Raw genomic sequence first — 71,919 nt, 5'->3', positions numbered from 1 at the left:
GGCGGCGGGCTGAGCGGCGAGCGGCGGGACAGGCGGCGGGCGGCGAGACGGGCAGCGGGCGGCGGGGTGGGCGGCGACGGGCGACGCGGACGGCGGGCGGCGGGCGGCGACGGGCGGTGGGCGGCGGGCGGCAACGGGCGCGACACGGGGTGGTGATGGCCGACGGGCGGCGGGCGGCGATGGGCGCGGCGCTGGGCGGCGACGGCGACAGGCGCTGGGTGGGCGACTGGCCTTGATGATGGGGAACAATAGAATATAATGAAACGTTTTTTTTCCATAACCAGTGGTATTGGTGGGTAATTATCCACCAACTCCACGAGGAGGTTCAAAAGAGAGGTTTCTGGAGCAGCAAAAGAGGTGCTCCAAAACTCCACCTCCATTTGCACTACAGCTCCATGGAGTTGGCAACTCCATGGAGTTTTGGAGTTGGGGTGTTTGGCTGAATTTTTTGATGGAGTTGCTGGAGTTTAGGAGTGGAGCCGTGCCAAACAGGGCCTAAGTCTCTTTAGCTCAAGATTCATTGAATATGGATATTTGTTGGGCTCGATTCCTTTGGGCTTGGGCTTCTAGGTGAACCTCGAAGTTCGATCATTTGAACTTTTGAACATTTAAACCTCGATTGAAAGTTCCATCATTTTCAGCAGACTAAAGTTACTTTTTAATGTGCATCTAGCTGATAATATGCTCAACTGAACTTTTAAACATTTGTATTGTGTCAGCAGACTAAAATACAGGAACACTGATACTTCAAGTTTATTTATTTTTGTATATCATTGAGGCAGTGAAGTAAAACCTAACGTTTATGCTCTTAGTTTTTTTTGTGCATCGATCGTAATGCCAATTCACGACGAAAGAAGCTGCCACGATAGCTACAAGTCTCTCCGTCCACAATGCAAGGAGTTTTGGTGTTTGAATAATTTTGCCCATAAATATAACATTTTTAAAGTTTTCAATCTCTAGCTAATCAGGCACCGGTATGGCCAGTAATTGGCCAATCAATAACTTCATAAAAGCATGAAAGATTATCCTAAAAATTCAGAATTTCTTGTATTCGAAGGGTCAGAGTCAGACTATCGTTGGACGCTTGACTTTTTCAGCTTCCCAGTTCAAGAATCTTTGATACTATTATATCATGGCAATTTACATGGACAGCATCAGATATTTAAAAGTATTTTTAAATCTACTAATCATAATCATCAGCCTCTTCCTCCTCATCATCATCGTCATCACTACTCTGATCCTCACTGGCATCCTCCTCCTCCACCCTGGTTATTTCCATCCCTCTTTGACTTTAGAAGCTAAATAAAATCACGGAGTGCGATATCTGGGTCTTCGCTCCTCATCAAGGTCTCGGCGACCTGTGCAGGTGTCACTGGCACTTCCGCCATCAGCTCGTCGATCTCCGGATACGTGACATGGTCGTCAATGGAGTGATAGTTGTTGACAGGAATCCTGAAAGCCTCTCTGGTGCAGTAGCCCATGTGGATGTGCATGTCCATCCTGCCAGGCTGCAGAAGCGCCGGGTCGAGACACTCTTTGTGGTTGATTGTGAAGACGATGATCCTCTCCTCCCCACCCGAGGACCATAGTCCATCCACAAAATTGAGAAGGCCGGACAATGTTACCTTGTCTCCTTTCTTAGAATTGGAGGACTTGCGAGTTTTCTTGTTGCCTGATTCCTTCCTTTTTTTGAGTTCGATCGTACAGTCAATGTCCTGAATGATGAGGATGGATCGGTTGGACATCTCAATAAGAATCTTCTTGAGCTGTGAGTTGTTCTCGACCCCAGTGAGCTCAAGATCATATATGTCAAACCTAAGGTGGTTGGCCATGGCGGCGATCAGGCTGGACTTGCCGGTCCCGGGTGGACCATAGAGCAGGTAGCCCCTCTTCCATGCCTTGCCGATCTTTTTGTAGTAATCCTTCCTCTTGATGAACTTGTCGAGGTCATCCATGACCGATTGCTTGAGCGCATGGTCCATGGCGAGCGTGCCGAACGTGGAAGGGTGGTAGAGGTCCATGGGAGACCACTCGGAGCCGTCGTTCATCCATATGGTGAGAGGTCTCTCCTGATCTCTTATGGCCTTTGCGGTGGCAATGATGTAGGGGACGTAAGTTTGAGCGCCTTCTCCTTGTGCTTCTTGTGGAAGCTGAGCTCAAAGTAGAGCTTGCGAACGCAGCCGACGACGATGTGCTTGGTGGTGTCGCTGTCGCTGGCGGGAACTTCGTGGGAGTAGAGGCACCATGTGAACTCCGCCCCTTGGAACACCTCCACCAGATCCTCGCCCTCCTCCATGCCGAGGAGGAGCTTGTCGTCATTGAAGTCAACGTCCACTCCGCCACTAAGGCGGACGCACTGCACGCTGGCGGTGTCCAAGCGCGTGGCGACACTACGGGAAACAGTAAAGTTGCCGAGTGTAAACTGTTCGCCGAGTGCATTCTCTCGGGCACTCGGCAAAAGCGGTGTTTGCCGAGTGTCTCCGTGAAAACACTCGGCAAACATTCTACACTTGGCGAAAATCCTATTTGCCGAGTGTCAAACAAAAAACACTCGGCAAACTCGCACCCGACACTCGGCAAACAACAGACACTCGGCAACCAACAGACACTCGGCAACCCTTAACCACGTGACTGGCACGTGCGGCGTCCGTTAAGGGGTGTGCCGGACGTTAGTTGTTTGCCGAGTGTCCGTTGGCGACACTCGGCAAAGATGAAGATTTACCGAGTGTTTAATGGGACACACGGAAAATACTAAATATTTGTCGAGTGCTTTATGGGACACTCGGCAAAACATGAAGGTTTGCCGAGTGTTTTTTGCGACACTCGGCAAAACATGAAGGTTTGTCGAGTGTTTTTTGCGACACTCGGCAAAACCAAAACAATTTTTCCCTCCTCCACCCTCCAAACTTTTTGTACTCCCCATGTATGACATTTGGCACTGTATGTTAGAAGGTGGACTATTTATTGACCTGTTTAGTATATTTAATGAATTAATTTCATTTAGAGTAATTTGTTGATTTAAGTCAAATTTGAACTGCAAGTGATTGGATTAATGGAATAATATGAGTGGAAAAATCGTATTCATGTTAATGAGTCCGAATTGAGGTCTCATCCAGGAAATGAAAAGAACTTTCGAACATTTTGTTAAGAAAATACGATTATGAACGTGTGGCCGAATGATTTATTAATTCTTAAAAATACAAACAAAGTTTGAAAATCACAATATTTGCCAAGATGCTATGATTTCATATGTGGAGGCTATGGTAAAAAATTGAGAAGGTTTCGCACAAATTTTGACAAATGATTCTTAGAAATCGAAGCATCTCCGGAGAGGATTCGTAGAAGTTGGAACGATCCAGTAAGATTTTGAGTCGAATCGATACTTGAATTTGTCATTGAGTTCAAATTTTTCTTATAGGCTATAGACAACATAGATTGGTTCATGTCAAATTTTTGGAATTTTTCAGATCCGTTTGATAATTTTTATTTATTAATTGCAATTATATAAATTTAATAGATACAAACTCAATATGAGCTATAAATCCATGAAATAATGGAATACTATTAGTAAAAAAATGAAATACGCATTGTTTAGTGAATTTGACTAGGTTTTTGCAAAGTTTACAGACTTTAAATTACTAAAACAGTGGTTTGAACATGAAATATAAGCGTACTTTGCCGAGTGTCGCATCAAACCTAGGACACTCGGCAAACATTTCGACGGGTCCACTTCCCAGTGATGGTACCGTTTGAAAATCCAAAAAAAAATAAAAAAGGCCTTTGCCGAGTGCTCACGATCTAGCACTCAGCAAAGCTTGGAAAATCCGAAAAAAATAAAAAAGGCCTTTGTCGAGTGCCCGCGATCTAGCACTCGGCAAAGCCTGGAAATTAATCCGGCCCACCCCCACCCTAACTCACGCACACGCACACACCCACACCCACACACCCACACGCGCCGCCCGCCCCGTGCCGCCCGCCGAACCCACGCCGCCCGCCGAACCCACGCCGCCCACCAGACTCACGTCGCCCGGCCACCGGCCCCGTGCCGCCCACGTGCCCGGCCCCCGCGCCGCCCCCGGCCGACCCCCGCGCCGGCCCCTACACCGCCCCCAGCCGCCCCTCTTCAGCCGGGCCTGCCCCCGCGCCGCCCCCGGTCGCCGTCCCCCGACCCCCGGCCACCGGCGCGCTCCGCCCGCCCCACCGGCAACGCCCCGGCCCCCACGGAACTAGATTTATGGATTGTTTCATGCTTATGTTGGATTATGCCTGTGATGTTTATGAATAATGCTTGTAATGGTGGTTGTCAATTATGCCTGTGATTGTTTATTACAAATGCCTGTGATGATGTGTATTGTGAATTCAGAGGGGTCCGTTATACGTGACAAAACGGGTAAAAAAGGGGGTACTGTCCACTTTGCTGAGTGCCGAGTGTTTTGGCTTTAACACTCGGCAAAATGGGCAATTGCACCACCTCCTGTTGCTTGTGTGCCGAGTGTTTGGGCTAACACTCGGCAAAGATCTATGTATTTGCCGAGTCCCACGACCATGACACTTGGCAAAGATCTACGTATTTGTCGAGTGCCAAGGCACCAACACTCGGCAAACAGCCTCGACTTTGCCGTGTGCCTCAAGGCCGACACTCGGCAAAGGTCCAGGTGTTTGCCGAGTGTCTGCCGTCTGGCACTCGGCAAACTCGCCGTTAGCCTGGACGCCGTCACCGCCGTTGTCGTCGAGTGTGTTTTTTCACCGAGTGTGTTTTTGGCCGTCGGCAAAATGTTTGCCGAGTGCACGAGTTTTGACACTCGGCAAACATCTATTTGCCGACACAAAATTTGTCGTGTGCCATATGCTGAGTGTTACACTCGACAAACTCTTTGCTGAGTGTTTTTGGGTCTTCATCGAGTGCCTATGGCACTCGGCAAATTTGCTGTTTCCCGTAGTGCGAGGTAGGTCTTGACGGCAGAGAAGACGCGGTTGGTGTACCAGCCGTCATTCTGCTCGATGGTGTACCACCCGTCGTTCTGCTCGATGGTGTCCAAGCGTGTGGCGAGGTAGGTCTTGATGGCGGAGAAGACGCGGTTGGTGTACGTAGTGCCATGTCAGGCGCGAGCGTAGGCTGGCGAGGCAGGAGGAGAGCAGGTTGCGTGCCTCATGGGTGAGCAGGTCATTGGTGAGCCTCCGCACCAGCATCATGGATGCCACCACGGATGTCGCAGCCACCATGGCCTCCTTGGTCTTCTCGTAGGATGAAGACAACAACGGCGCCATGTCGCGCTAGCTTGTTTTCCTGTTGGTTTCGAAGATTTGATTCTGATCCCAACGCTTTCCCATCAAGTGGACCCAATCCCACGTAAAAATCCCATCTGAGTCAACAGAAATCATCAAAACAAGCGGACGTTCAAAATCTGTCAGGGTGTTGCGCCACCTTCTTTCGGGCCGTGTATCGTATTGGAGCCCATTAGGGGCGCATCCAGGGATGTTGCTAGTCCCTAGACACATTACATTCAGTAGAGTCACCAAAGTTAGGGTTTGGATTTTGCTTAGATTCAATCTGTCATTGACAGTCGCCATTCATCGGTTTGTGAGACCCCAACTTCGTGTGCTTAATCCAAGATTTTCTGCAATTGAGTTACATTCTTCCTTGCTCTTGCTTGTGTCCTTAATTCGCTTGCAGGAGATAGCTTTCATGGCGAGGTCAACCGTGCTATGCACGGTTGATAGCTAGAGGAGAAATGGTACTTTGATTGTGGGGTTCGGATCTTGCTGATCAGAAGCCAGATCGAGTGTATTGCTACTCCACCAAATCGAGAGTTATCCTTACCTGACGGAAAATCAAGCACCCTAGTTCCCATCAGCTTATGTGGATCTTGTTAGGTAAAAACAATCCTTGCAAAATATTATATTTGAAATATTATCAAATGAAGAGAGAGATTTATGGAATTGCTGAGACTTGTCAAAAAAGCTATGGAAAATATATAGAGTACAAGGCTGGGGGGGCAAAGCTCCCCGATACATATGACAGTCTATGAGACGTACTACCAAATATACTCTAACACATATGAGGGTAAACACAAGTATGAGATGAATATTAGGAATAGATCACAATTTCATGACACGAGGTAACGTGATCAAAGGTAGCATGAGCCTAGCGTCTTCTAGTTGCAGCTCTAGCTAAAGCGATTACCAACCCATCTTGTACCTTGATAAAGAGTCATCCATTACACAATCTTTCGACCTTTTCCTTCTCGCATGTCATCACCACACAAGAGTCAAAACAGTGACTTCCTGAACACTACTATGATCTATCAGCAAGACATAGACTAATCACCATGATTACATCTATTCCTACTAAAGGCATCTAGTTGCTACGCATATGAATAAGCAAGAATTATAGTAGATCAAAGTAGAGACAAGAACATATTGATATCATCATCGAATGTACACATGCATTGATGAATTCAAGGTTTGGCTCTGAAACTCCACCAAGGCTTCACCACACAAGGACGATCATGGTGGCTAGGGTCTAGCCTAAGCAATCTCCTAGGAAATCTTGAGGACTTGTAGCGGCCCTCAGCTCCTATAGTGTGTGTCCCTCTATTTTGTTGACTTCTAATGAATGAATTATGCTTTGAGGATGCCTAGGGCATCTTATTTATACCCTTGAGGATCCTTGGGGTGTGCTCAACTTTCCTTAGCATGAGCCCTTTGCTTAGGATTTAGCAGAACTTGATTTCCATGGAATCTAATTCTTCAGACTTTTCTTTTTCACAGCCCTTCCTTCCAGATGTCATATTTCCCAAATCCAAACTTCAAATAAGAAAGGTCCTACAACTTTGTATTCAGTTGCCTTGAAAACAAAGTTAAGATCCTCGTAATAAGTAGCAAGAAGTCTGATTTTGGACTTCTCTATGCTGCATGCATTTTGGGGGCTTCGGAATCCAAATTATGCTTTCCATATGTCCAAATCAAAACACTCGACGATGGCTACAACTTTGTAGTCAACTTTTCTTCATTAGATGTCATTTACATTTCCAAATCTGCACCGAAAATTCATGTTGTCCTGAGCCGTGCGAATATCCCTTGAGTTGAATTGATCTTGTGGATAACTTTTTAAAACTCCAATTTCTTCATGCTTAAGTTTCCTTAGCCCAAGATTCATTGCACGTGGATATTTGTTGGGCTTGTGCTTCTAAGTAGGTCTTGTGGAAATCATCTCGTTTAGCCCCTATTTCTTATCATTTTGCAATATGATCCAAAACACGAGACATATTCCAATATGGGGTAATTTCAGATGTCAAGTAGTAGGTTAGTATAAGAATTAATACACCACTTAAATAGCACTAAAAGTGTGGCAATAACGAGCGCTAACAATTTTTGCTCCCACATTCTTGGTCTCCTACAACGATTGCTTGACCTTCATCACCACATTGGTGGCCTGCTCTAGGTATAGCTTCGTCCTCTATAACTCATCGGCAGTCTCTTTAAACTCTATGTTGACCTTTGTGCATTCTTCCTACAACATCCTTGCATCGTTTTCACCTTTCTGGTTCGTCCCAATCATCTCCAAGGTAACCTTCCTTAAGATCCACGAACCAATCATCTCCAAGGTGACCTTCCTTAAGATCCGCCTCTGTATCGTCTGCCCATCGTGTCTCTCCCAATTTTTGCTCCCACATCCTTGCATATGATCTTTTAGCTTTCAACTTCATATTCAGCAGCTGCAAGGTGGTCTCCCCATGGTATCGCATCATCTTCTTCAGTTCACTAGCAGTTTCATTGAGCTCCCTTGTAGCATTTCCCCATTCTTCTTGCCAGATACTTGCATCCTCTTCAGCTTTCACCAACCTCTTTATCAACTTCACCAAAATACCTTCTGCAGATACCGATTACACCGGTTTCGCAACTAGTACCGCCAAGTCGGTACTAAAGGGTACTAACTGTTACCAACCGGTACTAACTTAGCTGCAGATAAATGCTTTAATACCAGAAATATTGCAGAGTGCTCAGAATCAGCATGAAAAATTTTCACTTTGTGTTTGTGCAAGGGGATCGGAAGCATGAAAGAGCCACCACAGAAGTCTTGGTTTATGTATTATTTTATTTATACTTTAAAACTTCACGAGCTTTTGTGGTGCCAACATGTTTGGTACGGAAAATAGAGAAACCGCTTCACAAATATCATAGATGATGCACGAGGAAGGACAACTCATGAGACTTCTTTTCTAAAACTCAGTATGGAAGCTACGTGCAGGACAACATAACTGACCAAATAAGGAAAAGAACTAGACGGATAATAGAAAAGTCCCTATTTGTAATAGCGCACGTACTCTGATCATTTGCTTTTATAGTAGTACATGCTTATCTATGGGAGTAGCAATGGTTCTATAGCAGCTTGTGCAGCTAGTTTTGCTCTATTTATTTTTCTAGTTGGTTAACTAGAGCTCTTGTTTTAGCCGGTAATCAGTGAGCAGCTCTTTGATTTCCGCGTTGCTTTGAGTTTTCCTAATCATTCTTAGAGTTAACACATCACTGATTGAGATCTTAGTGATTAGAAGAGATGCAGGTTGGGTTGTATTCGGGGTATATATCTTGTTCTCGCAGAGAATTTTTTAAAGGCTTCCATTCACCCCATTTGATCGCTCAGTCCTTAAAAAAAATATTCTAGCTTTGTCCTCAAACTATATCTTAAGAACGACCGAATAGACATCCTTGCACTGGTAGAGAATTGGCCTTTAGTCCCGGTTGGTAGGGTGCATATCTCTCGGATATCCATTTCGCGAGGATGTCCTCAGCTGGGCGGCACCGTACTTCGTCATGAAAGAGGTTAGATGCTACGGAAAAGGGGACACGGTCACGATGTCCGTATCCACTCTTTCTCGTAGAATCGAACCTCCTTCTTGACATACGTTGCTGCTCGGCGGAGAACATTCTCGCCGAAATGAACACGGTATGCAAGTTCAACAAGTATGGATTTAAAAAACCATATTGAATTTGATAAGATAAACCGTCTAGACAAGGTAGCATCATTTTTAAACCACTGAAATAATGCATACTATATATGACACATCAATCTCCCTCACATTCTAGCTCAAAATACCTCTCCATTTTTCTACTTCATCATCACATTGTAGCAAATAATCTTTCCATCTCCAAAGCATAAATCAAAGCATAACACGAGGATGAAGTAGCAAACCTTCGCAACACTTGTGTTGGCTGAGTCAAATTCCCACGAAAATGAGGGAAAAAACTTCGGGCAGCACCTCCCTTGCTTTGGCACCACCGGAGAGTAGGTGAAGCTCAGCTCTCTATCAATGTGCTGGACTGGCTCGGGCTGGAGGAAGAAGAAAGTCTCTGTCTCGGGATATAGTGGGGGATGAGTTTTTATCCCGGTTAAAAACTCCAACCGAGACAAAAGGAAACACCTTTTGTCCCGGTTGGAAGTTTAGTCCCGGTTGGAGGCACCAACCGGCCGACGCCCCCCAGCTAGCCGTTGCAACCGGGACTAAAGGGGGGCCTTTAGTCCCGGTTGCAATTGCAACCGGGAGTAATGCTCCCCTCCAATTTTCCCCACCCCGGCGCACCCCCTTTTGTCCTGAACCAACTTTAAACCGGGACAAAAGGGGTCGGATCGAAAGCCAATTCTCTACTAGTGTTGAGATTAATCTGTTGAATGACATTCCCATGTATATCGAAACCCGTTATGCATTCCCATCGATCTTACTTTTCTTCTGCTCTTTGCTACAATCTACACCATCAACAGAATTAGCTAGTTAGGATTACAACCGAGAGGATCTACAAGATCATTTCTGCTCTTTGCTACAGATTGTACGACGTTAGGGTTAGGTATCCGCAGAAGATTGTACGACGTTTGCTGCGTTTAGATTCTTTTCTATCTCAACACTTCCGTTCCTATAAATCGATCATCACCTTCCACGTTGGTTCTTTTCACACCGCACCCATTCTCTAGGGCATTAGCCAAACAGTCGAAAGAGAGCCTCCATTCACGAGAGCATCCCTCAGCTCTCTGTGATCGATGGCATCATCCGACGACAGGCGCATCCTGATCTCCTTGCTCGTCGCCTTCGCCGTGGCCGTGCCCAGCCTCCGTCCATCCGCGGCGACCGGAGTCGAAGGATCAGCCAAGGCCGCCGCAGCTGCCGCTCCGTCGCCCCATGGAGAAGTTCTGCAACCGGCCGGGTTCAACATCCCTGACCTGCCATTGCCACGGATACTTCCATGCCCTCCGTGGTTCCCGAAGATCCCGCTGATCCCCTGCTTCAACGTAACGCTGCCGCCGCCGCCGCCGACGGACCCGAGGGAGTGCCGATCATCTTTGAGGAGCCTGATGCCGTGCGCGGGGTTCCTCACTAACGCCAGCGTCCCGGCGCCTCCGAGCACCTGCTGCGACGGCTTCGATCCCTTCTTCGCCAACGAAAGCAGCCCAGCGCTCCTCTGCCTCTGCCACATCGCCAGCGCCGACATCGCCCAGCTTCTACCGGCGCCGATGAACCACACGCGCGCGGCGTCCATCATGGAAGTGTGTGGTCTCGGCCTACCGATAGACGCACTGTCAAGGTTCTGCAAAAATAATAGTAAGTATATATTTTAACTATTTTTTCATTCCCATGATTGTCAGAAGATCCTTGAACTCGAAACTAATCCATAGTGATATCGATTGCATTGAACAGGAGACCAAGTGCCGCCGATTGACCCTCCGAGTTCATCATCGGCAGCAGCAGGGACCAAGGCTTAAGGTACGTGTTTTTTCTTATCGGTTACTAGTTTATTTCTCCAACAGAAAATTAATTGTTTTCGTGTAAAATCTATATATGTTTTCTTTGTTTGGATTTTCTTTTGCAGCTGGAGCACATAAGTAGCATTCTGTCGTCAAGACGAGCAATATTAGTGGTGGTGTTGAGAAGACCTCTTGCTTAGTATTCCCTCCATCCCAAATTACTGTTCGTTTTGGTTTGGTTAGATTCATAGCTTCTGCTATGCACCTAGACATATGACATATCTAGATATGTAGCAAAAGTCATGTACCTAAAAAAGCTAAAATCAATAGTAATTTGGGATGGAGAAAGTAGCTAGGAGGAGGTAATATATCTTGAATGTATCTGCCAAGTAACACATGCGTCATATAGCAGCAGTCGTTGTTCCTCTATGCAACCAAGGACGGTAACTAATGCAGACATTATTCGATTATGAGTGCAGCAGATGGGATTTGATTTGATATTTATTCAACTTAAGATTATCGTAGCGCTGTTTATTATGTAGTAGATTGGATAGCTGCATATGTGCATATATATACCTCTGAAATCCATGCATGAGTCCATGCATGTAACCTGTGTTCTCATGAATGCCAGATAATATATGTTCTCAGTCCACCAGGGAAGCGACTTCAGTTTAGTAACATCGTCAATTTGCAAAGTTTATGATTCAAAAAATAATCATAATATTATCTCAGGCATATTCTCCAATCCCAATTTGTTTAGTAATATTTGTTCCATAAAAAACATTCTCAATTTGTTTAATTTACAACATATAAATAATCTTCCATTTGCGTGAGGCTTTAATATGATATTATTTGTTCGCCCATATACTTAGTTGGGATATCATGTACACTTGAGTTCGAGCCCCAAACTTAGCAAAGTGCTTATCTTTCTCCAAAACTAAATTCCGGATTGGAAAATGAACAGTACACCTACGCATGAGATGGACGAGTTACTCAGAAAAGAAATGGAGATATCAAACTCCGATGCCAGCATATTTTTTGGATCCATCAAGAGATGACATTATTCCATCAAATCGCTTTGGAAAACTAAGATCCACGTATGCATATCTTTCTACCAACTCCGCGTTCCTATCGTGCGTGTCTTCATTTCTGCATAGATCTATAAGCCTAAATGTACACACACAGAGCTAATCAGCCAAACAGAACTGATGAATTCCAGCTGCGATTCAATCAGATCAGTAGGATCGAGAAGATCAATTCCACTTCTTGTTACAGCTAACAAACTCAACAGACTAGACGGCCAGTAACTCGATATAAACAGCCGGCGAGAGACTGTACGGCGCAGTTCGGTTTAGATTCTCTACGTCAAAGTCAACACCAGTCCATGCATCCCTATAAATTCATCATCGTCGACGTTGCCTTGCCCCTAGGCTGATCCCAACGCGATGGCTCCTTCCAATAAGTGCTCCCTGATCCTCTTGCTCGTCGGCTTCTCCGTGGTCACGCCCAACCTGGCGGCGATCAGAGCCGAAGGCACGGCTACCGCTCCATCACCGGCCAACAGCGAGGTTCTGCACCCGGAGGCCGAGTTCAGTATCCCTGACCTACCAATTCCGGCGCTGCTTCCTTGCCCTCCGCTGTTCCCGAAGATCCCGCTGATCCCCTGCTACAAAACACCCTCCCCGCCACCACCGCCGGAGGTAACGGAGTGCCGGTCGTCGCTGAAGAACATGACGCCCTGCGCGGGCTTCCTCACCGACAGCGGCGTCTTCGCGCCCTCGAGCGAGTGCTGCGCCGCCTTCGACCCATTCTACAAGGACGCGGCCATGCTCACCTGCCTCTGCCACCTCACCAACGGCGACATCGCCCAGCTACTGCCGGCGCCATTGAAACACAGGCGCATCGTTCCCCTCCTGATCGCGTGTGACTTCCAGATTACACCAAATGCGTTGTCCGACCTCTGCAGCACGTTGAGTTAAGTCGTGTAACTAAGTTTTTTCCGCATCATGGTTTTTTTATCTACAATATATACACTTGTTGGAAGACTCATGTAACGGGTTCCAATACATCAAAACAGAGGACCACATCCCGCCTATGGATCTTCCTAGCCCTCCACCGTCGGCGTAGGCATCAACGAAGAAGGCATAATTAGGGTATAGTGTTTTCCTTTCTTTGCAGTTTACAGTACTATTTTCTCATCTAGCGAGCTATTTCTGATCAGTTTGGCACATCTGCTTTTGTTTTACAGAAGGTCCCGTTCTTCCGTTTGTGGTCCTGTTTCATAGCTTGTGGTCAGTCAGTATAAACTTGCATGGCCTTGGCCTGTTGGTCTCTTACGAAGAGACTACCAAAGGTCTGCATGATTTTCGTAAGAACAAATTATTCTTCTGTTTGACAATCATCTAGAAAGAGTTGGACAGAATGAACAAATTAATCAAACACGGGAACATGTTAAGGTCATTTTTCATAGTTTGCGGTCCATATTTGGCTTCACAACTAACCTATGTCCGGGCAGCGTACATAGACTTTCTTCCACTCGTTTGTCCAGGTGACTATAATTTGCAGGACATGCAACAGTTTCAAAAACTTAATCCACTTATTTAGAGAGGAGGAAAAAAACACTGCGTTTGTTTACAAACGACAGAGATTTACTTTCAACTAAACATGTCACAAGAAAATGAAAACTGTGTTGACGCAACCCTTAATCTACTGGTGGCAGTAGATCACAGATTTTAGGTTGTTGAGAGAATACATCTGAACTTCATTTCATAAGAAAGATAGTTGAATGTAAGACTTCAATTATCAGTGATAGAGGAAATCAAATATGCAATGTAAGATGAGAAGTTGTTTATCCTTTGTTTTGCTTTTCAACTTCATTACATGTGGTTCCTGATTCATGTACAGTTCCTCCTTTTTTGTCCCTAGAAAGAAACTATAGAATCTAATGATGTAAAAGGAAAATAGAGTAATATAGAATGCACCTGTTACTCGTTTGTTGAAGTATTATTACTCAAAAGCAAGCCTTTGTGTCCCGACAAGTGATGCGTAACTGCCTCCCTTAGCAACCAGTTCGGCGTGTGTCCCCAGTTCAGTTATCTTGCCCGCTGAGCAAACAGCAATTCGATGTGCATTCTGCACAGTGCTTAGCCTGTGGGCAATCACCAGAGAAGTCCTTCCCTTCATCAAAAGATTGAGAGCTTCCTGCACAAGCCGCTCACTTGTCGCGTCCAGTGCACTAGTAGCCTGCAAACAGCATAAGTTCTTGAGTCAGCCCGAGGTATTGGCAGTGAATGAGAAACAAGGCCTGCTGCCACCAATATTCTTCACTTATACTCCTACTTTATAAATTCATCATCTTGAAACTTTTTAAAAGATTAAGGGTGAGCGACCCCACATCTATCACATCTTTAGTATAGAATATTAGCAGATATCCATCTATATATAGTACTGTAAAAAGGCTAAATTCGAAGCTTGAGACTCTAAATACTTTTAGCTTGTCCAAAAAATTATTCTGAGGGTTGACACTTGATCACCAGCGACCTTGACCTGCTTCATGTGTATGTATTCATGTTTTTTGTTTTATTTTGCCAGATCAATGTATTCATGGCCTTGAGTTCCCTCAGTCCTTGTCTCAAAAAAGAAAAGAAAAAAAGGAGTTCCCTCAGTCCATACACCAAATGACCAAACCAATTTAAACCTAGCCATGTGCCAACACCTTTAATGTTGTCAACATATCTACATTACACCCAAGCATGGGCAATGGCAGACCATAGTTATAATTCATCTTTTTTTATCTCCTGTGCCACATGAATTGATCAATTGTGCATTCCCTTCCTAGGTCATTTTTCTCCACATCAAAATTATGTTAGCGCACAATCTAGAATTCTAGATACAATGTTTGAAAATATAAAGAATAGAATAAAGCCAGTTCAATAGTAAGAAAGAGATACCTCATCAAGTATTAGAATAGGAGCATTTTTCAGAAGGGCTCGTGCAATTGCAATTCTCTACAAAGCAACAAAGAGTGTACAGTACTTGGCTATGGAATAATTATGAACTTCCTTTAAATAATAATATAGCAGATCACCTGTCTCTGTCCCCCACTTAGGAGACTGCCTCGTTCACCAACAAGAGTGTCATACCCCTAAAATGCAATGAAACAAAGATTTTAGCATACAACTGGAGATAACTAGTACTCCCTCCCATCCCAAATTACAATTCATTGTGGCTTTTCTAGATACATAACTTTTGCTATGTATCTAGACATAGTATATATCTAGGTGCATATGTAAAGCTATGTACCTAGAAAAGCCAAAACGAATAATAATTTGGGACGTAGGGAGTACCAATCAATGATAGGCTACCTGTGGAAGAGAAATGATAAATTCATGAGCATTGGCAGCTTTAGCAGCTTTTATTATATCATCCTTGGAGACAACGTCATCTGGGAGACCATAAGCAATATTTTCTCCGACAGACACCGAGAATAGGACTGGGTCCTTCATAAAACAAAAAAAAAATCTTACAATAACATCTATATAAAATAAATAACTACTCCCTCCATATATAATAAGGTGTTTCAAACATGGCATGGTCAATGAGAGGCAACAACTTTGACTACTAATTTCTATGATAAATGTAGGTCCAAACAGTGAAAATATAGTATGATGATTAAAAATGTAATTTGTAACAAACCAATAACTATGTGTTATTTTTTGTTATGATGGGCCCTCACTAAAACAGTAGGGCCAGAGGGTGGACATGAACACCCAACCACCTGGAGCCCCAACACAGCTAGCAAGAGAACAGCTTTCCCTGCAAATTGAGTTAGGAAACACTACGCTTGTTAAATTTTAACTGTAGTTATTTCGTTACATTGTCTTGCTCTCCCTCCTGTCCACAAAGCTCCAGTTTGACATATAAGGTGAAGAGCTAACCTCCAACTCCTATCCCCTTCACTCTCTAACCTTACAATAACAGTTTCACATGGTCAACCATGATATATTTGTGCACATCATCAGTAAATGTTTGATAATTTTGACTTCACCTGCTCAAAACGATATACCTTTATAAACAGCGATAGTACAACGAAACATATCCGTATGCCCTTATTCTAAGGAATTGAGGAATGCTTGCCAAAAAAGTACAATTGCCCAAATCGTTATAGCCAATGCCAGACAGCTCAATGGGGGAAAAAAGAAAACGAAACGAGTCCTTTGTCTGGTGCGGGATGCTCCATGCCATAATAGCCTTGAATAAAACTAAGAATTGCTCGACTGCCAATAATTTCTGGAAACAACCAAAACCCAAGCAAGGGTGAACTGCAGTTCAAGTATTAGCGTTGCACATTAGATAGCAGTTGAACTTGAATTTTTCCCAGAAACCACCTCAAACCCAGGGCACTCTTCAAGAGGCAATGTGTACAATAAATGTGAGAAATTTGTGGATGGTGGCACTCAAATACAAGACTTATGCTTAAGGGTAGGTAGCTGTGCACACCACTGACTAATGACTCAAGGATAGCATCCACCGATGAGCATTAAGTTTGAACCAGCTCAACCAGTGAACCAACGGCTGAACCTATGAACCAAGCATCAAGGTGATAACTTATCGAGATGTAATAATTATGGTTTGAATGCTACATGTGCACTGATAAGAAACACAAAATATCACCACACTCACTAAAGCTTTGTCTCTTGATGCTACATTAAATTTGTTTCTCTAAAAACACTTTTTGCGGCCATTGAACATCGAAATTGAGCATTGTAAATTGTAACCACATCAAACTAATTGCAAGAGACTTAAGGAGATACAGGAAATCTCATAACACCATATGAAAAAAGGACATGTTTCTATTCTCAAAGCAAACTGAGCGATAGCTCAGTGGTGTGGCGGTCGTTGGTTGTGCCCACCGGCCAGGGTTCGAACCCTGGTATTTGCACCTCGTTGGCTTGGGCTGCTGATGCGTCGCCGGCCCAGGTTACGGTGCGCTGCGCCAGCCTGTGTGTAACGGTGGTCGCCGACCCAAGTTCAGTTTGGACCTAAACAGGCATGGGCCAGGGTTCGGGGGATTTTCTCAACCGGGATCATACGGTCCCTTCTTAATGCAATGCCGTGGGGGCGGTTCTTCCCCCACCGGTCGAGTTTTTTTTTCTATTCTCAAAATATATACTCCCTCCGACCACAAATATAAGCAGTTTTAGGTTTGGCCTAAGTCAAAGTTTTTAAATTTTGATCATTAAGAGCTAACAATCCAAATAGTGTAGCAACATAAGGTTGATGCAATCAGATTAATCATGAAAAGTTATTTCAAAATATAAAGTCATTTCATAATATAAAGCCATTTCTATTTAAAATAATATATTGTTGTAGAAATTGGCAGTCCAAGTCCACCTTGTAAGACCTTGTCTCTGTCCAAAACTGCTTATATTTTTTATCGGAAGGAGTAATAAGTTCGTAGATATAGCAGCAAAATACATGGTGTGGAAATTTGTGTTTTTGTGATGGCATACCTGATTTACTAGAGATACCACTCGAGACCATTCTCTTTTGTCAAAAATGCGGATGTCTTCTCCTGCCACAGTGATGCAGCCTTGAGTTGGCTGCAAAAATGAAGAACACTCAGATGTTGCTACAATAATGAAAACTATCAGTATCACTACATATAAGTAGCAGCACCTCATAATACCGTGCAAGAAGTTGCACCACAGTGCTTTTCCCAGCACCACTAGGCCCTACAAGTGCTGTGACCTTCCCACACTCAATCATAAGATCAAGGCCATTCAAAATCTCCACATCAGATCTCAGTGGATAAGAGAAATGGACATCTGCCAGGAACACATGATGATGAGTAGACATGCCAAACATCCAAGAATGTATACAGGGGCGAAGCCATGTTGCCTCTCCCCGGTGCACATGCACCAGGTAAAATTTTTATTTTACCACTAATTAGGCTCAAAATATCATATAATTCTAGGAAAATTTTCAAGTCTCTTAAGCAGTGCACCACGGTCAATTCAGCGCTAGCTTCGCCCCTGAATGTATATATTACTGCAATAGGTGTTGTATGCTGTAAGTACTTTTCACATTTAGAGAAACACAATCAAAAGAATAAAAAATTATCAAATCACAATTATTAGGGAATTGTATAGCTGATTTATGCTTACCATGTATACTTGATTGTATTCCTTGTATACCAAGCCATATTGGCTATATATCAAAGGTCAACCCCCCATTAGGGTGTGTGGTGTTTCCCCAAATCCTATCTCTCTACATGGTATCACGAGTCCGGGATTAATCTGGCCTTTCCTTCCACTCGTCTCCACCCTAACCGCGCCGCGAGTTCATCGTGACGCGTCCACCTCCTCGGCGTGCCGTACCCTAGGCGGTGCCCCTCCCTTCCTCTCCCTGCGCGGCACCCATGGCCCAGGACTCCACCGCTCAGTCTTCCATGTCCGGCACGCTGCTGTCGACAGGCGTCGCCACCATGCCGGCGATCGGTGCCAGCTCTATGCCCGCCATGGGCGCTAGCACCATGCCGGCAATCGGCGCCAACACCACGCCCGCCACGGGCGCCGGCACCGAGCTTGTGTTCGGCTCTGGATCCCCTCCCGGCGCAAGTGATGGCACGGCGCAGGGCGGTGGTGGTGGCTTCATCCTCTACCCGGCGGCGCCGGCTGTCGTCCACCCCTATGCCACCATCTCCATCAAGTCTCATGTCCCCATGACCCTGACGGTGAAGACCTCCAGCTACTCCAAGTGGGCTTCCTTCTTCAAGTCGATGTGCGGCAAATTCAGCCTCAAGTCGCACATCGACGGCACTACGGCACCACGCCCCGACGATCCTGATTGGGATCAAGCAGATTGTTGTGTCCGCTCCTGGATCTTCAGCTCCGTTGATGACTCCGTCCTCAACCTCACCACGGATGACGACGAGCAGACCACCCAGGCTCTCTGGCTCGCCATTGAAAGCCTCTTCCACGCCAACAAGCAATCCCGGGCTATCTTCCTCAGCCACGACTTCCAATCCATGATGCAAGGGGACTCCTCCATCTCGGAGTACTGCCAACGCATGAAGAATCTCGCCGATGCTCTCCGCGACATTGGTCATCCTGTCCAGGACTCCCAGCTGGTGCTAAATCTCCTCCGCGGCCTCAACCCGCGCTACTCCAACACCGCCGACGACATCACCAACTCCACCGCCAGCTTCCTGACCTTCGCTCAAGCCCGCGACATGCTCGCCTTGAAAGAACTTTGCCTCGCCAACGAGAAGGTCTCCAACACTATAGAATTTGACGCTCTTGGTTTTTCTGTCAAGGATATTCCGACCAGACGCGTGATTCTTCGCTGCAATAGTGTCGGTGATCTTTACACCATCCCTCCAGCCGCCAGCACCGCGGCTCCTCACGCCAGCCTCGCCATCTCCTCCAACTTGTGGCACCTTCGTCTCGGTCATCCTGGTCCCGCCGCCATCGACACACTTAGAAATAATTCCTCCATTATTTGTAATAAAGGGACTCCTACCTTATGCCATTCGTGTCAGCTAGGCAAACATGTGCAGTTACCTTTTTTTTCTTCTAGTTCACGCAGTACTACCCCCTTTGAACTAGTGCATTGTGATGTTTGGACTTCCACCGTCGCTAGCATATCTGGTTACCGCTACTACCTTGTCATTCTGGACGACTACTCACACTTTTGTTGGACCTTCCCCCTGGTTCACAAATCCGATATTGCCACACACATTGTTACCTTCTGTGCCTGTACCCAAACACAATTTAGCCTACCCGTTCGGAGCATCCAAGCAGATAACGGGGCTGAGTTTGTCAGCAAGACTCATGTCTTTCTTGACCTCTCGGGGTGTTCACTTGCGCCTCTCGTGTCCATACACCTCTCCACAAAATGGGAAACATAAACGTGTCCTCCGCACCTTAAACAGTGTGACCCGCACCCTACTGATTCACTCCTACATGGCCGCCACCTATTGGGCTGAGGCCCTAGCGACCGCTACATACTTGCTCAATAGGCGCCCATGCTCCGCCATTCAGAATGACATCCCCTTCCACCTACTCCATGCACAGCCCCCCGACTACTCCCACCTGCGCGTACTTGGGTGCTTATGCTATCCTAACCTCTCTGCCACGGCACGCCACAAACTTGCCCCTCGCTCTACCTCTTGTGTCTTCCTTGGTTATCCATCCTCTCACAAGGGGTATTGCTGCCTCGACTTGTCCACTCGCTGACGTTTGTTTGTTACAGAAGTCCTTGTATGGCCTCAAGCAGGCCCACGAGCGTGGTACCAGCAGTTCGCCTCCTTTATCCGACAGCTCGGGTTTGTCACCTCCACCTCCAACACCTCCCTCTTTGTAACTTGTTACAAATTACAAAGAGGGCACGAGTATCGCCTACCTCCTGCTCTACGTCGACGACATCGTCCTCACAGCCTTGTCCTCGACACTCCTCCAGCACATCATGGCTCGTCTTCACTCCGAGTTCACCATGACGGACCTCGGCGATCTCCACCACTTCCTCGGCATCTCCGTCACACGCTCCACCCATGGCCTGTTCCTGTCCCAACGACAGTATGCCTTGGATCTTCTCCAGCACGCCGGCATGGCTGAGTGTCACTCTACGGCGACCCCTGTTGACACTCATGCCGAGCTCTCAGCTACAGACAACGCCAAGCTCAAGGATGGCTCTGAGTACAGGAGTCTTGCAGGGGGCCCTCTAGTACCTCACCCTGACTCAACCCGACCTGGCGTATGCGGTCCAGCAGGTGTGTCTCTTCATGCATGGTCCACGCGAGCCCCATCTCACGCTACGTGAAGGGCACTCTCTCCTCCGGGCTCCACATCGGCACCGGCCCTGTCCAGTCTCTGACCACCTACTCTGATGCGGACTGGGCTGGCTGCCCGGACTCTCGACGCTCTACCTCCGGCTTCTACGTCTACCTCGGGGACAATCTGGTGTCTTGGTGTCTTGGTCCTCCAAGCGCCAGAGCACAGTGTCCTGGTCCAGTGCTGAGGCTGAGTACCAAGCCGTGGCTCATGCTGTTGGCTTCGCCAGCTTCTTCAGGATCTCCACGTCCCTCTTGCTTTGGCCATAGTTGTCTACTGTGACAACGTGAGCGCTGTCTACATGACAGCCAACCCGGGTCATCATCGGCGCACGAAGCATATTAAGATTGACATCCACTTCGTCCGCGAGAAGGTCGCCTTGGGGCAAGTCTGGGTCCTCCATGTCCCGTCTTCCCATCAATTCGCGGAGATCATGACGAAAGGCCTACCAGTTCAGCTGTTCACTGACTTCAGGTCCAGTCTTTGCGTCCGAGATCCTCCCGCTGCGACTGCAGGCGGGTATTAGGGAATTGTATAGCTGATTTATGCTTACCATGTATACTTGATTGTATTCCTTGTATACCAAGCCATATTGGCTATATATTAAAGGTCAACCCCCCCCCCATTAGGGTGCGTGGTGTTTCCCCAAATCCTATCTCTCTACAACTATCGTTAAATATTATATTATAAATGTCCATGATTATTCAAAAAATTGATGCCTGAACATATTTCATCTTAATTCTGTTCTTTATACAAAAAGAAAAGTGAAGTAAGATGAAAATATTATGAGCTTATAGTACAATTTTGAGTTACCAAGAAATTCAAAATGAAACTTTAAGCTAAGGAATAATATGTTGTAATATATAATGCAGACCAAGGTGAAATATAGCAGAAGTTTAGATATAAGGTAGCCCTAGATACAAATGCAAAACAGACCTTTCAGATGAATGTCACCAGACCAGGCTAGATTACTACAGCTACTCGATGATTTCAGTTCTGACATGAAATGTTTGTTAACAGATCCATTTTCATACAGTCCACCATTGGAATCTCCAATCTCTTTGCTATCGAGTTCTTTGGCTAAACCATATGCAAGTGAATCATCAATGTCCTTTGCTGACAGAATAGAATTTATTCTCTCTATAGAAGCCAGTGTGCTGCGTAGATCACCAAGGGTATTAACAGCTCCTTGAACCTAAAATATATGTTCAAAATAGTTAAATATGGAACAAAACAGCATGAAACTACAAAAACATCTTGAATATTACTACTTACAGCAAAGGTTAACGTGAAGGTGTAACCAATAAAAGATGCCATGGTTCCAACTGACAATTTTCCCTGAAATATGAATCATTTTTTTTATTCTTGATCAGCCAGTCCAAGCTTGCAGCATTAGATGAAATTCAAAACACAAATGGGATCCTAGTGACTATTAATTATTAAAACTGAGTTTCTCCATGTATGCAGTCCTAAGGCAGGTGTAATTTGTGCTCTAGAGAGCAAGACAAGTGAATTGTTTTTAAACATATTCCTTTTTTATACTAAAGGTACACATATTCAATTCCACTACAATCTGCAAGCGCGTTCATGCAAATAAATTTGCTACAGTGGTTCAGAAGCATTTTGATGTGAACTGGTGTGATCATAGACACCAAGGATAAAATTAAGGGTAATCTAGATACACTAGATTCAAATATTTTCAGAATCTAGCACAACAATATACTTATTTATCACCATATGTGCCAAAAGTTCTAAAACACTAGCAATTCACTAAACAGATAGCACGAACATCCAAACAGCAGAGCTCTATTGTGGAATTCAGGGCTGTAGCTAATATAGCAATGAGCATTGGGAGAAATCAGGGGTAACAAAACAATCGTGAAAGTGGCAAACTAACTACATAGTCACACATTCAGGGACTGGAACTACGCGCATCACGCAACTGCCCATGCATAGATTATCTTACCAACTCTGTAACTGATCTGCTAAAGCTTACACCTTATATGTTACACATTCAAAACCTAGATGATTCTTTGAACGACACGGAACTTTCCATAACAGAACCAACGAGTGCAGCATAGTTTCCAAATATAAATCAAAGTAAGAATAGAATAATGCATATATTATAATTGTAAGTGTTTCTGTGGCTTACCGCATTGACCTTGCTTCCACCAAGAACATAAAGCGCCATTAGGGATACATAAACCACTACACGAGTTAATGATTCATTAGCAGATTTCAGCACTCCTAATTTTGTGCCACTATTTTGGTAAGCACGTGCCTGTTAAACCAAAAAAGAAAATGAAATGAACTGGTGAGCTCATGAAGTGTATCACCGCCTATTAGGAACTGAACTGGTGCATTAAACATATTGAGTACATTTTGTTTTTCTCCTTCATTAATTTTTTTAACAAAACACTCAAACCTATATACTGTTTAACTTAGTCTGTTCAACTTTAGCTCGCAACAGTAGATAGACAGCATGCGTTGAAAGATATTAAGGCTTCTAGATGAGAGGGATAGACATACACTGGGTTGAGAAAGCATAACATAGGAGAGGTTTCAACTTTCTCGCTTTATTAATAACGGAAGCAGTGGTATGCCATTTCTAGCGATGATTTGACTTGAGCCCTAAGGAACAATCCTATAGATATGGGAACTTGTCTCTAAATACATCAAACAAATCTCAAACTCAACCAGCTATTACTATCTGTGTTTCCAACTAAATAATGGACCAGCAGGTCCCAACTCAACTACGTAAGCATACTGCTACAGTACTTCTGTACAAAAATATCACCCTGACACATGCCCATGTCGGTTATTAGGGACCAAACAGATAGCATCATCGTTCTCTTGACTTTCAGGATCTATAGAACAAGATCCCAAAATACGAACAAGTGTGTTAATTGAAAGATTAGATAGGAAATTACTAACTGTATCCTGCTTTTATGTTCAAAAACTGAATTAAACGTAGAAGATGAGAAACATTTAGCAATCCAACTCTGCGTGCATTACCTAATTCATTTCTGTGCCAACTCTGCCACTTCAAACTTATTCATGGCTATTTACTACTGTACGTACTAAGGTCCTTAGAAGATATCTTCGTCCACTCCCTTTCAGGATTCAAGGGTCATGACTCAAGGCTATGAAATTAAAAACTAGAGCTTAGAGCTATTAATTGGTATGTTCTTTTCATGTGGGAATAAAAGTCTTTGTTTTTAGTTTATAATACCAGTCTATCCACAGCTCTAGCTCCATGAATTTTTTTTTATCTAGGGATACCCAGCTCTAAGAATTCTTTTAAGTTAGAGCTCAGCCTCTAACATGCTCAGTTATGCACAGGGGTCTCCGAAATGTCTGGGAAAAACCCTAATTGTTCTGGTGCCCTAATTGGTCTCAGGTCGATCTTTTCTGTAACAGGCAATTAAGTCTCTCTAACTAGTGGGTGGGTGGGTGGGTGTGGGTCCTTCTGTATGACTCATTTCTTCTTCTATTAATACAATGATACGCAGTTCTCCTGCGTGTTCAAGAAAAAATGTGGATGTTTGAGAAAGTTCAGAAGCAAAATGGTTTAGTCTTTTTCATAAACAATAAATGGCAGTATGTACTTTAATATATGCCCAGTAGCGGAGACAAGACATGGCCTGAGCATGCTCCGGCCCTGCTTCTAAACCAAAAAATTCCATGGAAGCCCACTTAAGAAAATATAGAATACTCAAGCCACAAGGTTTTTCAGCCTTTTTAACAAGCTGAGCCCAGGACCCAACAGAACTCTGGCTCAACCCCCGTATACACCCTTAGTCATGATAATTACTAATACAAAAGCACGATGATTGCTAAATATTAGAGAACAACACTAAGAGATTCATGGCTTACCAAATTGTCAAAGAAAGAAATTTGACGTTTTTCACCGCCAAAAGACCTAACCTGAAAATGAACTTTTGAATAAAGGATAACTAAAGAAGTTAACAGGTATAGAAGATGATAGGAGACAAACCATTTCAGTATAACATGACAATAGAATAGTGAAAGTAAAGCAACGTCTAAATGTGAATGTCTGCAAAACAGTAGCACTCACTGTACGAATAGCTGAGAATGTCTCTGATGCACAATCTGATATTTGTGCTTGCACGATTCCATAAGATTTAAAAGTGGGAACAGTTGACCTCTTGAAAAGAGCTGATCAAACAACAATAACAGAAACAACCATGTTAAAGGATATGTAAATGTGTAATGTTTTTAAAATATGCAACAAAAACCATAGCAAATTATCTTTTAGAAGAATTTAGTACTCCATGCCAAGGAATCATATTTGATGACCAAATACTACTGTGCAGAATTGACTGTGTTATGAACATTTATACAAGTGGAACTCACAAATAAACATGATCTCTGGATCTACATACAGACCACATAAACAGGACAGCCATCAGAGGCATGATGGCTTTTCAGCATATACAATACCTTCTCAAGTGAAATCAGACATGCACACAGCAAAGATTGAATTTTAGGTTCATCCAAGTATAAAAAACAAACTGCGACAGTATAGGATACAAGGGATCTGATTCCATCATTTTATCCTAATTTTTTAGCTAAGTGCTTTGTGTTTATCATATATGACATTATGTTCTAACAGTAAGTGACAAATGCTGGTGATACTAAATTTCTAGAAAATTACCAACTAGCCCGGAGACGGAGACCATTAGGAGCCCGAGAACAGGAGCTAGCTCAGTAGATAGTGTGAAAAGTATACAAAGTGTACCGGTGATCTGAAAAAGTAAAAGCAAGTTATATTTAAATACCCTCACCTGAAATAAGGTGTAACTAACATGGACCACAAAATTAATTGAATATATGATATCAAGAGAACATAAGGTCAAATATGGTAGAAGTTAATATTTTAAGATAACTACTAGTACACCTCAGAGATTTTGCAATTGTACTAATCAAATTCTCAGCACTTAGCAGTATCAACCTTACATTCTCATAGTGTAAAGTTTCTTGCCTCAGAGAGTGCCCTTAGTCCCCGGTCTCTGGATATGTTGTCACTTACAAGATTCTTCAAGGAACCCAAATCAGATGTCAACAAGCCGGTCAATTCACCAACCTGCCGTCAAACGATAGCAAGATATTTACCCCCAAGACATGCAGCAGATAAATCACTTCCAATTTATTGAGACTAGTTTCCTATGTTTTCATGAAAGATATATACAACTAAAACACATGCTTGAGACGCAACCAAAGACAAAATCATACTCTAACTCAACAGAGTGAAATAGCTCATCATTATATGCTACCTAATGTGACAGACCAGCAGTTCTTAAACTTGTTCTGCGGTGCCATGCAGGTCCCTAAACTCTTAAAATGCAGATATGGGTCCCTAAACCTGTTTAGTGTGCCACTCGAGGTCCAAATCACCCTAATCAGCACAAACTTAATCTGTGTGGCACGCAAACATGGCACTTGATATGCACTATACACGACAGTGGCTACGGCCATGAGCATGTAGTACTGGGGACGGCCATGAACATTTCGTAGAACATGGGGACATCTCGAACTCCATGGAAGTGTGCCATATATGTAATTACTTGCTGATTAGGGTGATGTGGACCTCTTATGACACACTTAACAAGTTTATGCACCTAGATGTGCAATGAGTTTAGGGACCTTGATGACACTATTGGACAAGTTTAAGGACCGCCAGTGCATTTTACTCTTTTTTAGAACTCAGAACACATGGAACTTGGGTTGACCAATAGATTTATTACTTCAAATCTTTTTAAAAAAATATGTTCGTAATAGATGGTGTCTTATACATTGCATTATAGACTAAATAAGCTAAATCATTGATACTGTACTACAACTAGTTGACGCAGAAGCAAGACAGTTCTCTTATCTTTACTACTTCGTAAACTGCAGAATAATTAACACCATCAACCATTTTCTTACTGAAAGCTGGATTTTCATCTAATCTTTGAGTAAATCTTATATAATTCTTCAATAATCAGGCAGCTCAGATCAACATTAGTTCCATTTATGCCATTATGGAAGAAGCGGCGCATGTTACATGTAACAGTATAAATAAAACCATATATTTTCTTTCCAATCTACAGTACTATTGATGATATTTTAAAATGCCATGTGCATTTTGTTATTGAGGTTTTTCCCCTCTTTGTAACTGTCATGATTGAGTATGAAGATGGCGTGGGAATCACTAGGAAATGTATTACCTTGTGGCGATCAAAAAACACCATCTGCAAAAAGCAGAAACAAGAATATTTAGAGAAAGCGCCTTAAAAACAAGGAGCAGTGAACAGCAAGAAGTAAATAAAAACTCTTTTGGTCGGTACCAAATTGAAAACGTAATGAGAAAATGTGACATCAAATAATTTCTAGAGAGAAAACAATGTATGCATTACCCAAAATAATATTATGAGAGAAATTGCCATAGTACATGGAACTTAACAGTCTATGCACTAACTGTCATAAACAGGCACATAGCATGTTTCCAGTCCTTTAAGAATTCATAATCAACAAGTGCAATAACTAAGGCACTGGAGTCTGGTTTTACTCCACTCCACAAATATTTAAATAACTTGTAAACATCTGTCAGGTACATAGAAGTTTGTTTACCTAGTAGAACTGTATTAAGTAAGTGCCTCTGCAACCTAGGAAGCAAATGACATGAATCATTCCATCATGGCATGAAAACTGGTGCCAACTTTGGAAGTGTACCAAAAAGTCAAAAAAATTCTAGCTTCGTTTGAGTTGTACTTGGCAGAATGGCGGATAAACTAGATCAGCTCCGTGGACAAGATAGAAAGTCACCTAAACATCAGCTAATATAAATTCAGTTATCATAGATATCTAACAAGTAAAGCAAACATTGTATGCTATATTTAGCAACAAGATTACCGCAATGCAGCACAACGGTAGGGTCTAAATCTCTATGTCCAGGACTTCCAGTTTTGATCTCGGAGGAAAAGTACCTTTTGGATGAGAATCCTCCGAAATATCTGGCTCCGCAACCTGGCCATAACCTGCTCCCAGATGACGGTCATGTTGATCACAAATATGATTGTGAAGATGGGCTCCAGCGTGTACAGCACGGCTATCTTGGACAGGAGCCTCCACAGTGGCTCTTTCCCCCGCCCAATCAGCGTCTCGAAGAACCTGCCTGCATTCATCACCACATTTCAGAAACTAATGGTACCCAGGGGCAGGCGTGCTGTGCGGTGCCGTGAGCGCAAGTGCTAGTTGCCCCCCGACTGCCCAGCGCCTCACCTGAGAAAAGCGGCATGGAGAGGGTGCAGGTGGTGCAGGCGACGAGCGCCGCGAGGCAGACCGCGATGCGGGCCCTGTGGCGCGAGAGGAGCGCCCAGACGCCCGCCCAGGTGACGGCGTCGGAGGACGAGATCGCGGCGGCGACGTCGGCCGCCGCCGCCGCCGCGTCGAGGGAGGGCGGCGCGTAGGCGGCCTCAGGGCCCGGCGCCGGCGCGGAGATGTAGGCCCGCGGCGGGCGGGGGCGCGCGAGGTGGAGGCGGCGGCGGGAGACTGAAATGGAGGGGGCGCGGGTCGGGTTCTCGGCAGGGCGAGGGGGAGCCGGGAGTGGGACGGCGCGGGAGGGAGCAGGGGTGAGGAGGAGGCGCGCGCTCCAGGTGGAGATCGCCATGGCGCTGACGGCTTCTCCTTTCCCCCCGTGGTTTTGGCTCGGTTTGTGCGGGTATCTGATGCGGAGAGGAGGGGAGGCGCCGAGGCGGAGAGCCGGAGACGACGGGAGGGGATGGGGGAGACGCCGAGAAGGGCCAGCTGGAGCATGCGCTGCGCCTACGGGAAGATAGCAAACACGCGCAGGTTATCCGTTGAGAACACTTTTTTAAAAAAAAAATTCGTTGAGAATACAAATGGAAATGGGTGAATCCTACACGCTCTCGTTGCTTTCCCGTTTGAAACTCCCTTCAGCCCCAGACTACCAACAGCAGGTGGCGGTCGAGCTGCCAGGTGTCGTGTCAGTTTCGTGAGACCTCTTCCTGAAAAAGACTGTAGCAGCCTGTCTATCTATCTATCTGTAATTTCAGCCGACGAAAAGCAGCCATATGAGAGAGGAAATCTCATCAGTTAAGATTCCTTGTGGTGTAATCTACTCATTAAAGATTGAGTCATCGACTTGACACTCGTGTTCGCATTTTTTGAATTTATTTCACGATTTAACCAAAGTTATTCTTTCATTGGTAGATAATGTGCCCAACGACAACGAGAAACTAGTGATAATTTTGTCAATCTCGCGAATTTGCCGACTTAGTCTCTTGAAAGTGCTCATAGGGGTGAGTGTGGTTGCGTGTATGTGAGTCTCTGGATCTGGCTCTGTACGCAAAAGAAAATGAAAGACAACAAAAAAAACTTTTTGGTTATTCAAGAGGTTTATTATCAATGTAGGTTCAAAAAAGGAAGATTGGTGATCTTGCCCCTACCGTGAAGTCTAATGGTGATTTTGCCCTCAATTTTTGAACTTTGTGATTTTGCCCCTCCTTTTCGTAGACGAAGCCTCCGTCTACCTGTGGTTCTAACTCTATTAAGTGATGAACCCTTTAAAAAAATAAAAGAAATAGGAAAAATACTAAACACAATGGGAAAAGACATAACTACCCCTAACCTTATCCATCTACTATTCTCCTCCCTCGCTCGTTTTTGCTCCAAGCCAAACACCATAGTGCCGGCCGGCTCCTCTCCCACGAAACCCTAGGGACGGCCGGCAGCCGGCGACTGGCGTCGGCAGACTGGGGAGGTCGGGCGGAGGCCATCCAGGCGGCGGACTGGCAGGAGACGACCCCACGCATCGGCAGGAGGCGCACCTGCGCCCGTCCGACCCCGATGGCAGCGGAAGGAGGCAGCCTGGCCTGGGTGCGGCCCCGGGCACGCGGGTTGAAGTCCCGATGCCGGGCGCGGGCCCAGCGCAGGGGGCACGGGTTCCAGCCCCAACGTCGGATACGGGTTCCAACCCCGACGCCTTCTCTGCTCTAGCATGAGTACAAGAAGGATAGCGAGGGAGAGCGCAACACCATGGAAAAGGCTAGGTAATTCCTGATCTTAAATATCCATGTATGCCATAGATTTTAATTGAAATGGGTCTGTAGGAATGTGCTATAGCTATGGTCTTTAGAGCGATTTAGCTAACTTCATATTCGGTGCTATGATTTGCAACTTGTTGTTAGAGTTCGTTCATTTTTCAGCTTGCCTAATGGGGGCCTAAAGTCATGGCTGCAGGGTAAAACATTAACACCACAAGTTGTTGACACACATAACTATGGGTTGATGCAGTTAGTTAACTTCATAGCTGAATACTACTTGTGGGGTTCAAAGCAATATATATATTTGTGTCGTGAGTTGGACAATAACTCTTTTGAGATAAAATCTGATGAACATCTGTCTGAATGGTTTGAACTCAATCTAGAGAATGGAGTAGTCTGTATTGTTGCCCAGATAAATGATTTTGAGGGCCCATTGTACTTTTCTCCAACAAAATGTAGGTGACACCCTTCTCTAAGGAATAGAGTACCCACAAATGAGACAGCCAGTGAGATAGCCACAAATGTGAGAGACACAAGTGAGACAGCCAAAAAATTGAGAGCCAAATCCACATCTAAAAAGAAGAGAGCCATGTATGAGAGGGTAGGAGTTGATGAGGAGGGAATGTACTCCGACATAGATTCACTTCTAGCACCAAGTGATAGCAGCTATGACACTGTTTTGGCTGCATCTTCATGCTCTGACGAGTCTGACCCTGAATTTGATCCTGATGGTGAAATAGTTGATGAGTTTGATCCTCCTCCATTTTCATATGATGTTGATGATCCATGTATTGATGTTAATGTGGTGTTCCCAGATGTGGACTAATGCAAATCAGCGGTTACCCATCATGCTATCTTGAATGATAATGCTTTTGAGCAGATTTAGAGCAATCTGCGAGAGAGCCGAAGAGGGATGCAATTGGAAATTTTATGCATCAACAAGCAAGAAGTACATTGGATGCAAGGTAAATTCAGTACTTTTGTTGCTGTTTCTAATTTTCATACTTACTTTTTGTTGCTGTTTTGACTCAGAAAAGTTACTTTTTGTTGCTGTTTTTTTTGTTGCAGGTTAAGATAAGTGGACCAAAGCATACTTGTGGTTCAGTCAACAACTGTGGTGATACAATGGCCTCAAATAAATGAGTAGCTGATAGAGTGGTCAACTTGTTACGGGAAGAACGGACGAAGGGAGTTGTAGGACAGGTTAAAGAAGAAGTACTCCATTGAAGTTCCATATGATAGAGTTGTTAGAGGAAAGCTGAGAGCGCTGGACATGATATATGGAAAGTGGGAGGACAGCTATTTGCTACCCACATATCAAGCTGAGTTGCTGAGATCTGTTCCTGGTAGTATTGTTGAGCTAGACACTGAAGAGCACAATGGTGATGTGTGTTTCACGAGATTCTTTGTTGCTCTTAAGCCATGCTGTTGGCGCTAGAAATCGGCTGATCGAATTCCCATCGTCGGACACACGACCCGGGAGAATCTGCTTAGCTCCTGTTCGGGTGATCGCCCTGGTGCGGTTCGCGCGGCGTGCCAGCCAATCTGACCTGTTGATTAGCAAGGAAAGAAACGTGTCAGATCCCAGAGGTTGCGATCGGCTAAGGTTCCGATCTTGAGATAGCTTATCAGCGAATCGGCCGATTTGCCGTAATAAGGAAATCGGCTATAATGCAGCCGATTACCGAGCAGTGTTAATAAAGAAGATTGCTGGAGTAATCTAAACAATGCTTATAGTAACAACACTAGGAATAGATCTAAATCGGCGATGCGTAAAATAATAGATTGAATAATAAGGCACAGGAAAGCCGAAAGTTCCAATTCCTAGTTGGATAGCTGGTGATAAAACTAGAACAACAGGTAAAACCTAGAATTCTAGTGGATATCGATAACTGGTGAATAAATCTAAACGAAACGACAGCGATGCGCCCAAAGTTAAAGCTTAGATATTATTCGGTAAACGGAACTTACAGAATCAGCCGGAGGTCAAGTTGATGCAGCCTAGCCAACTCGTATGAACTCGTGAAAAAGAAGAAAAGTATTGGCAAAATCGCCTGCTTGAAAGTAAGTGCGAGGAAATAGTAGTTTGTTGTATTGATTTGATGATGATTACAGATCTACAAGGGTGGCTATTTATAGCCTGTTATAAATGACTTCTTAACTGACTAGAACTCTATCTCTAATTTTAAACAAAAAACGAATATTTACAAGTACGACTCGTACTGGGTCAATCATCATGCTCTCATGGGCTGACTCCCTTTTTATCTTCATAATCCACTTCAAGCCCACACCGGCCCAATTGCTCCAGCCTCCTAATTGGCCGATTTCTACCAACTCCATCGGCAAGGGACAGCTGATTACGGCCCACATGTCGGGGGTTCTGACTACTCCGACCCTGGGACCTAAGGTCGGGCGAGGCGGAGTCCCTCCTTCAGAGGGTCGGGCGCATCCGACCCCAGGACTCAGGGGTCGGGCGAAGCGGAGTTGCACCCTTAAAGGGCAATCGGCCGACCCTTGACTGTAGCACCAATCGGTCAATTTCCAACCGTGACCTTTGTGTCTTGCCGCATCTCCTGATTTCTTCCTTTCCTAACGCTGATTTCATACGTGTCAAAATCTGGCGTCAACACATGCCCCCCAGTTTTGGAGTAAAACATAGTCTTTACTTCGAAATTCTTTTCAACTTCCCTTCCGAAACAAACGCATTGAAAATATCCTTCCGTTTCGCGGTCTCCAGCCTGATGATTGCAATCTTTTCAAAACGGACGCCCATGACAACCACTCCTCCCGAAAAAATTGAAACGCCGGCGCGGTAAAAATTCCGCTTTTACCCCTTCTCAGACCACCTTTAAATATCAGCACGTCCCGTACTCCCTTTAAGAGCTCACGTCTTCCTTCTTTAGCGCACAGGCCTTCTTCTTCCTCCGACGCCTTCCTTAGCTTCCAGCTTTTCCCCGACATCTCCTTCCATCTACATTCCCCCTTACTTCTCCAATGGCGGCACCTTCAGGCACTTCACCACCGCCCGAAGCCCCGGAGATGGCCCCATCGGCGGAAGTTCCAGCGGCAACAGCGGCGGCTCCATCGACGGGAGAAGGAGCTCCATCGGCGGGAATTGGGGCTTCAACCAAAATCCCATCGGCGGCTTCAGCATCTGCAGCTCCATCGGCGATCCCGCCAACTACGATGAGCTTCATCCCGGAGGTCATTACCGAAACTTTCCTTAATAATGCATTTACTTTTAGATCCGTTCTTACTCTCGCACCCTCTTTTTCCTTTTTTAGGCGGTTAGGCATCAGATTACCATTCGTTTCATAGAAACTCCCGGCCTTATCTGTCTTGATCCCATGGGAAACCCGGATCCAACTGACCTAATCAATCTGGAAACCCATAGGATCCCTTTTAAGCAATCAACCATGGACTTAGATCACTGGTTAGGTACCTTCAGGTCATGGCCGAATGAAACCCCCGGCTGGAGAGAATGGTACCAACGGATAGCCGCCTCCAAGAGAGTCCAATGGGATGAGCGCAAAATCGGCCAGTGCATCGATCTATCTTTATCCCAAATGGAAAGAAACGAGCCATTAGTGATAGCAGCCTCTTATTTTTGGTTTGACGCTCTTAATGCATTCCTCTTCGGCCACGGACCTATGACTCCCACCTTGGCCGATGTGGTTATGTTGACCGGCCTTGACATCTCCTCCCCAGATACCCCTTTTCGCCTTTTGGCCACGACATCTCATCGGCTGGACACAAAGGGAATCGACGGATGGAAGTGATTCATTAGATGCAATAGAAGGGCCGGATCAGTCGAGAACAGAGAGCACACGGCATTCCTGATGATGTGGCTAGAGAAACATTTTTTCTGTGGGAGAGCAGCCGGTCCATCCACCAACACACAGGCTCTGGCCGAGGCATTATCGACAGGGGCTTCTGTTCCCCTTGGAAAGCACCTACTGGGGGCAGCCTATCATATGCTCCACCAAATTGGCGTTAAATTATCCCCAAGGGGAGCCGATTGGAAACTCCGGTGGGCCCTGGTGGTTTATCAACTTGTGGCTTAACCTGTACATGAGCAAGATCTCTCAGAAGCGAGTGGAGCACATGACATTCCCCAACATTGAATCGGCAGAGAACCCCACTGTTCGACGCCGATGTACATCTTTCGGCAAAGCGGCATCGGCCTTTTCTAGTTGTTCGTACTCTGCTACCAAAGTGGCCGAATACTTCAGGTGTTTTTATAATGGCTTCAGCGAAGACGCAACCAGCTGGTTCCCTTATCAGAGGGATGACCCAATCTTTGAGCTCCCTTCTTGTTTTGACTCAACTACTGGCTGATTCGATGAAAACCTCACAGATGAATTAATCAAACCGGGAATCTTATCGGCAAACTTCTTCTCGGGGAAAGACGCTCCTACTTATGAGTTTTACAACCCCTCCATCGCAGCACGGCAATTCGGCCTAGGTCAATTGCCGATTTACGCATACTTCGCGGGCCGAGCAAAGTTCAGAGATGAACTCACCAAGGGTCTTGACTATAACCGGCTGCGAGATCGGATTCCAGACTCCAGTACCATAGATCTGAATGGTTGGATAGTAGCCCCTTTCGCCGTTCAGCAATTCAAGCTATGGTGGGCCGAATGGAAAAGTACCTGTTCTGTGCTTCTGCATCGATATACTGCAACCTCTTGGATCCAGCCAACATCGATCCGAACACCGAGGTACTCTTCTTTTCCCTAGCCGATTTTCATTTCCCCTTATTTTTTTACACATATATACTAACTCTTGCTGTTGACTCAGTCTGAAAGCCGCGCTCCCCCAAAATGCAGCCGGAGTGGTCGGCCGATAGAGGACCGTTATCCATACACAACATTACCCCTCATCGGCTATCATGCCCCTTTTGTAGACGACATCGCCGGCCGAGCGAAGCAGGCATAGAAGAAGGTTGTCAAGAAAACCAGTCGCCGAGTGCGTGCCCATACAGAATCGGCCGATCCACCCATGATTACATCGGCAGAAACTTCGGTTGTGCCGATCCTTCCGACTGCTGAAGAGGTATACATTCAAGTCGCCACAGAAGCCGGAGCAGCCGCCGCGTCATTATTGGTGGAGGCTATGCAGGTAAACTCACTGTCCAATCTCCCCGATTGCTATTTCCATACTGACTCCTCTTATATTAGGCTGCACAGACTACCCTTGCGAACCCTCAGCAATCAGTAGTAACCCAAGCAGCTAATGAAATGCCAGCGCTCCGTCCTGCTGAGGTATACGATCCTTCAACCCGATCTTCTAGTATTTGGATGATGCTCTTACTAACTTTGACACAGGTTACCGGTGCATTAAGCGCGTTGCCTGATCAACCATTGGCCACCCTTCAAGAAGTTGGCCCGAGCAGAGCGCCGATTGTCGTTGAGTCCTCTTCTTCTGACGAGCCAATGGTGCCAGTCCCAGAGTCGAGGGTGACGGTCTCGCAAACGCAGATGGAAGAAATCCATTTTAAAGAGGTAAGAGATCTCCCACCCTTGATTGGCCGATTTGCTACTACCATCGGCTAACTTGTTCTCTTTTCATTTACTATTTTACAGGAACAGGATACCCCTAATAACAACCTCTTCTCGTTTGCGGTCGCACTTTCTGATGACGAGGAAGTTGCTTCCCGTCAGGTCACTTTGAGCTCCGTCCTTGATGACGTCCATGCCAAGCTTGAAAGCATACGATCCCTTCTTCAAGAGGACATCGGCCGATTGGTAGAAGATGCCTCGCCGATTCGGCAGCTCTTTGGTGACGTCAGCGGGCGAGTACCAGAGGAGGCCGAAGAAGCCTTGGCGCCGGCCGCGTATATTGAGTCAATGCGGATTCCGGTCTTCAGGGCTCTACGTCACATGGCCGATCGCGCCAAACTGACCAAGACTCGTGAAGAAGAAGATTCATACAAGCGTCAGGCTCAAGAGGTACATCAACGGATTCATTTTCTGGAGGACTCCCGCCCCGGACTCGTTGGCACGATAGACCGCCTCAAGCGCCGAAGAGCAGAACTTGCCAAGGAGATGGAGCAAGTGACCAAGGAAATAGCCGCCGAAGAGAAGAGGCTCCAGGAGCTCCCCTCCGTTATCGCCGATTTGAAGCGGGAAAGGCAGCATCTGGCTCACGAAGCCCTTAGACTCCACCGCCATATGTCAGAAGTCCCGGGGTCGGTAGAAGATGACCAACGGGTTCTGGACTCGGCCGATCAGATCCGACGTCGAGCAATTGCGGCCATCAATGCTCTTTTGGGCGATCTGTAAAAGTACTGGTAGTTTTTGTACGAATATTAATGCCTCTTTTGACCGTCCTTCGCGACGCCCCCTTATTTATTGCCCTTTTTACTTCCGATGGGACGCGTCTTACCAAACATCCACGCTTTCTCTTCTTATAAATGCTAGTCTTGGTCTTGCCTTTGAGAGCGCCCGTTCCACTTGATTCCTTTTCCCTGACTTGTTTTTCGTCGGAGCGTTCTACAGTCATGTCTTCTTCATCTTCTTCCTTTTCCTCTATTAACCAGGTAAGAGATCTGCCTTCGCCTCATTTCAGTTCGATTCCTCATAAACACCTCATCTTAGGCGGTTATATGCTGTCTTTTTTCCCAGCCACGGCGCCTTAGTCCTGAACTCGAACGAGCCATCGGGCTCGTATATTCTGACGAACCATTATCGCAAGAAGACAAGGACCTAATCACGGCTCACCGTGAAGAACTCAAAGAACACGTCCCCGCCGACATCCAACGGATCTGGGACTTCCTCGACGGTAACGACCATAGGCGACCTCGAGTTGACAGAAGCCACCCGCTTCCTTGTCAGGTTGCCTTTGAAGATGCCGCGGCAGGGACATCGCGCCCGGCAATGGACTGGAGTCATCTTCTTCCTCGTCAAGTTGAAGCGGAGGCCGCAATGAAAGACATAGAAGAACGACGCATCCGTCTTCTGATAGAACTAGGCCGGGTTGAGAGAGAACTCAAGAAAAGGCGTGGTTGATTATTTTTTTGCTCTAAGGGCGACTTGTACTGCGTCGGCCGTGTAACCCATCGTTTGTACCGAATAATAAATCGGCCGATTTGGACGATTATGTTTTCTCTTTAGGCGATTTTCTCTTGTATCGACTGTGTGTTTGTTTATCATATTCTGTGGTCGATCCTTATGCTCCGACCCATATACTAGGGTAGTACCTTTTCAAGTATCTCCCGTTCAAAGCCCTAGTAAACTCTTCTCCTTCGATCATTTCCAGAATGTAAGCGTTTCCTGGAGCACACCGGCCGATTTTATACGGCCCTTCCCACGTAGGAGACCACTTACCGAATTTAGGATCCTTTGACCCGATCGGCAGCACTAACTTCCATACCAGGTCCCTCGGAGAGAACTGCTTGACCTTGACCTTCTTATCATACCATCTGGCCACCTTCTTCTTGTTTTCTTCGATACTGATCAAAGCTCTCAATCGTTGGCCCGCCAAGTCATCAAGTTCCCTTTTCATGAGTGAGGAGTAATCATCGTCCGTCAGCTGATCTTGGAGCGACGTGCGTCTCGATCCTGTCCTCAATTCCCACGGCAGTACTGCCTTGTGACCGTACACCAACTGATAAGGAGACATCTTGGTGGCCCCGTGGCAAGCCATCCTGTATGCCCATAGAGCCTCGGTCAGGCACAAATGCCACTTTTTTTTGTTGTTCTTCTATCTTCCTCTTGATTAACTTAATTATCCCTTCATTGGAAGATTCGACCTGACCATTAGCTTGGGCATAGTACGGAGAGGAGTTTAGCAGTTTGATTCCCATATCGGCCGTGAACTCTTCGATTTTTCCTGATGTAAACATCGTTCCTTGATCGGCTGTGATAGTCTGGGGAATGCCGAAATGGTAGACGATATGGTCCCTTACGAAATCAACCATGGTGGCCGATGTTACGGCCTTTAGCGGAATCGCTTCCACCCATTTGGTGAAATAATCTGTGGTTACTAGAATGAATTTATGCCCTTTGCTTGACGGAGGATAAACTTGTCCGATGAGGTCTATTCCCAATCCTCTGAACGGTCATGGTTTGATAATAGGATTCATGGCCGATGCGCACGCTGTACATTCCCGTATTTCTGACAATCTTAGCATCCTTTATAATATTTGAAGCAGTCTTCGAGGATTGTCGGCCAGTAGTACCCATTATTCCTAATCATCCATTTCATCTTATGTGCTGATTGGTGGGCTCCACATACTCCTTCGTGGATTTCTCCCATCAGAGTTTTCGCCTCCTCTGTTCCTAGGCATTTGAGCATAACACCATCAATCATCCGGTAGAACAAGTCGTCTTCTAGTAGCACATATTTTGTGGCCTGAAATCGTATCCGCCGATCCACTTTCTTAGATGGATCTTTCAGGTAATAGGCGATCTCTTTTCGCCAGTTGTCGGCCGCGAGCTCTAGAGCCATAGCGCCCTGAATCGGCCGATATCCGGATGCATGTTGGGCAAGCCTGTTGGCATCCTTGTTATGATTCCTTAGGATGTGCTCAATAACCGCGGACTTGAATTCTTTCAGAAGTTGAAGGCAATCCTCGTAATAAATCCTTAATACATCATCCTTGCATTCAGACCTTCCTGTTAATTGGTTCACGATAAGTATGGAATCCCCAAAAATCTCGACGGCGTCGGCCTTGATTTCCCTCAATAATTGTAACCCCTTCAACACAGCTCGGTACTCTGCTTGGTTGTTAGTGGCGGATGCTTCTATCGGCAGAGAGAAATCATAGCCTGCCCCCCGAGGCGATATGAGAACGATGCCGATTCCTGATCCGGCCATACATGACGAACCGTCAAAATATAAGGTCCACGGCACTGGTTCCACGAAGGTAGTCTCTGGTCCGCAGTGCCGGGCAACAAAATCGGCCATCACCTGACCCTTGACGACCTTTGCCGATTCATATCGTAGATCGAAGTCCGATAAGGCCAAGATCCATTTTCTGATTCGTCCTTTCAAGATCGGCAATGACAGCATGTATTTTACCACGTCATCTTTGCATACGACTACACATTCTTGTTTCGGCGTGCAGAAGTCTTCTGCTGACATAATATATTACCCGTTCCTTCCCCTCCAACTCCTGGACCAGAGCCGACCCGATAGCTCGTTCATCGGCTGATAAATATAGTTTAAACGGCTTACCAGTTTAAGGTGGGACCAATACTAGTGGCGAGACCAAGTACTGCTTGATATCTTCTAGTGCCTTGCGTTGCTCTTCTCCCCATACGAACTCTTGGTCGGGTTTCAACTTTAACAATGGTGTGAAGGCTTGGATACGCCCGGATAGATTAGATATGAATCTTCTGATGAAATTTACCTTACCAATTAGGGGCTGCAACTCAGTCTTGCGGGGCCACAACTTTATTGATGGCCGCTATGGTCTTCCGGTTGATTTCTATCCCTCGTTCGTGAACCATGAATCCCAGGTTTTGTCCGGCGGACACGCCGAAAGCACACTTGTTCGAGTTCTTCTTTAGCCCATGTTTCTTTGTGCATTTCAGTACCTGCCGCAAATCAGTTAGATGTTCCTGGTGTCCTTTTGATTTGACTACGACATCGTCGATGTAAATTTCAACCAGGATGCCGATAAGTTTGTGAAATATGTAATTCATGGCTCGCTGATACGTAGCACCGGCGTTCTTCAAACCGAAAGTCATTACCACCCACTCGAATAAACCAAGGTGACCCGGGCATCTGAAGGCTATTTTGGATATGTCCTCTTTGGCCATTAGTATCTGATTATATCCAGCATTTCCATCCATGAAACTAATAACTTTGTGCCCCGCGGCGGCATCTATCAGCACATCGGCCGTCGGCATTAGGTATCCGTCCATTGGCGTGGCCTGATTGAGATTCCTGAAATCAACGCATACGCAGAGCTTTCCGTTCTTCTTGTATACGGGTACAATGTTGGAGATCCATTCGGCATAACAGCATTGCCGAATAAATTTTGCTTCGATTAGCCTCATTATTTCGGCCTTATTATCAGGTAGGATTTTAGGATTGCACCGCCATGCAGGTTGCTGATACGGCCGATATCCCGGCTTTATGGGTAACCGATGTTCGATAATAGATCGGTCTAATCCGGGCATCTCATGGTATTCCCAAGAAAAGCAATCCTTAAACTCTCTTAATAAACTTGTCAATTTACATTTGTATTATGGATCCAAATTTGCACTAATATACGTCAGCCTTGGCTTGGTGCCATCGCTCTATCATTTTCTAATTGAATCGGCCAACGTGAACCCGTGTCCTAGCTTTCCATCTTCACGGGCGAACTGATCCATTTAGTCTGAATCTTCGGAGCCGACTGCTCGGATCGGCTGTAGGCCAAAATTGGACACCTTGAGGAAATCAGTGTCCCATATCCTCCCGGATATGCACTTGACATTCTCGCAGCTCCATTGCTGCGTATCGGCTGACGCGACGCTGTATGCGGAATCGGCGGTGACCACCTCGATGTTGTCGCCGACCCACTGTACGAGGCATTGGTGCATCGTAGACGGGATGCAGCAATTTGCGTGTATCCAGTCTCGGCCGAGTAGCATGTTGTAGGACCCTTTGCCATTAATAATAAAGAAAGTAGTAGGAAGGGTTTTACTGCCGATGGTGAGGTTGACGCAGAGTGCGCCGCGGGCGGGAGACACGTTGCCTTCGAAGTCCTTGAGCATCATGTCTGTCCTAGTCAGGTCGTCATCACTCTTCCCTAGCTTCCGGAACATGGCGTATGGCATGATGTTAACAGCAGCTCCTCCGTCTACTAGCAATCTGGTGATGGGTCGGCCGTTGACATGCCCCTTTAGAAACAATACCTTTAGGTGTTGTCGTTTGTCGTCTTCGGGCTTCTAGAACGTGGCTGTCATTGGCTCTAAAGCCAATTTTGCCATCTGCTCTTCTATTGCCGACATGTTCTGTCGGTCGGCGGGAGTCATGAATTCCAACGGCAGTATTAAAACCATGCTGATGTCAGCTGCCGATTTGTTGTCCCTCCTGTCGTGTCTTTTGGGGCGCCAGACCTGAGACCTGCCGTTCTTCTCGTCCACCGTATGTTGTTGCTCTTCTTCCTGTTGTTCCCACTGGCGGAGACGTTGGATTCTTCGTTTTTGAGACTTGGTCAATCCATCAGGGCACCACCTGGGGTTCACCGGTTTAGTCCGTGGCCTGGCGCATTCCCATTCTGGTTCGCGTCCTAAGGGGTTCTCATCTGATACCCGAGCATCGACCATCTCTTCAAGTCGATCGTGAACGCTGACCTTGTTTTCTGGTTGGCTGTGCCGATCGAACTTGCCCCCCGGCTTATCGTTTCGTTCGCGCCTGTCTTCCGACCGATCATATCGGTCACCTCTGCCCCCCAGCCGATCACGCACTGGAGGGCACCGGTCTTCTTGTTCGCGCCAATTCCTGTTGATCGGCTCTGGTCTTCCATCTCTGGAGCGAGACCTCCTGAATGGCCGATTATTACGATACGGGCCGTTGCACTCAGGGCAATTATCGGCCGACGGCAACCTAAGGTTGCTTTCCCAGCAGTGGATGAAGAATGGGCATCGCCAGTGATCTTCATGTTGCCGCATCGCCTCTTCTCGGGATCTTGAGCGTTCCTGCTGCCGTTGATATTTGTCGAGCAAAAATTTGGAAGTGACAGGCCTGCGTGGTTCTTCTGATCCGTCGTATTCATCCTCTATCCGTCGTTTTCCCTTGATGTCTTCGGACGTTGCTTGATTGCTGAGGTCCACGGCGCCGCTTTTCTTAGCTGATTCAGATGTCAGCACCTTGGTTTGGAGCGAATTCTTCCCCGTGTCAACCATGTTGGTGGGGAAGGGGTGCTGGTCGATCTTCATCGGCTTGGCCGGCTTTGTTGGGACCTCAAATTTGAGCCTGCCTTGTTCGATGGCCGACTGTATTTGCTGTCGAAAGATTTTGCATTCATTTGTATCGTGGGAGGTGGCGTTATGCCACTTGCAATATTTCATCTTCTTCAGCCGTTCGGCCGACGGGATCGTATGGTATGGCGAGAGTTTGATCTGTCCTTCTTGGAGGAGAAGATCGAAAATTTTATCGGCCTTTGATATGTCGAAACCGAATACTTCCGGCTCCTTTTTCCCGAACGGACACGATATCGGCTGTTTTCCTTTAACCCACTCCACCAGGCCGATCTCTGTTTCTTCTTCGGATTCAACCTCCTCTAAGTACGCCACCTTTTTCTGGAAGTTCCTTCGTGGATCAAAGGGGCGTACTTCCTGGCCAGACAGTCGATGCACGATTTGGCTCAAGCTCTCAAACTCCTGTGAAGCATATTTCTCTTTGATATGAGGCAGGAGACCCTGGAAGGCTATGTCGGCCAATTGTGCATCAGTCAGGGCTAGGGAGTAGCATTTGTTCCTGATCTCCCTGATCCTCTGCACATACGAGGATACCGGCTCATCACTTCTCTGTCCGAGGCTGGTTAAATCAGAAAGCTTCATCTCGTGACCCCCGCATAGAAATACTTGTGAAACTGCCTCTCTAGGTTAGCCCATGTAATTATTGAGTTGGGTGGCAGTGTAGCGAACCATTGGAAGGCCGACCCGGACAGGGATGATGAGAAAAGGCGCACTCGTAGAGCATCCTGCGCCGCTGCCTCTCCGCATTGGATGATGAATCTGTTCATGTGCTCTACAGTGGAGGTGTCATCCAGCCCCGAAAACTTGGTGAAATCGGGAACTTTGTACCGATGGGGAAACGACAGTAAGTCATAAGTAGGCGGGTATGGTGTCTTGTATGTGTAGGTCTGCATCTTCAGTTTTAAACCGAATTGCTCTTGAATCACCTCCGCTATACGTGCCGTCCAATCTGGTTGTTGCTGATGGACTATCGGCTGGGGAATCGGCACGTGCTGGTGGACCGGCGGCGGGATGACTGGGTGGTGGGTGAGAACGTGCTTGATGTGACGTGGCCGGTTGCGTAGTCGGGATCGGCTGTCTGAGTGAACCGACGGCTTCGTCATATAGCACGATCGGCGCAATGCCCCGAAGTGCTTCCGTTGCTTCTGCCCCCTGCTCATCTCCGGCATGATAGGCTGATATGTGGCATCATCGGCCGCGCAACCGATTGGAAAGGTGCTTGGATTGGAATGCTTCCATAGCTGGCCGATTGATCTTGTACGGCCGACGCCGATGGTGCCCCCCAAGGCATTGAATTCGAAGGAGACAACTGCGCGGAGGACAAGTGAACGGACTGCGGCTGGAGATACGGCGCGCTGTTAGGGCCGAGAGGGATTGATGATGATGAGGTGCCGGGACCTCCAATTGGAGCCTGGATTGGCTGAGGAGCCGAGTAGGGTGTATTTGAATAACTCCTGGTCGGGGCCGTAATAGGTGGGGCATACGCCGGCCCCTGGTACCCTTGGGACACGCCGTTGGCCAAGGAGCTGATGACGGCATTGTATATCGTATTAGAAATCACCGGGGATTGATCAATGAAAGCTTGATAGACAGATTGTTGAACCATCTCGGACATCTTGCCCGAGTCCTCGGCGATTGTGATCTGGCGGGGAGTTGGAAACGGAGTCTTTTAGACAGTTTCCCCACTCCTGGTATGACTGAAGGATTGCAGACACATCTTCCGGTAGTATGTCATCTGCTTTTCCAATTCTTCCTTCTGGTCATCTCTGAGGTCTGCTTCCGTCACTTCAATGACGTTGTCTTCCGAGACTTCGGCAGCTTTTGACATAGTGGCGGTTGTATTGGTCCCACCGGGCGTGCCAAAAGTGTGTTGGCGCTAGAAATTGGCAGATCGAATTCCCATCGTCGGACACACGACCCGGGAGAATCTGCTTAGCTCCTGTTCGGGTGATCGCCCTGGTGCGGTTCGCGCGACGTGCCAGCCAATCTAACCTGTTGATTGGCAAGGAAAGAAACGTGTCAGATCCTAGAGGTTGCGATCGGCTAAGGTTCCGATCTCGAGATAGCTTATCAGCGAATCGGCCGATTTGCCGTAATAAGGAAATCGGCTATAATGCAGCCGATTACCGGGCAGCATTAATAAAGAAGACTGCTGGAGTAATCTAAACAATGCTTATAGTAACAACACTAGGAATAGATCTAAATCGGCTATGCGTAAAATAATAGATTGAATAATAAGGCACAGGAAAGCCGAAAGTTCCAATTCCTAGCTGGATAAATGGTGATAAAACTAGAACAACAGGTAAAACCTAGAATTCTAGTGGATATCGATAACTGGTGAATAAATCTAAACGAAACGACAGCGATGCGCCCAAAGTTAAAGCTTAGATATTATTCGGTAAACGGAACTTACAGAATCAGCCGGAGGTCAAGTTGATGCAGCCTAGCCAACTCGTATGAACTCGTGAAAAAGAAGAAAAGTATTGGCGAAATCGCCTGCTTGAAAGTAAGTGCGAGGAAATAGTAGTTTGTTGTATTGATTTGATGATGATTACAGATCTACAAGGGTGGCTATTTATAGCCTGTTACAAATGACTTCTTAACCGACTAGAACTCTATCTCTAATTTGAAACAAAAAAAGAATATTTGCAAGTACGACTCGTACTGGGTCAATCATCATGCTCTCATGGGCTGACTCCCTTTTTATCTTCATAATCCACTTCAAGCCCACACCGGCCCAATTGCTCCAGCCTCCTAATCGGCCGATTTCTACCAACTCCATCAGCAAGGGACAGCCGATTACGGCCCACATGTCGGGGGTTCTGACTACTCCGACCCTGGGACCTAAGGTCGGGCGAGGCTGAGTTCCTCCCTCAGAGGGTCGGGCGCATCTGACCCTAGGACTCAGGGGTCGGGCGAAGCGGAGTTGCACTCTTAAAGGGCAATCGGCCGACCCTTGACTGTAGCACCAATCGGCCGATTTCCAACCGTGACCTCTGTGTCTTGCCGCATCTCCTGATTTCTTCCTTTCCTGACGCCGATTTCATACGTGTCAAAATTTGGCGTCAACACATGCATTGATGGATTTTTGCAAGGATGTAGGCCCTACATTGCCATGGATGCCACTCATCTTACAGGAAGGGCAAGAGGTCAGTTAGCAGCAGTTGTGGCAGTGGATGGTCATAACTAGCTATTTCCAGTGGCATATGGAGTGAATGAGACCGAGTCCAAGCACAGTTGGACTTGATTTGTCAACAACTTGAAGAAGGCAATTGGTCATCCTACGGGTTTGGTCATTAGTACAAATGCCGGTAAAAGGATAGAGAGGGATGTAGAAGATGTATACCCAGGAGTGGAACATAGAGAGTGCATGAGGCATTTGTGGAAGAATATGAAGAATAATGGATTCAATGGTGAGCTTTATGGCAAGAATATATGGGCAACAAGAAAGAGCTTCACAACTGACAAGTTCAACTACTTCATGTCAAAGATAGAGGAGAGGGATCATCATTTCAATTTATTTCAATTTAGCACAAGCATCAATCTGAGTCATGGATTGATACTCATTTCAATTTATTTGCTTATTTATTCATTTTTGTACCACCAACTTGTTTAATAACACACTTTTACTCTTGTCATATGAAATGCAAGTGCAAGTGGAAGTGCAACACAAACTGGAAGGGGAATGGGAAGGGGAAGAGGGAGGGGAGCAGCAGGTGCAGGTGGAAGGGGAAGGGGAAGAGGCGGAAACTTAAGAAACTTGGCTGCATTGCTAGGCATAGATGCTTGAATGACCTGTTTTCCATTTGCCATGTACGTTCTCTAGTAGTTGGGATGACATGTGAACTTGTTGGGTTGTGATCCGGACATGATGGGATGACATGTGAACTTGTTGGGTTGTGATATGGATATGATGGGATGAAATGTGAACATCTAGTGCTTTTGTTTTCCAATATATGTGATCTGGTGCTTTATGTTGGGCATATATGTCATATGGTGCTGTTGTTGGTCTAATATATGTGATCTGGTGCTTTTCCTATCAGATATTTATGTCATGATGTTGGTCTAATACTTTGACAAATTTTGTGTCAGATCCAAATATCTTTATCAGATTGGTTGACAATTTTTTGTTAAAGCCTGTCAAAATGCTATCCATTTTTTTTTGTCAAAACAGGGGTAAAAGCACAAAGAACTCATAATAGTAAGGGTAAATCCGCAATGACAAACTTGTCTTTTTTACCAATTTTAACACCGTTAAATGCACTTCACATAATAGGGGCAAACTCTCTCTTCGATTTCAAAAAGTAGGGGCAAAATCATAAAGTTGAAAATACAAGGGTAAAATCACCATCGACGTTCAAAACAGGGATATGAACACAAATTCCTCTTAAAAAAATACTAAACCCTAATAAGAAATTCCAATACGAAACCAGATTTCACGTATAATAAAGATAGGGGCGGATCTAAGACTGTTTATCGGGGTTAGCTGACCCCGATGAAATTTGCAAATCCTTAGTAAACCACTATTACAACTCATAAAAAAGTCATATAATGTAATGATTCCTAATGACCCTGATGATGCTCTTGGCTGGATTCGCCCCTAATAAAGTAGAAAGTCTTTCTAATACCCAGAGTACCTAATTACCAGTTAGCTATTCCCCTCTGATCCAAGGCCACAAATTCCCCTCTGATCCAAGGCCACAAATTAGACACATTTTTAACACAAAATTCAGATTTGGGCCTGATTAAATTTAGCTCTGCTAATTTCTGAGAAAACCAAACGGGTCCTTAGTTTTATCCTGAACATCCTTAATTTTCAATTCTAGTAATAAGTAATAACACATGAAAAAAAAGAACAAGAACCGCATCTCGAAAACGAGGAAAAAATAATTTGTGGTTATGACAACCTGCAGATCGATAAAAACATTCTCGCCGGTCATCGATTCAGCAGGGTTCACTCAAAGTGAAGTACCTTTCCGATCAGTACGATACAAATGCCTTCATGGATAAAAAAAAAACTGTCTATCTGATCAAAGGCCTCACAAAATACCAAAGTTGATCAAAGACCACAAATTAGACAGATTTTTTTTACAAAAATTATATTTGGGCCCATTCTGGCCGATCATCGTGCATGTGCTCACTACAAAGTACCCTTCTGATCCAGTAGAAAAAGATACGAGGATGCAATGCAATTAACGGCGATCGAGTCGGCGACAAACCAACCATCAATGCCGCAGCGCAAGTGCGCAACGGCACCGGGTTCTCGCGCGCCGAGCTGCTGCAGGCCAGCGTGGAGCTGCGCCATCACGCCCTCGGCTACGTCAAGTCCAAGGCCCTCCAGTGCGCCGTCAGGCTCGGCGTCGCCGACGCCATCCACCGCCGTGGCGGCGCGGCGTCCCTCGAGGACCTGCTCGCCGAGTTCTCCCTGGACGTGAGCAGGCTCCCCTGCCTGCGCGGCGTCATGCGCGAGCTCGCCGCGTCGGGCGTCTTCGCCGAGGGGAGCGACCGAGCGACGACGGCGAGTACCGCGTCACCGCCGTCTCCATCCTGCTCGTGGACGGCGACAGTGGCCAGGGCGGCGGCCTCGCGCCGGTGACGCTCTTGTTCGTGGCGCCACCCTTCGTGACGCCGGTGATGAACCTGACCGAGTGGGTCCTCGCCGGTGCCGGCGACGGGAGCGGCGGCAGCGCCGCTGCGACGACGACGGCGTTCGAGATGACGCACGGCGGGGACATCTGGGGCGTCCTCGGCCGCGACGCCGCGCTGGGCGGCTTCTTCAACGACGCGCTCGCGTCAGACACGCGGTTCGTCATGGACATGGCAATCCGTGGGTCGCCCCAGGTGTTCGAGCTGAGGGGATCTCATCGCTGGTGGACGTCGCCGGGGGCACCGGCGCGGTGGCCGCGGCGTTCCCGAGCATCAGGTGCATGGTGCTGGAACTTCCGCAGGTGGTCGATGCTGTTGCTCCGGTTAATGGGCTGGTCGACACCGTCGCAGGCGACATGGTGGAGTTCATCCCGCCTGCGGATGCCGTTCCGCTAAAGGTGATGTGCAACGTCTACAGTTTACTTCTAGTGGTTCATCATCCATCCGTCTCTTCCCTTTGACATCTTCGGGTGCAGCTTGATTCCTGGGGTCTACGGCACCGCTCTTTTTAGCCGATTCTGATGTCAGCACCCTGGTATGGAGTGCGTTCCTTCCCATATCAACCATGTTGGTGGGGAAAGGATGCTGATCGATCTTCATCGGCTTTGTTGGCTTCGTCGGGACCTTGAATTCTAGCCTGCCTTGCTCAATGGCCAATTGTATTTGCTGTCGGAAGATTTTGCACTTGTTCGTGTTGTGGGAGGTGGCATTGTGCCATTTGCAATACTTCATCTTTTTTAGTTGCTCGGCCGATGGGATCGTATGGTAGGGTGAGAGTTTGATCTGTCCTTGTTGGAGGAGTAGATCGAAAATTTTATCAGCCTTTGACGTGTCGAAACCGAACGCCTCTGGTTCCTTTTTCCAGAAAGGACACGATATCGGTTTTTTTGCCCTTAACCCACTCTGCCAGGCCGATTTCTGCCTCTTCTTCGGATTCAGATCCTTCTAAGTATGCCACCTTCTTCTAAAAATTCCTCCGTTGATCAAAGGGGTGTATTTCCTGACCAGACAGTCGATGTACGATTTGACTCAGGCTCTTGAACTCTTGTGAAGCATATTTTTCTTTGATGTGAGGCAGGAGACCTTGGAAGGCTATATCGGCCAACTGTGCATCGGTCAAGATTAGGGTGTAGCACTTGTTCCTGACTTCCCTGAACCTCTGCACGTATGTGGACACTGGCTCGTTACTTCTTTGTCTGAGGCTGGTCAGATCTAAGAGTTTCATCTCATGCACTCCCGCGTAGAAGTACTTGTGGAACTGCTTCTCCAAGTCAGCCCAAGTAACTATGGAGTTGGGTGGTAGCGTAGTGAACCATTGGAAGGCCGACCCGGATAGAGACGATGAGAAGAGACGCACCCTTAGAGTATCCTGTGTAGCCGCCTCCCCACATTGGATGATGAATCTATTCACGTGCTCCACAGTTGAGGTATCATCGAGCCCCGAAAACTTGGTGAAATCGGGAACTTTGTACCGATGGGGAAACGGTAGTAGGTCGTAGGTGGGTGGGTACGGCGTTCTGTATGTGTAAGTTTGTACCTTTGGCTTCAAACCGAATTGATCTTGAATCACTTCTGCTATCCGTGCTGTCCAGTCTGCTTTTTGTTGATGAACTATTGGCTGGGGGATTGGCACGTGTTGGTAGATCGGCGGAGGGATGATCGGGTGATGGACGAAAGCGTGCGGCGGGTTCTGTGGTGCCGTGGACGGTTCTGTAGTCGGCATCTGGTGTCTCAGTGAACCGACCGTTTCATATAGTATAATCGACGCAGCGCCCCGAAGTGCTTCTGCAGTCTCTGCCCCCCTGCCCATCTCCGACGTGACTGGTTGATACTGCAGAGCTGTCGGCCGTACGACCGATTGGAAGGGTGCCTGGGTCGGAGAGCCTCCATAGCCGGCTAATTGATCTTGGACGGCCGTCGTCGATGGTGCCCTCCAAGGCATTGAATTTAGTGAAGACGATTGCGCGGAGGATATCTAGATGGATTGAGGCGGCGTATGTGACTGGAGGTATGGTGTGCCGTTGTGACCCAGATGCATTGATGGCGAAGGAGCGCTGGATCCTCCAGGCTGAGCTTGGATTGACTGAGGAGCCGAGTAGGGTATGCTTGGAACCTCCTGACCGGGGCTGTGATAGGTTGGGCGTACGCGGGCCCTTGATATCCTTGAGACACACCATTGGCCAGGGAGCTAATGACAGCATTGTATACCGTATTGGTTATCACCGGGGATTGATCGATGAAAGCCTGGTAGACAGACTGTTGAACCATCTCGGACATCTTGCCCGAGTCCTCGGTGATTGTAATCTAGCGGGGAGTTGGAAAAGGAGCTTTCTTGACAGTTTCCCCACTCCTGGTACGGCTGAAGGATTGCAGGCATATCTTTCGGTACTGTGCTATTTGCTTCTCCAACTCCTCCTTCTGGTCATCCTTGAGGTCTGCTTCCGTCACCTCGATGACGTTGTCTTCGGAGATTTCGGCAGCTTTCGACATGGTAGTGGTTGTACTCGTCCCACTGGGCATGTCAAAAGTGTGTTGGCACTAAAGATCAGCCGATTGAACCTGAGCGTCGGACACACTACCCGGGAGAATCTGCTTAACTCCTGTTCGGGTGATCGCCCTGGTGCGGTTCGCGTGGCGTGCCAGCCAATCTGACCTGTTGATTGGCAAGGAAAGAAACGTGTCAGATCCCAAAGGTTACGATCGGCTAAGGTTCCGATCTCGAGGAAGCTTATCAGTAAAGTACAGAATCGGCTGGAGATCAAGTTGATGCAGCCCCGCCAACCCGTACGAACTCGTGAAAAGAAAAGTACTGGCGAAGTCGCCGACTTGAAAGTAAAGTTTGAGGAAATAGTAGATTGTTGTATTGATTTGATGTTGATGTTACAGATCTCTAAGGATGGCTATTTATAGCCTGTTACAACCAATCTCTTAACCGACTAGGATTCTCTCTCTAATTTTAAACGAAAACGAATATTTACAAGTATAACTCGCATCGGAGCTGGTCGTTGCGCCCTTATGGGCCAATCCCCCTTTAATTTCTCGTCGTAATCCACTTTAAGCCCATATTGGCCCAATTGCCTAAGTCCCTCAATCGACCGATTTCTACCAACTCCATCCGCCAAAACACTGCAGCGCCAATCGGCCGATCCCCAACTGTAGCACCAATCGGCCGATTCCCAATCGTGACCTTTTCATCTTGCCGCATCGGCTAATCCTTCCGTTTCTTGAGGCCGATTCCATACGTGTCAAAATCTGGCGTCAACAGGCCTCCTTTATCTTTTGTAGGCTAGTGCATGCTATGATGTGTACCATGTTGTAGACTATGATGTGTGGTCCTTTGTAGACTATATTATGAAGGATGGTGCATAGACTCTGATAGGTAGACCGGTGCAGACTATGATGTCCATGCATGTACTTTTCCTTTTTCCATTATGGACATGGTCCACGAATCATGTCACTAGCGTTCTATATATCGGACGTCCAGGCAACGTTCAAACGCACTACTACCACTTCCCAACCCGAATGCAACGCTTGTAGTGAGGTTGCTTCTTCCTCTAAGAAATGGCATCGTGGAGGGATAAGCAAAATGGGATTCCATCATAGAATGAGCACCCCAAATGCCACTGCGACTTCCGTGCGTGGTTGCAAGTATGGGAGGATCGAGTACCTAGGGGAAGAAGGGGTGTAGGTACTTCAAGTGTCCCAATATTGATGATGATTTCAAGGTTAGTCTATTCATAAACATTTTCAATATGTTATCTATGTACTGGTACCTAGAACTAATCACGAATCAACATGCAGGCTTGCACATTTATGGAATGGATCGACACTAGGCCTTTAGGGGAGGTGGGTATAATTCTAGTGGTGCTACAGACCAAAGCCCAATAATATGGTAGGCTAGAAGCGGCTCGAGACGCGGCACATCTTGCTCAAGCAAGAGCGACGCATCCACCAACAACAGATCCGTTTGAAGGGCAAGGAGGATGAACTGCAGAGGCGGCGCGACTAGTTAGGTGCTCGAGAGGTAGCACTGAAACGGCAGAAGGAAGAATTTGAAGCTGGTCAGGGGCAACTCCTCTAGGAAGAAGAGCGACAGAAGAAGATGAAGAAGCATTAGGGAGAATCTTCCTCCAAAACAGCAAGGTGCTCTTTAGGTTTGTCATGTTGGGCGCCTCACATGCCATTGTACTGTTATTTGTACTGTGATAATATTTCATCTCCATGCTTCAAGTACTTAGATTCCACACTATTACTGTCGGTGTCAAGAATCACGGGTCGAGACTACCAGCTTAGTAAATTTATTTTCTTTGCGCGTTAGGCTCGGATGGTTGTACGGGAGGACACGAGGTTTATATTGGTTCGGGCAGGAATAGCTCTATGTCCAGTGCGAGTGGCTGCTCATGTTACTCGTACCAAGTCTGCAGTAGGGGCTACAAACAGGCGAGAGAGGGAAGCTGGTTCCCAGGTCTCTGTGGGTGTGTACCGATGCTGAAAATGTCTTGAGTTCTAGGATTCTACGGGAGCTGTTGTGTGTGTTCGGTGTTGTTCCGTTGTCCTCCTCCTTCTCTCGGGCCCCCTAGTCCCCCTTTTATAGTGTAAGGAGGACACAGGAGTTACATAATGAGCTGGGAGTAAGAAAGGTAAAAAGGTAAAAAGGTAAAACAAGGGAGCGGGAGGAGCTACTAGAGACGCCGTCTTCCTTTCTTGTCTCTACGTCTTGTTGGTACTGCTACTGGGAAAGGGCGGTTGCCGTTAGGTCTCATCGATGATTCGGTGGTCAGCCACTGTAGCTGAGAACGTGATCGCATATGGCGGCTGACCACTGTAGTCGTGCAAGTTGATGGTGACGACCGGCCACTGTAACCGTGTAAGTGGCAGGAGGCGGTCGACCACTGTAGCCATATGTTCTGATAGGGTGGTGCGGTTAATGTGCACTTCTTGCCAAGCTACGCAGGAAACCAGGCAGTTTGCCCTCCTTTATTAGACGGCATAGGCGATGAGTGCCCTATGACAGGTGTCGCAGAGGGATAAGACGGTGCAGTCGTAGTCCTGTGCTGTCGTGGCACGTTGAAGAATGCAGGCGCCTCTCCATGTGTCATAACCGTATCCTGGAGCGTGCATCCCATCAGTTATGTTTTGGCGAGATCGGGGGAACCACAAGACCTGTGCCTCCGTTTGATGATCTGCACATGCCTTCAGGTGAGGCGGAGTCTTGCCTCGAGGGGTCGGGTGCGTCTGACTCCTCGCGCCCGGGGTCGGGCGAGGCGGAAACTTGCTTCGAGGGGTCGGGCGTGTCCGACCCCTCGCGACCGGGGTCGGGTGGGGTGGAAAATTGCTTTGAGGGGTCGGGCGCGTTCGACCCCTTGCGCCTGGGGTCGGGCGAGGCGGAGCGAGGTATCTCTAGGGTGTGTTTTGGTCGGTGGAGGTTATGGGTGCCGGGGGTGGGCCCTGACCCTTATGATTGTTGATTAGGGAGCATATGGAGGCCGTTAATATTTCTCCCCGATAGTAGCCCCCGAGCCTCTGGTGGAGCGATGTGCTCCTCCAGAGGCTGTGATTGGCTCTGGGCAGAGTGTTTGTATAACCGTAGCTGGGTTTGGTTAGCGAAAATGTTTCGCCGTTGGCCTGATTGGGGAGTTTTGGGCAGATTCCCATCGTTCCGCTTATCACTCCTACCTGAGGACCAAACGTGACCACCTGCATGGCTGGTTCTTTGCGGTTCCATCCCCTGAGCCCCTGCGTACTACAGTAGACCGATCGAGAGGTCGAATCATCTTTTATCGTTGCCCCTCAAGCGTCCGTTCGGTTGGACGGAGGGGCTGAGCCGTGCCATGTTATCCTCGTCGGACGAACCATGGTGCTCGTTGAGCTGCTAACGGGTCAGTTCGACTGGAGTCTCGGTCCCCGTTAGGGGGGATCCGGCTTGGGCCAACCTGGTGGCGCACTCGTGATTCCAGACGGCCAGTTCATATAGTTCCCGGATCCGTTTGATTGGATCCGGGGGCTCATTGCCTTTCTTCGGGGAAAAACCATGAACTTAATTGCCAGTCAGGACTCGAACGTGAGGTCGGGACGCCCTTGGCTTTCGTTCACCAAGGTAGAGGCCGCTAGCGGACCCATCCCATCTCACCCCTTGCTCAGGAAGTGTCCTGGGGCGGCTGTCGAACCCTTGGGAGGGCCAGGCTTTGAACCCCTGGACCGTAGTGGGACGTAAGAGCGTTTTCAGCTCTGTATCCCTTTTTTACATGAAGCAGGCCTTGGGCCACTGGTGGGCGACGTTTGTGCGCATGGCCTCTAGGATGCAAAGTGGAAGATAATGCCGCGCGTGTGGGGCGAGGAGGCGCGGCATTCCCTGCGGTTTACAACAGGATCATGCACACGGCTTTCGAAAAAAGATGGGGGTGATGGGATGTACCTGATGTCGCAATAAATGCAGTCGGTTCATCTCTCGTCCGTCGCGCGCCCCTTATAAAGCGAAAGAGTTTTCCTCGCTGGTTTTGCCCCAGGCTTGCCTTCAGCTTTCTCACCCCCTTGCCCACTCTTTGTCCTCCTTCGAGCCGGAGCAGTTGTTCCTTTTGCCACCGCCGACGAACCTTCCCCTTAGTTGGTGATGGATTCGTGGTCTCCGTCAAGCTTCAACACCGCGCGCGCGACCGGCCTCATGAAGAAGAGTCTTCTTCGCGATAGGACCACCGTGAACGAGTGGCGGTTTCCCAGGAATGAGGCCAAGCCGCACCCGGCAGACAGGTACGTGGTCTCCTTCGCGCACTTCCATGAGAGGGGGTTCGCGATTCCCCCAAGCCGCTTCTTCCGAGGGCTGCTGCACTACTACGGCATCGAGCTGCAGCACCTCAACCCCAACGACATCCAGCACATCACGGTGTTTGTTGCGCTGTGCGAGGGATATTTGGGGATCGAGCCCAACTTCTCCCTCTGGAAGTACTTCTTCGCGGTTACTCTTTATCAGAGGACCGAGAGGAGGGGAAACCAGACGCGGCAGATTTTGGTGCCGGTGGGGTGTGCCGATATCCACCTCCGTGGCAAATGGACCAAGGAGTACACGTCAATGAAGACCCCATCTTCCCACAAGGGGTGGCATCAGCAGTGATTCTACATGAAGAACCGTGCCGACATCTCCTTGCCGGAGTACACCGGCCGCCCTATCGAGGAAGCGCCGGCGACGTGGTCTTACGACCCTGTCAAGAAGGAGAAGAAACAGATTTGGGACCTCCTCCAGGCCCTCAATCGTCTGAAGAACAAGGGCCTGACCGGGGCCGAGGTCATCGGGGCGTATCACGCCCAGAGGGTGGCACCGTTGACGCTGCGGGCCCACTCGCTCGACGACCGACGGCACTATCCTCCCGACAGAGGGGATTGCCGATGCCGAAATCGAGCAGCGCGTCCGGGAGGCGTTGGGCGACAAGGATGTCAAGTTCCTGGTGTCGGGGTACCCTCTGATGCGTCCGGATGAGAGTTTCATCGAGCTGGTGAGAAAATCGCATTCTCGTTCTTTTTTCCTGCTTTTCCCTAGTTTGTCATCTTGACGCGGGGTTTTTAAATCTGCAGGGCAATTTAAACCTCGCCATACGCTCCCAGCCACCGTTGCCAGAGGATGTGGAGTAGAGGATGCGAAACCACTTTGCCGCCGAAATGCAGAAGAGGAGGAAGGACAAGGAGGCGGCGAGGAAGAAGAAAAAAGCCGCGGCGAGCTTTCGAAGGCTGCAGAGGGGCCCAGGCGCGATGACAGACGAAGATGATGATGACGATGATGATGATGATGATGAGGGTGACGACGACGTGGAGAAGGGGTCCAACTGGCTCGAATGGTTGATGGTGAAAGAGCCTGAGAGCAACGTGGTCGGGGAGCAGCTCGCTGCTGGGGACTATGTCCCGGCTTCGCACCAGGACCGCTTGTCATCCGGGAGCCACCCCATCAATCGGCCGCGGAGGGTACGCCGGGCGGGTCAGCCATCCAGGGCTCGACCCCGCGAAACCTGAAAACCATGCCCCAGGGGTCGGCGAGGGGTGTGTCTCAGGAGTCGGGGGGCCGACCCCCATTCCTCTGCCTGTGTCACACGAGCAGAGGGATAGCGGCAAGCGGCCGCTATCCGACATCCTGGAGTTGGCATTGGGCTTCGGCGCGCCGGAGTTGAAGTGCGCTCGCCGTCCCCATACCACGGTGAGGTAAGTGGAGGACCTTCGTGCGCCTTTTCCCTTTTTGGTGTTGAGTCAATCTCGCATTTGATGAGCTGCCATCGTCTTGCAGCGTTATGCGTGGTGTCATCCCGCCGCTGGCGCTGAAGAAAGCGCTCAGGTTGTCGGCCACCTCTGTTGGACCAACCAGGGCTCTGCCGGAGGTGGACGGCAGTGCTGTGGGCGAGGTCGTGGTGCCTCGCGTGGAGGCGGCGATCGAGGAGAGGACGCCAGGGTCAAGCGTAAAGCAGGTGTCCGGCCCCTCTTCTTCTTCCGCCCCTGCAGCTGACTCGATGAGAGAGGGCGCTGCCCCTAGGGTTCCTTCATCCGTCAATGTGATATTCATTGATGATGCGGCAGAGGAAGGACTGGTGGGGGTGGCGACAGTGGCCTCTACTCCGGTGGTGGAGGTCGAGATGGCGGCGCCTGGCCTGGGGGCGGAGCTAGAGGCGGTGGAGGAGGTGACGGCGGCATCTACTCCGGCGGTGGAGGTGGAGACGGCGGCACCTGCCCCGGGGGCGGAGACAAAGGCGGTGGTGCCCACTTCGGAAGGGCCGTCGGCGTCGGTCGAGGGGCCCCCAACGTTGGTTGGGGAGTCCTCCCGTGCCATTGTTAGATCTGGACGTGATCCCAACGCGTGGGGAGGACCGACTGTGTGTTGGGCCCCCCGTGGAGACCCAGAGAACCCCCTCTTCGTCCTTGATGATGTCGGGGAACAGAAGAGGTTGTTGTAGGTTCAGGGCGGGCTTGAAGATGTTCATGCTGCCCAGTCCTCTATGATGGGAAGGCTACGCGATGTTGTCACCCCTGCCGGTCAGGTATGGTGTTCTTCTCGGCGGTCATTTTTCCCTTCTCTGCTCCTTCTTCTCCAAACAAGTTTCCAGCACAAATCATCCTGCAGGCCCTCAGGGACTGCAGCCGGAGCAAGTCTGAGTTCCTCCGGCGTGAGAGGGGGGTCTGGGAACACCTTTTCGAGGAGGCACGGTAGAATAGGGAACTGACTAGAGAGCTTGCCGCTGCCTAGCAGGCTGCCACCGTCCTTGGTGAGACGGTGGTTCACCTGCGCGCGCAGGAGAAGGAGGCGCAGGCGGGCGCCAGGAGGGCGGAGGACAAGCTCCGGGTCACCACCGAGAAGGCCCGCCAAGATGCCGAGGAGCTCACCTGGGTCAAGCAGGAGACCAAATCCCTTTAGAAGACCGTCGAGCGCATCTGACGCGAGCACCATGCGGCTCGGCAGGAGCGTGACGCGGCCTGCCAAGAGCGTGATGCGGCTCGGCAGGAGTGCGACCTCGAGGCAGGTCAGAAGGTCGAGGCCGAGCGGGTGGCGGCTGATCTTGTGGAAGAGGTCAGCCAGCTCCGGGGGCAAGTGCAGGGCTTCAGGCCGCGGTGTCCCAAGGGCTTGTCCGGGAACACGAGCAGCGAGCCCCCGCCGATGGTAAGGACTTATTCGTCCTTTTTCTCTTGTCTGTCCCGGCGCGCAACGCTGTTTTTGATTCATTTTTATGGTTTGGGTAGGCCTTGACGGCGACCTTGCTCGGTTGAGAGCCACCGTCGAGGAGGAGCACATCGAGCTCTCCAACCTGCGGAGCACCGTCGGCCTGGTCTGCGAAGACCTTGGAGTCGCCCAGGAGGAGGGGACGAGTTCGCTGGCGGCTCATGTCCTTGGGATGTACCGATGGGTGCACGAGGTTGCTCGAGATGCGCTCCGCGTCGGCGTGAAGCGGGCCCTTGGTGTCTTCAGCTCTCACTACGCCGGCCTCAACTTCCAGCTGATGAGCGAAGGCTACGCCTCTGGCTATACTAAAGCTGAGCTAGACGAGGTTGATGCGTCGATGGCTGCCCCCGTGGAGGCCTTGGCGCGGCTCTTGGAGGAGGAGGCCGTCCCGCTTGAGCGTCCTTGAAGAAAATCTGTATCGGGCAGAGGTGCCCCAAAAATATGTAAAGAATTAAGTAACTCTAAACTTGCTTTTGTGTTGGCCGGAGTGGCCTTTTTGTTTATGCTGTTTTTTGAAAAAAGTTTTCGATCCTCTTTCTATGGTTTTGGGTTCGGAAAGATCATAATGCGAGTTGGACAGGTTGGGAAGCACCGATGAGCAAAGGCGCCGTAGCCGTCAGAGGCGTAGGTTTCTTGCAGTCTGATCGGTCTTGCCCGAGCTTCGCTCGCACATTCTTCTCCTCCCACGCCTAAACATTTAGGAAGAGGGTCTGTTTGGAAAAAGATGGTGTTTTGAGAAGACGCCATGTGTCTTGGGCCAGAGCTCTTGACAGCCCTCGAGGGATATGCGACCCAGGGCAAGAGCCAGGGTCGGATATCCCTAAGTTTGGAAGAGAACTTTAGCGAAAGCAACCCGAAACAGCTTTTTCCATAAACAAATAGTAGAAGTTTATACATAACTTTGGAAATGATGACTAGGGGTAGAATCGACTTAGTTGTTCGATGTTCTAAGCGTTGGTGAGAATTTTCCCATCAGGGGTCGCTAGTTTGTACATGTCTGGTCGCAGTACTTGCGCAACGACAAACGAACCTTCCCACAGCGGGGTCAGCTTGTGCCGACCTTGGTTGCTTTGGATGAGGCGAAGCCCTAAGTCACCGACGTTGAAAGCCCAGCCCCGTACCTTGCAGCTGTGGTACCGCCACAAGGCTTGCTGGTACTTGGCCGAGTGTAGCAGGGCCACGTCTTGTGCTTCGTCCAGCTGGTCTTGCGCGTTCGTGAGGGATGTTTGGTTCCCTCGTTCGTCTTACGCTATGACCCTGGGTGACCCGTACTCCAAGTCGGTGGGGAGGATTGCCTTGGACCCATAGACCAGAAGAATGGGGTGAAGCCGGTTGCCCTGCTGGGGGTCATCCTCAGACTCCATAGGACCGCGGGGAGTTCGCAACCCATCGGCCGCCGAACTTGCTGAGGCAGTTGAAGTTCCATGGTTTGAGACCTTGGAGTATCATGCAATTGGCCCGCTCAACTTGTCCGTTCATACAGGGATGTGCCACGGCCGACCAGTCCACACGGATGTGGTGATCGTCGCAGAAACTGAGGAATTTTTTCCCGATGAACTGCGTGCCGCTATCCGTGATGATGGAGTTGGGGATTCCGAAGCGATGAGTGATGTCGGTGAAGAATTGCACCGCTTGCTCAGATTTGATCTGCGCGATCGGTCGAGCCTCGATTCACTTCATGGATTTGTCGACAGCGATAAGTAGGTGGGTGAAGCCCCCGGGTGCTCTCTTGAAGGGCCCGACAAGGTCCAGGCCCCAGACCACGAAGGGCCACGTGATAGGGATGGTCTGGAGCGCTTGGGCAGGTAGATGAGTCTGTCGGGCGTAGAATTGGCATCCCTCGCAGGTGCATACCACGCTAGTGGCATCAGCGACTGCCGTCGGCCAGTAGAAACCTTATCGGAAAGCGTTCCCAACGAGGGTTCTTGGTGCGGCATGGTGACCGCAGGCCCCGACGTGGATGTCCTGGAGCAGGGACCTCCCTTGCTCGGAGGGGATGCAGCGTTGTAGGATCCCGGTATGGCTTAACTTGTAGAGCTCTTGGTCGATGATGACGAAGGACTTGGCGCGATGGGCAATCCTTCGTGTTTCCATCTTATCTGTAGGGAGTGACTCACGGATGAGGTAGTCGAGGTACGGAGTTCTCCAGTCAGGCAGAAGGTCGGGCCCTTTTGCCGGTTCTGTGTTGATTTCCATAACCTCGCGGTTGGAGGGGTCGGCCTCCGGGTCCAGGACAGGTGGCTCGTTGCTGGCCTCTCCCGGTTCTTCATAGCGGACCGAGGGCTTATGCAAGTCACTGAAAAAGATGCCGGCGGGGACTGGCCTTCGGCCGGATGCTGCCTTTGCCAGTTCGTCGGCTGCCTCGTTGAAGCGTCTTGCGACGTGGTTGAGCTCGAGACCGTCAAACTTGTCCTCGAGTTGGCGAACTGCGTGGCAGTACGCCATCATCTTGGGGTTGTGATAGCTTGACTCCTTCATGACCTGGTCGACGACTAGCTACGAGTCACCTCGGATGTCAAGCTGTCGGATGCCCAGCTCGATGGCGATGCGGAGCCCATTGATGAGAGCCTCGTATTTGGCGACATTGTTAGATGCAGAAAAATGGAGGCGGACCATATACCTTAAGCGCACACCGAGGGGGGAGATGAAGACCAGGCCTGCTTCGGCACTAGTTTTCATCAGTGACCCATAGAAGTACATCGTCCAGTACTCCTCCTCCACCGGCACCGATGGTGTCTGGACCTTCGTCCATTCCGCGACGAAATCGGCGAGCACTTGGGACTTAATGGCCATTCGGGAGGTGTAGGTGATGCCTTGGCGTAGCGACCGACCCCTAACCTTTCCCAGTTAGGTTTGATCTCAGCCCTTAACCTTAGTCAGCTGTTTTGTTTGACCGCACCTAAGTGCTCAGTCTTCCGCCAGTTCCGACCCCTGAGATCCGACCCCTACCGTTTCGATCCTCTTCCGACCCCGGCGAGCTAAACACGGCGTCGGATCCGCTGATCTTCCTCACCCGTCCGATCTATCCCCCGGTGGACCCACGAGATCTTTTTCCAGATCCCCCGCGCCAGCCGCACTCGAGTTGCATGGCCGCCTCAGAGTCTTCCTGCCACGTGGCTCGTCTTCTCCGACGCCATCGCCCAGTTTTGTCTCTGGCAAGCAACAGAGTGGGTTCCCGCGCCCCTTTTCCCCAATGGCAGCGGAAGCCCTCTGCACCCCTTTCTGCAGAACCTCGTCTCCCGCGCCCATCATCACGCTACCAGATCCCGGCCCCAGAGCCCGATGTCGCCCGTCTTTTCCGTCCCTCTCAGCAATAGTTGCGCCGCCCGGTCGTCGCTACACGACGATTCCCCCACCGCCAACCCCGACCGCGGCCGCGATAGTTCCTTTCCCCGCTCTGTCAGAAGCCGCCCAACAATCTGTTGTTCCGCGCTCTCCCCCGCGCCGCGTCCGCTTGTCTTCCCACCTGTGCGCCCTCAATCCTAGCGCCGTTTAACCGGTCGCTTCTATCACCTCTTCCGCACGACGACGCCCGCTCTCCGCCAAATCCCAACCACCGGTCTACCCGCGCCTACGCCGCCCTGACTGTATAGCGCAATGATCGCTGGCGTCTGAAGGGATACGAGGTAGGCTACGCTAGCGTAAATCAAAATTTCTACCGCGTATAACCAGGAAGAACTGCCGTATAAGGATCACGGGATTACCACTCGACGCACTACTGGTGCGGAAGATGTAGATATGCGTCGATGCAGTGAAGACGATCACATAGTCGTACGTAGTCGATCAACGTAGTCGTACGTAGTCGATCACGTCCAGCAGCTCCTCAGCAGCTCGTCCACGTGCACAGCAAGATCGCCTCCGGTGCCGCGGCTCGTCGTCGGCTCGTCGTGGCTCGTCGGCGGCTCGTCGATGGCTCGTCCAAGTGCTGCAGGCGCAACACCTCCAAGGTATCCACACGTGCAGGGAGGAAGCGTCGCAAGCCGGACTGCTAGATCTGCGAGTTGCAACAAGCGAGGGCGTGGGAGGCGCGGCAAGTGTGTTCAGCCAAAAGGTGTGAAACCCTAGGGCGCCCCCACCCCTCTATTTATAGGGGTTCCTGATGGGCCTCTGGATCCGAGGCCCATTAGTACTCCTAAACCTAATCCAACTCGGATCAGATCCGAATTGGGCTTCCAGCCCCTTAAGTGTGTGACCCTATGGGTTCGGATACGTATAGACATGGCCCGAGTACTCCTACTCGGCCCAATAGTCGGTAGCGGCCTCTAGCAAGACGTGCCAACTCCTATACGCATACGAAGATCATATCAGACGAACCATCACAACATAATATACATGCTATTCCCTTTGCCTCACGATATTTGGTCTAGCTTCAAGCCGACCGCTCTTTCTCGATCCTGTGATTCGGAATCCCTTTGTAGGTTAACTCTTAACCGTACGTAGCATGGCCATGCATTTTCGGATCCGATCACTCGAGGGGCCCAGAGATATCACTCTCAATCAGAGAGGGGCAAATCCCATCTTGATTGACCATGTCTCATAGCATGCTTCTTGACAAACCCGAAAGCTACCTTTATAACTACCCTGTTACGGCGTAGCGTTTGATAGCCCCTAAGTAGGTCGATCCACATCTAGAATACATGCGACAATCTCAGGTCTAAGGACAAAGCGTATATGTTGTTTAAAGAGAGAACTACTTCTCGTGTTGGGTCAGTCCTAACACATGTCTCCACATGTGTCCACATTATTAGTTCAACATCTTCATGTCCATGACTTGTGAAACATAGTCATCAACTAATACATGTGCTAGTCTAATATTCATGTGTGTCCTCACATGAACTCCGACTAGGGACAACTTTAGAATAACCATACAAGTAAAAGAGTTTCACATACAATTCACATAATTGCAAATCAATTCAAGTAGCCTTTAATGGATATTCAATGAACACAATATACAAATCATGGATACAAATGGAATATCATCATCTCTATGATTGCCTCTAGGGCATACCTCCAACAGCGTCACCCCCGGAGCTCTGCAGCACCGCCCTGTTTGCTCAATCACCGCCACGGCAGAGCACTCCATTGCTTCTCCCCGACCTTCGCGCCGCTCCCCTTCTCTCTCTCCGTGACGTTTACGTTCCTCTGCTCCAGCAGCTATAAAAGGAATGCCCCCGTCACCAGAGTTCCCTCCGCCTTTGTTGCCTTTAGCCTTCTCTAGCTCCCTGCTCAAGCTCCTAGCGCCACCCACCCAGTTCTTGAGAAGTTCTTCTCCCAGTTCCTTCTCAGTTCCTCCAAGTCACCCAGCAGCTTGCTCCCTTGTGCTGCGTAGAGCCCTCTTGTGATCCGCAAGAAGCAGCGCCGCCGCCGGAGCATCGCCAGTCTTAGTCCTTGCTCGAAGCTTTAGTCCCTCCGCCCAAGTCTGCCACTTCCCGACCCCAAGCTTTCCTTTTAGGAAGAAGGTGAGTTGCCGACCCTAAGTCCGCCTCGCCCGACCCCTCCTATCCGCCCGACCCCAGTTCCGTCTCGTCCGACCCTGTCTGTTCCGCCGACCCTTGTTCGCCTCGCCCGAGGGCTTGGCTGTGATCTTTTTCTTCAACTCGAGGGTGTAGGTGTAAAACGTGGGAACCCTTCAGCGCTTGCGTCTGAGGATCCCCGTTATCACATCCTCTAGTTCAAGGATCAGACCACTAGTTCCTTTCCTACCCTTACCTGTTGATCATCATCAGCTCTCTCGAACCACCATAACCTCCTGCTCTTTGTCGCAAGTTTCTGGGCTCAGGCGAGCCAGTGTTGCTGTTGAAATAAACGTTTAAGCTAACCCTTGCATTGCATTCGTGTAGAGCTGCACCTCGCCGACGGCTTCTACGAGTTGCACCCGGCGCCAGAAGAAGAAGCTGTAGCCGAGTTCCTGCCCGCGGAAGCTGAAGCCGCCCCCGAAGTCGAGCAGCTTCCGTCCCCTTTTCTCGCAGGCAAGCCCCGGTTGCATGAGAATCCTACGTGTTTGGCCAAACTTGCGCATGCCTTCCGTATAGCATGTTTGTGCGTTTACGTTTAGGAGTTGTGTGAAACCCTAGATGCACGACCTAGTAACCCTTGATATGAGCACTAGCTGTTGGACCGAGTAGCCGCATTGCTTAAATAGGAGACGGTAAAAGCCGAGTGATCTCCTGTCACTCGCGAGTTGTAGGAGTTGCATGTTTTACTCACCTGTTACAACTATAAGGACGATGGATGGGGCAGGATTTTGGTAACGTTTTGGTGGTCGGATGGACGCCCCGTCTGTCTATGAAAACTTGCTAAGGCCCGACAGTGGTGGTGTGCGTGATCAAGTGTTTGAAAGTACTAGCCTCATACTTAGTATGGGATGAGGAAGCTTAGTACCTGATTGAACCTAGACGTGAGCGGTCACCCCATTGTTCTTGGAACGGAGTTTTCCCTGCTGGTTGTCGCACGTGGTGGCAATGTGTGGTCACAGAACGGCAGAGGCCGGGTCTGTGGAACCTTGCACCAAAGGAAATAGGCCCGACACGGGTTAGGGGATTGATGGGAAAGGCCGACACAGGAAGCGACCTCCGGGTGCGCGGATGTCGTGAGGCTAGGTTCACCATGCATGGTTAAAGAACTCGAATCGATTCGTCTGCCTCTCACAGTCTGAGATTTCTTGATCGCTATGTCACCCTAAGTAAATGAGGAATCTGATGATGGCAATGTTGTTGTTATATCTACACATCTTGATTGGCTCTATGATTGCTTAGAATAGGTTGCACAACCTAGACTGGTAAGTGAATCTAGAACCGGAGCTAAAACATGAAAATCAGGTTAATTAGTGCTTTTGGCAAACAAACCCCTCAGCCAAGAAGCCCTGCATGTCTAGTTAGAAGAGTAGCTGACTCCCCGGTTAAGTCTTGTTGACCTTAGTAGCTCAGCTTTATTGTGGCTCCTGTTTTTCAGGTGAGGTTGCTGTTCCCGACCCCTCCCTTGCTGGCGCTTGGCCGCCCCAGCTCCCGCCAGGCTGGACAGTCGAGTGGGACCCCTCCTCAGATGGCGAGGAGAGGACTCAGTGATGTTCTGGCTGGCCTCGCCCGGACATCCGACCCCGACGAAGTCTTCCGCTAGTGTTTTCTCTGTCGTTCTTTTGAACTTTGTAAAACTCTGATGTTGGATTTTTTTGGCTGAACTAATTGAGTAAAACTTGCTTAACTCAGTGGACTTGTTGTATTCTCTGTAACCGCTCACCTTCGTGTGGGTTTGCTAGACTCGATCCTGTTTAAGTGGTTAAATCGGATGAAATCCGACGGCACTTCGTGTTAGCTCGGTTTAGGCAGGAGTGTCGCATGTTAGGCGGCTTAACCCTGCTTAATCAAGCTAATCCGAGGTGGTTCCGCCACAGCTGGTATCAGAGCCGTGTTTAGCATATCAGAGAACTCAATGAGCCCTAGACACTTCCTTGAAAATATAAAAGTTGCAAGAACCTTTTGAAAATCTCGTACGATCGTTAAGGATGACTTAGTGCGAGAGGTCCTAGGGGATTTTGGGGTTGTTTTAGGTGACTAATAAGTATCTGGTTATGTTGCTAACTCCTCCAGCACTTCGCCATGTCTATCATACGTGTGCCGAGTTCCGCATCGCGAGCATGCGAGGGTTGATAGGGAGTTCCATTCAAGGGACCCTATCTTCGCGGTTGTTTTCGCCCACGTCTATTATACGTGCGCAGGTTCCGTATGTGATCCATACGAAGGTTGATACGGTTCGATTCCAACAAACCTATCAGCACGGTTGTTTCGCCACGTTTGTCATACGTGTGCCGATGCCGCATCACGAGTATGCGAAGGGTTATATGGTTCTATTCGGAAGGAACCTATCTCCACGGTTGAGTGCTGTCCATGCAGCCTTAAACGCATGGGTGCCGTTCCTATAGTGAGCGGTAATGTTTGGGAACGCTTTTGTGGGTGCTGGCACGAAAGGTTCGTGTGTGGTGTTTTTCTGCAGGTTGCTAACCGCGCTCGTTAAGACGTTGCTAGAACCGACTAGTTATTATAGGGAGAGACGTATTGTTGCCTTGTCACCGGCGCTGACCGCGTAAGACCCAAGGTTCGGGCAGTTGTTTTTGGTTAAGAGTACGGTAGGCCGTGCATGCTTCATACCTAAAATCTGTAATGTTTCCTTCTCAACAGCAACCCTGTCCGAGAGAGTTCCTTTGGATCTAAGGATTTCTAGTTCCTCTTAGTTGCTCTCGGTTAAGCCCTTCTGCTTCTCTATCCGACCCCTGATCCTTGGAGTTATCTCACGTGGTTTCGGTTTTCTTGGTTCCAGATGGCTGTTCCCGGGCATGTGGTTTTTGGAGCGGACGGTACCTTCCAATCAACGTGCCTGCATTTCGAGGGGTTTCCCGCGATCTTGTGGGATACGCTGAGGTGGTTTGGGTATCAGTCCCCGCCCCTGTATGCTGGGCGGCTGTATATGGAGCAGGGCATCCAGACGTGCCAGGTGCAAGCGTTGGTACCACCTCCTCTTGCGCGGCCCGACTAGCCCTCTCTGGGCATAATAGCCTATGGTCTTTCTCCGAAAGATACATGGGAATCCGCCGCCCTTCAGTTGCTCACACAGTTCTGTCAGTTGCACCCTGTGGAGATCACGCTGGACCCGATCGGTCTTTTTCCCGTCAGGAGTCGGCTGGACCCGGCCTGGCTGGACCGCATCGGAAACCTCGAGGTGTTGGCCACTACCTGTGCTATGGTCACCATCTCCACCAACGTCCGTTGCATGGCTGCTCTCTACCGGTTGATAGAGCTCCAAGGAAGAGCCATGACTCTCTTTGCCCGGACGGCTGCGAACACCCACTGGTACCTCCAGGCAGCTAGAAGAGACCTGGTAGGCCAAACCTACCAGCTGATCCAACGTGGTATCCAGATCCATGACATGCAAGATCGAATCTCCGAGCTGGAAGGAGAAGTTGCCGACCTCGTGGACGGCATGATAGAGCTCTCGGAGGAGAAGATGGAGGTGGAAATGGAGTTGGCCGTCGCCAATGCCCACCTGGAGGAGCACCAAGCTGAGCTTGAAGATATGCATGCCCTCAACATGCAGCTTGAAGCTCAGGAGGACCCTGAGGAAGACGAGGGAGCGTCCAGCATGGACATAGAAGAAGATGGCACCCCTTCTCCGACTCATAGTGTCCAGTGGTAGCTTAAGGGTTCTCAGGGAACCTTCTTTCTTTTGTTGTACTCCTCGGCAGCCTAGTTTTTGGAAAGCTGTAATAGGTTAGCCTTGAGTTGAGTACTCCCTGTGTTGAAACACCGTTGTGTATAAAGTCGACCCGGTGCATAGTTTTATCCTTTTCGTATGGTGTGGATGCTAGGGTTGAGTGAGTGGTGCCGTAACCCTGTGTTGTTTTCGGGGAGCCTGTTCAGTTGGCCGACCCTAGTTTGCGAGCCAGAGTGCGCCGACCCTTAAGGCAGTTCCCGCCTAGTCCGACCCTTTTCGAGTACGAACCGTATCCGACCCCTTGGTTCGAGTGGATCAGACCCTAGGAGTCTGTATGTGGTATGTGTGCCTAGAGTGGAGTACCAGGGCAAGTAGAGGCTATCTATGTTGAAAATGGGAGGAATGTGCTTCCTCTATGAGGACGTGTGATGCACCATTGGCAAGTCGCATTAAAGGATTTAATTCATACGTTCCATTATTGGAGTACACCTAAGGTTATGAGATTGATGGGGCGTTAACTCTTGCAGATGGCGCACCGCACCAGGTCTGGATCTGTGCCCAGTGGTAGTGACCAGCGATAGGATCTTCCCCCGCCCCCGCCACCATCGCCATTGGAGGCAATCCTAGCAACTCAAACTGAGCTGCTCAGGCATCTGGTGCAAGGACAACAGCAGCCACATGTGATGAGGACACCACGAGTACATCTACACCAGCAGCACCTCAGGCGCCTCCAGTTGCTCCTCCACCTCAGGCGCCTACAGTTGCTCATCCAGTTGGGCCAATCACTCGAGCCCGTGCGAGAGAATTAAACTTCATCATGCTGTTAAGGAACGAAGGCCCATCGGAATAAGAAGATGGCCCAACAGGGCAGCCCAGGTGGGGCGCCTAGGGTTGGGCGCCGTGACCCCTTCGGACTCCAGGGGCTGCGCCCCCTTTATTTAGTCCGAGTCCTTTTTGTTTACGACTTGAGTTTTGTTTTACATCTAGCTTTAGCTACTCTTGAACACGCACAAATACGCGCTGTCCTTGTGATTCAGAACTCCACCTTCGAGTGATATTTAGATTGCTCGCCTCTCTTTCTTGTTCGTTCTTCGATTGCGGACAGGAATCGATCTTCGTGATCAGGCTGATCTCGCACCGGCGAGGTTGGTAACCATCGGGAGTTGGTTCAGCGATTGCATTGGCGCTTCGGGTTCGCTCGTCGTAGTCGGATCGTGAGGGTCTACTTCCACCAAGTCGAATTTATCTCCACTCACCGAAAGATCGGGCACTCCGACTCTATCAAGTGGTATCAGCTTTCCAGGTTGATCGGTGAGTTTTACCGAGTGTTTTTCCCTTCCTACAGTCCACAAAAACCAAAACAAATTTTTTCAGGTTAGATCCTTTGTCCCAGCAACCGTTTAGCCTCGCACATTCTTTCAATAAGTGTCTTTGTTGAATTTGTGTGCCTACTCGTTCAATTGTTGCTGGTTACTTGTGTTTAATCTTTTGTTTCTCATTTTTCATCTAACCCTAGTTTTGGAGTACTCCACATAGTTCTACGACGAGCATATTTTGTTTCTCCAGGCAATCGCTCCTCCAATCTTTCGTGAGTTCCACCGGTTGGTTGCAGTTCGCCCCTGTGTGCGTGGTAAGAACGGATAAGAATTTGATAACAGCACTAGTGTGAGCGCCTTGTGAGCTGTTACACCCCTATTTTGTCGTCGCTTGTGTTCTTGTCTTTGCGCTACCCATGGCAGATGATGTCGACGCGGGGGCTAACCAGCTGCAGGGCATACGGGCGCAAGTTGAAGGGCTTGTCACTGACATTCAGACGATTCATGAACGGCTGGACTTGACGATCTCCTCGACGACCGAGCGGTGTGATCAGCTCGACCTTGCACAGACGGCCGCTAAGGCCACACTCGACTCAGTTGTGGCAAGACTCGATGCATTGCACACTACAGTCGCAGAGTTGCAGCAGGGTTATGGTGGTGACTCGGACCAGGACGATGGCGACCGCCGAGGCCGTGCCCGCCGCGTGCCACGCCGTTCCGGTGGTAATGATTCCTTTTCCAAGATTAAATTTAAAATCCCACCTTTTAATGGCAAATATGATCCTGCTGCATATCTTGATTGGGAATTAGAAGTTGAACAGAAATTTTCATGCCATGATATTCTTGCTAATTCTCAAGTTAAAGCTGCTATTAGTGAATTTACTGATTTTGCTTTAATTTGGTGGCGTGAATATAAACACAAACATCCCAATACCATTCCAACCACTTGGGAGCAATTAAAAACTGCTATGCGCCACAGATTTGTGCCTTCTTATTATGCTCGCGATTTGCTTAATAAAATGCAACGTTTTCAGCAAGGTTCCAAATCTGTTGAGGAATATTTCCAGGAATTACAAATAGGCATGATTCGTTGTGGTTTATTGGAGGAAACCGATGCTGCTATGGCACGTTTTCGTGGTGGTTTGAACCGCGAAATTCAGGATATACTTGATTATAAGGACTACACAGATATGACAACATTATTTGAATATGCTTGCAAAGCTGAACGTGAAGTGCAGGGACGCCGCTCGAAGACATATTCTAACTCTTTTGCAGGAAGAAGCTCGACATCCAACTCCGCACCCGCTCTCCCTGCGCCACCCACGCCCACCACTACACCGCGCGAGCGAACGGCCAAACCTGCACGCGCTGCCCCTTCCACTGGCGCCGCCCCTCCCACAGGCCGTACACGGGATATTCAGTGTCATCGTTGCAAAGGATTTGGCCATGTGATTCGGGACTGTCCGAACAAGCGCACTTTGCTTCTTCGTGATGATGGTGAGTACTCTTCCGCTAGTGATTCTGAAGATACTCGACATGCGATGCTTGCCACTGACCATGCAGCTATGGAGGTACATGTCAACCCGGGCGACGCCGATAGGTATGAAAGTCTTGTTGTGCAGCGTGTTCTTAGTACACAGATCGCCCCGTCCGAGAAGAATCAGCGACACACTCTTTTCCATACCAAGGGCGTTGTGCAGGAGCGGTCGATTCGCATCATCATCGACAGCGGCAGCTGCAACAATTTGGCGAGTACCACGCTGGTTGAAAAGTTGTCTTTACCCACTCGTAAGCATCCACATCCATATCACATTCAATGGCTTAATGATGGTGGGAAAATTAGAATTACTCGATCAGTCCGTGTTCCTTTCTCCATGGGTGCTTATTCTGATTTTGTCGATTGTGATGTTATTCCCATGGAAGCATGCTCTCTGTTACTTGGGCGACCTTGGCAATATGATACTGATAGCTTGCATCATGGTCGTTCAAATCACTATTCTTTCATGTTTAAGGGTCAGAAAATAATTATACATCCAATGACACCTGAACAAATTCTTAAAGATGATCTTGCTAGAGCTGCGAAAACTGCTAAACAACTTGAACCATCGACATCTCTTAATTCTGAAATCAAGTTGAATGCTCCTGTTTTGCTTGCCACACGTGCTGATTTTGATGAGTTACGCGATGCTCCTTTGCCATGCTATGTCCTTATATGCTCTAGTGTGCTCGTTTCACTTGATGATGCACCATCTTTGGATATTCCCCCTGCGGTTGCTAACATTTTGCAGGAGTACGCTGATGTCTTTCCAAAAGATTTGCCACCGGGACTTCCACCACTTCGTGGCATTGAGCACCAGATCGACCTCATTCCCGGCGCACAGCTTCCGAACCGTGCACCGTACCGTACAAATCCGGATGAGACGAAGGAAATCCAGCGCCAGGTACAGGCGTTGCTTGACAAGGGTTATATTCGTGAGTCTCTTAGCCCTTGCTCCGTTCCTGTGTTACTTGTTCCAAAGAAAGATGGCTCATGGCGTATGTGTGTAGACTGTCGTGCTATTAATAACATTACCATTCGCTACCGATACCCTATACCACGCCTTGATGATATGCTAGATGAGCTTAGTGGTGCCATTATTTTCACTAAGATTGATTTGCGTAGTGGCTACCATCAGATTCGCATGAAATTAGGTGATGAATGGAAAACGGCTTTTAAAACGAAATTTGGGTTATATGAATGGTTGGTTATGCCGTTTGGTTTGACAAATGCTCCCAGCACATTTATGCGTTTGATGAATGAAGTTCTGAGGCCCTTCATAGGATTGTTTGTAGTTGTCTATTTTGATGATATCCTCATTTACAGCAAGTCTATGGAAGAGCATTTAGAACATTTGCGTGCTGTTTTTGATGCATTGCGTGCGGCCCATTTATTTGCTAACCTCGAAAAATGCATGTTTTGCACACAACGTGTTTCGTTTCTTGGCTATGTTGTTACTCCACAGGGCATTGAGGTGGATAGCAGCAAGATTGATGCCATTCGGGAGTGGCCTACACCGACGACGGTCACACAAATTCGAAGCTTTCTTGGCCTTGCAGGTTTCTACCGCCGGTTTGTTCGTGATTTTAGCTCCATTGCAGCGCCTCTACATGAGCTTACAAAGAAGGATGTTCCCTTTGCTTGGAGTGATTCGCAAGAGGTTGCGTTCAGCACCTTGAAAGATAAGTTAACCAATGCTCCTCTCTTGCAGTTGCCTGATTTTACTAAAGTGTTTGAGCTTGAATGCGATGCTAGCGGTATTGGGCTAGGTGCTGTTTTGTTACAAGAAGGAAAACCGGTTGCTTACTTTAGTGAGAAATTAAGTGGTGCTAGCTTGAATTATTCTACTTATGATAAGGAACTTTATGCTTTAGTGCGCACTTTGCATACTTGGCAGCACTACCTTTGGCATCGCGAGTTTATAATTCATTCTGATCATGAGGCTTTAAAACATATTCGTACCCAAACAAACCTGAACCGTCGTCATGCTAAATGGGTAGAATTCATTGAGTCTTTCCCTTACATTATTAAACACAAGAGCGGGAAGGAAAATGTCATTGCTGATGCTTTGTCTCGTCGCTATACCATGCTGTCACAGTTAGATTTTAAAATCTTTGGCTTGCAAACTGTGAAGGATCAATATGTGGATGATGCTGATTTTAAAGATGCTTTCGCCCACTGTATTCATGGCAAACCATGGGGCAAATTTCACATACAGGACGGGTTCCTATTTCGCGCTCACAAGCTGTGTGTTCCAGCTAGCTCGGTTCGTCGTTTGTTGTTACAGGAAGCGCATGGAGGCGGTCTCATGGGGCACTTTGGCGTCTACAAGACGCATGAAGTGCTGGCTGCCCACTTCTTTTGGCCCCGGATGCGCGCTGATGTTGAGCGCCTTGTTGCCCGCTGCACTACTTGCCAGAAAGCTAAGTCACGATTAAACAACCATGGTTTGTACATGCCTTTGCCTGTTCCTACTTCCCCTTGGCTTGATATTTCTATGGACTTTGTTTTGGGATTGCCTAGAACTAAGAAGGGGAGGGACAGTATTTTTGTGGTTGTTGATCGTTTCTCCAAAATGGCTCATTTTATACCTTGTCATAAGACTGATGATGCTAGCAATGTTGCTGAATTGTTCTTTCGCGAGATTATTCGTTTGCATGGTATTCCAAATACAATAGTCTCTGATCGTGATGCTAAGTTTCTCAGTCATTTTTGGAGATCACTATGGAATAAAATGGGAACTAAATTGCTGTTTAGCACCACTTGTCACCCTCAGACTGATGGACAAACTGAGGTGGTTAATCGAACCTCGTCCACTATGCTTAGGGCTGTTTTAGATAAACACTTGAAACGTTGGGAAGATTGCTTGCCTCATGTTGAGTTTGCTTATAATCATGCAACGCATTCTTCTACAAAGATGTGTCCTTTTCAAGTTGTTTATGGTTATATTCCTCGGGCGCCTATTGATTTGTTT

At 48.3% G+C, this 71,919-nt stretch overlaps 1 protein-coding gene and 2 pseudogenes across 4 annotated transcripts; 1 reads left to right on the top strand and 2 right to left on the bottom strand.

Moving 5' to 3' along the window:
* Nucleotides 1-1,241: 1,241 nt before the first annotated feature.
* Nucleotides 1,242-5,268, bottom strand: LOC101765496 (annotated as a pseudogene).
* A 6,687-nt stretch (nucleotides 5,269-11,955) lies between these two features.
* Nucleotides 11,956-28,394, bottom strand: LOC101770764 (ABC transporter B family member 28). 4 transcript variants are annotated; one of them, XM_004956093.3, is made up of 17 exons: nucleotides 27,853-28,394; nucleotides 27,558-27,745; nucleotides 26,799-26,822; nucleotides 25,574-25,675; nucleotides 25,247-25,337; nucleotides 24,647-24,747; nucleotides 24,445-24,495; nucleotides 22,721-22,849; nucleotides 21,844-21,906; nucleotides 21,505-21,763; nucleotides 17,414-17,562; nucleotides 17,248-17,337; nucleotides 15,100-15,234; nucleotides 14,823-14,879; nucleotides 14,686-14,742; nucleotides 13,717-13,978; nucleotides 11,956-12,695 (listed from the first exon to the last, which is right to left on the bottom strand). In XM_004956093.3, exons 1-16 carry the CDS (start codon nucleotides 28,238-28,240, stop codon nucleotides 13,742-13,744), a joined length of 2,121 nt encoding a protein of 706 aa, XP_004956150.1. In that variant the 5' UTR covers nucleotides 28,241-28,394; the 3' UTR covers nucleotides 11,956-12,695; nucleotides 13,717-13,741. The 4 variants fall into 4 exon arrangements, with proteins under 4 accessions (XP_004956150.1, XP_004956148.1, XP_004956149.1 ...); XM_004956091.4 differs by lacking the exon at nucleotides 11,956-12,695 and adding an exon at nucleotides 12,706-13,090; XM_004956092.2 differs by lacking the exon at nucleotides 11,956-12,695 and adding an exon at nucleotides 12,706-13,009.
* Nucleotides 28,395-34,276: 5,882 nt separating this feature from the next.
* Nucleotides 34,277-47,661, top strand: LOC101763875 (annotated as a pseudogene).
* Nucleotides 47,662-71,919: the final 24,258 nt, after the last annotated feature.

This window comes from Setaria italica, chromosome II (assembly GCF_000263155.2).
Source record: "Setaria italica strain Yugu1 chromosome II, Setaria_italica_v2.0, whole genome shotgun sequence".
Taxonomy (NCBI): domain Eukaryota; kingdom Viridiplantae; phylum Streptophyta; class Magnoliopsida; order Poales; family Poaceae; genus Setaria; species Setaria italica.
This window is presented reverse-complemented; position numbering and strand designations above follow the sequence as displayed.

Bases quoted from the DNA above. Each gene is read 5' to 3' on its own strand.
- LOC101770764 (XM_004956093.3), bottom strand. From the start codon at position 28,240: ATGGCGATCTCCACCTGGAGCGCGCGCCTCCTCCTCACCCCTGCTCCC. The intron at 24,496-24,646 runs GTGAGTGCTACT...GTTCATTTTCAG, and splicing joins CATTCTCAGCTATTCGTACA to GTTAGGTCTTTTGGCGGTGA. The intron at 14,743-14,822 runs GTGATCTGCTAT...GTTGCTTTGTAG, and splicing joins TAAGTGGGGGACAGAGACAG to AGAATTGCAATTGCACGAGC.